Below are 72,089 nucleotides of genomic sequence, written 5' to 3'. Positions count from 1 at the left end.
GTGGCCGGGTGATCCGGAGTCTCTAAAATTTATGTCGGCCACCAAACTTCAGAGGAGGGTATCTCTTGGTTGCCTGATCGGGCAACTAAGATTCAAGATGGATTGTAGATCGGACAACTGATATTCAAAATGGATTGTTATGTTTCCTCGTATTTTGGGCGGCTGCATTTCTACTCGGGCCACTAAATTTCAGATTTAAACATTTCATGGGGTCTTTTGGGCCACCAGGAAAGAAAAAAATGTCGAGCCCTGTATGATTTCTATAAATTCAATCTTCTCAGTTCTCATTATAAAGAGTCAACTGAGAAAAAGACAAATGATGACGCTCCTTACACGAAGGGTCAAAGTCTTTATGAGTCGTTCAGCACGTTGGTATTACACTATAATATCAGGAATGAAAGACTACCTAATAAAAGCCAATTCTTAGAAAAAAATAATCCACAGAGTTATTACGACTTGCTCTTATAAATGACAGTAACCCCACGAATCTACTCTCTTTTCTTTCTATCTTTATAACAGTCAACATGGCTCGGAGGGGTCCAAAGTCGGTGTCATTGCCAATTTCCCTGTTTCATGCACTCTGCCTCGTCATCCTGATTCAATCTTCACACTCTGCACCTGTATCCTCCTACCTGGTGTCATCCTTCTCCAGCCCCAATCCCAGGCTGCCTTTCAGACTCATGGCTGTAGATAGCACTACTTGTGATGTCTACATTGGAGCAGAGGAGGAGATTTACCACCTAGGACCAGATTTCATGTTGAGGGAGACTGTTGAGGTCGGATTATGCAATATACATGGAAATATATATTTTGGTGAACAGGACAAGAACAGACTGCTTGTCATCGCACCTGCACCTACAGAGAGACTCATTACATGTGGAAGATGTAAGGGATATTGTGAGATGAGAAAGCTAGCCAACATCACTGATGCTGATATGTATTACAGCAATGCCGAACAGGAAGTATTAGGGAGAGATGATGTGCCCATGACTGGAGTGGTGGCTAGTGGCAATGCAGACACTTCTCAATATCTTTACACAGGCATCAGTATCACTCGTTGGTGGGAACGACCTATTTCGAAGTATCACCTAACTTTTCTTACAAGTAACCAAAATATTGAATTATACACACTGCCTGATACTCTTAACTACATTCAGGTTATGCTGGAGACTCCATACATTTTTTACATAATTCAGCTTAAAGTAGAAACAACGAGACCGACATTAGCTGTAATAGGTCGCTTGTGCCTTGACACAAGCGATCGAAACTTTGAATCCTACGCACAAATTCAACTAGAATGCAGAGACCAGACAGGAACGAACTACAACGTGATCCAAGCAGTTCACATTGGTCCTGCAGGATCCCAGCTAGCTGACTCCTTGAGTATCAGTAGTACCGATGACGTCATGTATGCTGTGTTTACCATGGAGAACTCATCGCCTGTACAGTCTGCTCTGTGTCTCTACAAGATGAGTGATATCCAACAGAGATTTACACAAGCTGTAGATGACTGCATCACATGCTCATCCTCGAGTGATTGTGATGGAAGATCAATTGACTACTTGCGAGGCAGCTTATGTGGTGTGGTAAGGTACCAATCTCAAAGATTCAAAGTAAAAGCAATGAAGCAATCACAATCATTGGGCCACTGGTTCGAGTCTCGTGGTTGCAATGGTTCTTGCCCCTATGGGAAAGTCATGATATTATTCTCTTTGCCTATTGATTCAGAGGGGGCTTAAACCCATCGGTTTCATGACATCTTGCTCAGAAAGCACTTAGGGCTTTCTTCCTTTTTTAATATTGGCCGCGTTCTGATCCAACTGATAATCAATCAAACAATGTCAAAGTACCTATTTAATGCTATTACTGATGAAATGAAAAGCACTTGTAGCAAAATGAAAATCAAAGGTGGGATGACAATTTAGATTGACCTCATATATTTCATTACATTTCATTTCATTAATTTAGTTTCCACACAAATCATACAGTGTTGTATTTACATCATCCATCCATGACAATGTAAAGTACACATAAATTATAAGCTCCGTATCAACATTAAAAAAAAATACAATACATAAAATCAGTTGAAATCATTCTCAAGTATATTACATTCATGACGGATAAATAGAATTGTGTATGGTGGGAACATACATAGGAGCAGATGCTTGTGAGAGTAGGTTACCAGAAAGAAAGTCAAACACAGGCTGTTACACTCACACACAGGTTCTGCACGCACTCAATACATTCAATATGCAGACATATTGTATCAGTATAAAGGGAATTAGATCATCACGTAACTGCATTGTCAATGATATAGATGAAGCATAAAGAACAAAAAAATAATTTCATATTTTTCTTAATTTGTTCAATATGTGTCCGTGTACACGACGATGTTGAGGTATTTGTAGACACTGAAAGCTGTAAACTGGTAAAAAAAATTCAACAAAAGTACTTATCAACGTGCAAAAATCACGGTACTGAGGAGCATCACAGTGTTCTAGGAAAAAAAAAAGAAAATAAGCAGTTAATTTACTTTTTGTTTTCTTGTTCTACGCTTCCCATGCTAGGCCCCCTACTCACCAGAAAGTAGACAGTGCCAAGCTACTGAGGATGGCGGTGCTTACTTCGCCTATGCCAATGGAGTGAACCCTTTGACTGCTTCACCAGTACTCACCTTCCCTGACGTAGAGCCTACATCTATCATCACTACTACAGAGAGAGACTACACTGTGGCTTTCATTGGAAGTGGAGAGGGTGAATTACTGAAGGTATGGTCCACATTGCAACCTGGTAACATAAACAATGATAATGAACAGCTGTGGCACATTACTTCTTTACTTAGGGAAATGAACGCCAAACATGTCATGTGGATCAGCGAAGTCTGAGGGAAGTCGGACATTCCGCGAAAAAGTTCTAAAATTGTGGAATGTCCGCGCAGCCGCTGCTGGATTAAAAGACTACTATATTTCGTGACACTACATAGCCTATTATACAATGATATACAAAAATTAATGATTCCGCAGACTTTCATTTTTTTTAATGAGAGGTGCCTCGACTTGTTACTGACATGTTAAGTTTAGTATTCCCCTTGCTTTCTGAAAGTGCTCTTTCATTATGCTAGAATAGTGAAAATATGTTAATGTTAATAATGATAATACTAATGATAATAATGTGACTTTCTTTATATTTTCTCTGCACCGTTATCCATGGCGTGACGTTACAAATTGTTGTAGTCTTCTCATCCAGCAATGGCTGCTCAAGAACGTTAAAAGTTCGTAACTTTTGAATGTATTTTCCGTATTTTCTCAAACTTTGCGGATGTATTTTACAAATATTCTCGCATCCTGTCAATTATCTTTTTATGAGGTTTCATTCTCATTTTCCACATCACCTCTTACAGCAAAACCTGAGTGAAATATTCTCTTCCTATGAGGAGAAATTCATGTCGTGTTTATTTTATTTAAACATTAATTTAAAAACATAACTATTCTGGACCAATATATTTTCATTTCACGATGAATGCATTCCGAAGTTATCGTTGCATTTCGGGAGGCGGAGAAATGTGTATAAAAACATGTCAAAATACAGCTGAATGACCTTTAATCTCTGTCTTTGGTATCACGCCTTCTTTGTAACCTGTTGTGCAGATTCACATACTGAATGATTCATCAGCCTACCAGTACGAAAATGTTCCCCTTAGACAAGGCCCTGTTCTACGAGATGTGTTTCTGGATGAGGACAAGGAGCAAATTATACTGGCCACAGGCTCTGAGGAAGGTTCACAGGTGATAACACGTGTATTGTGTGTTAAACTGTAACATAGTGAATTTCGAATGCTGTAATCAACATCATGATCGAGGTTTGAAAAAAGGTAGGAGCCCATCATGTTGCAGGTGTCAAACAGTGAAAGAAAACTGTTGACATATACTGAAATCAGTATATGATATAAACTTATTAAGCATTACCTTATGGCAAAATAAATGATATCAAACTGATATTAAAATAAAAAATGTCAGTGTAGATCTCAATAAGAGAGTACATTGTACTATGCAATGACGTGAATTTCGGGGTCTTCACATTTGATATGATTACTCCAAATTTTTGATACATTCACAAAATGCATTTTATACGTAAACGTTACACACATGAAGAGTTCGATTTCAAAAGGTACTACATCCATAATTTCAAGTTCCGAGAAAAGCGTGATTTTTTGATTATCATTTAGCAAGCTCAGACTGGAATGATATTTCCCCCTATTATACTGCCGAATGATACAACACTAAAACCACTCTCTAAGAAAATCCAGGTCCATACATTTATTTTTAATGAATAAATCATTTTTATATTTTTGTGGATGTAGTACCTTTTGAAACCGAAACTGTTTTTTTTTTTTTTTTTGTGGATGTAGTACCTTTTGAAACCGAAATTGGATATAGCACCGTTATTTTGAAACCGAAATTTCACATACCAGAGATGTATTCAGTGTGATGTTATGACATGTTTCGCGGATTTTTTTTTTTCCAGCAATGGTGTTGATGGGGATGGGATACGAGGTGAAGGGGGCCTAGGTAATTGACAATGCCCTGCCCTATTTAGCAGCAAGAATAACAAACCAATGTGCACAGCTAATGCCCCACTTCTGTCTTCTCCCTTGCTGACCAATATTTTGAATGAATGATTGTCATTGGTCATAAGCATTCAATCAATTTTCACATGCTTCAAATGTTCTGGATCCATCGAGCATTGGGGGGGGGGTCCATTATGCGTAAACGGTTATAGATGGGGAGGGGTCACAATATCTCACCAGTTGATTTCTCTCCTCCCTTTTCTCCTTTTGTTTTTCTCTCATGAGCTTTATCTCATGATTTCTTTTCTTTTTCTTCTTTGTATTAAATTCTTTGGCTATTTTTCTCTCTGTGAATTCTCCTTTTACGTGTCTCAAGAATACTGTATTCCTTATCTTTTTTTCTTCATTTTTTTTCAATGGAACTTCGAAAGGAAAAGGTGGAAAAGCACCATCTGAATGTGCTATATTTTCTCAACGCTGTAATTAAATTCATTACATGAATTTCATTCTGGTATGTTCTTTATTAGGTAAGATGAATCTGATAATCTAAAAGCTGATAAAATCAAGACCGTCGATGAGTAATATGGCCACCTATACTAAACACACATTTGGTACTACCTTTGTGACACTGTATAAGTAAAAGGTGTAATTTACAAGAATGAATATGAACCTAATGTTCAAAGCCTTTTGCCACTACGTATTTTCCAGCCCTGGTATTTTACATTATGCATGCATAGAATTAGACAGCATACCCATTGGTAAAGCACTGTTGGTAGGGATGTCAGAATTTCATGCCATTGTATGCATTTAACAAAGTAACTTTGCTTTCAGACTAGTTGTCACACACTTTAATTGGCTGTGAAGCTATTCATATAAGGCATAGTCCAACCCTACAAAGTATTTGTACTTAATTCTGGGGACAATTTATGGCTCAAACTCAACACCCCTAGCAGTAACGCACAGTACCGGTAACTTAACAGTAAATGCAGTACGTGGGACTACATGAAAGTCGCGTAATTTCTCCAGTCTCTCCGCCGTTTCTCCTTTGCTCTTGTCTTTGCTCTTGCTTTTAATTCCTGATCCTTTTCTTGGGATGGTTTGTTTTGTCAATGGGTTCGCCTTCATTTTCCTCCATTGCTTGATGAAAATGTGATGAGTTTTTCAAGATATTTGTCAGATTTGCGTGGCGTGATTTTAACAGAAATCCAAAAAGCCAAAAGCAAACATCTATTGTTTACAGAGTATGTCAGTAGACAATGGTAGAGGGTCAAGTCAACGCTGCTCTCTGATTGGTCAATTTCCCAATGATGTCATTGGAGTGGATGTAGTACCTTTTGAAACCCTACTAAAATGGATGTACTACTTTTTGAAACCGAACTGATTTTTTAATATAATTCTTAAACACTTTCTGCACTGTTTGGAAATTCAGCTTTTCTTTAGTATAGGTGTAAAGAGGTCTTAAAAATGAGTACATCAAGACCAAAAAGTGGATTTTGATGGAAAATGGATGTAGTACCTTTTGCAACTGAGCTCTTCAAATATGGTATGTACATAGAATAGTCATACAAATGTCACATGCATTTAGGAATGAATCGTCATGAGCTATTCAAATGTTGACTGGGATTTCCATGCAGTAGATATAATTTATACACCCATGTACATCAATATTACACAGGAAATTCTATTTTGCATATTCAGCAACCTCACCAACTCCAGCATTTCTCCTTTTACTCAACCGCGCAGGTATTCAAGCTCTCTCTAGCGAACTGCAGTAATTTTTTGACCTGTGAAGAATGTATAGGGCCTCTCGGTGAACACGATGGAGACCCATACTGTGGGTGGTGTACTCTTGAAGGCAGGTCAGTAATCTTTCATCGTATCTGCATACACATACATGAGGTCCGTGATAAAATTGTTTAAAGGCATAATTTACCATTTGCAGATGAAAAAAAAACCAGCATTAGTGCTTTAAAATAATTCTAAAATGTGAGTTAGGGATAGAAATAACCCAGGTAAAAATTTGAAACTGTTTAATCGATGTTAAGTATTGTTAAAAACAAAAAATGTGAACAATAGTTAAAATAAGAATGCTTCCAGACTAAACCGTCTACAGTTATGGTTTATTGAGAAAGATGCTCATATCTCCTTACAGTTTTAGGCTTTATTGTGAAAATTTTATATGGTAGGATGTTTTGTGATACAACAGACCTACACATATGCATCAAATGTGATATCTTGAACATTTTTTAAATCACTGCTCCAAAAGGTAAACTGGACCTTTAATACTGTTTCCGCTTGGGAAACATGGTACAAGTTATTGCAGCCCAAGTCGGAGTGGTTCAGAATTATTACTGTATTGTGTAGCATGCTTAACAAGATCACAGTCTTCTTGATGGTTTGCCCCCGATGATATATGTATATGACATCATGTATGATCCGTATGTAACAATGTGATTTACCAATTTTGTCTTTCCTTTTCATGCTAAAAATATTAATCTTTACTATGATTTCGACACAGCATATGCTTCTAAAATAAAGGAGAGATTATACATGAACGTTTATTTTCGAAGGTGCACAAGATTTAACGACTGTCCGCGAGGTCAGGAATCCACTAGATGGTTGCCTTACGACACTGTGCCATGTGTTTCAATCTCTGAGATCCAGCCTTCAGATGAAATCATTTATGACCAACCTGAGCAAAGTGTAAGTTTTTCATGTGCAAATTAAACACTTGGTTAGAGTAAAGGTTCATCTGTATTGTTACTTCATCTCCACCGGTGTTAAATTTTTGATCTAAATACAAAATATTTAATTCCGGAATTTTCAGCTGACAAATCCACAGCCTCCATCAGCCGTCTGACCCGTCTTCTTCTTGATCATGTGACGGTCTATTAGCGGGTCAGAAGATTTCGAAAAGGTATGGCGCCCGAGTCACTGTTGAGAGAAGGTCGGCAGCCCCTGATAGATTGCTTCCTTGACTCCCCATTCGAAGCATCGAGGTTCCTGGTCCAGAAACTCAACCGTTACCTGGTGTCCTGGAGATCCGATATGGATATGCTTTGAAACCTCAGAGGAGGTATAACTAACATTCTTCCTTTACGGCTAGGGAGTTTCAAATACCTCGCGGAAAAATTTCAAAAATTTTGGCTATCATGATTGGACATTACGCCAGTGTTAAGTGGCGCCGGAGGACAAAACTGAGAAGAAGGACATAGTAATCCCGTGTACACAATCCTACACTACAGGAAGACATTCAAAGGGTATCCCAGGAATCGTACATCTGTGGTGAAGCATAATTATATAACGCTCACTTACAAAACTGCAGATTCCGGGAACCAAGACGCTCTATGTAGGTCCACCTCCTTTTAAGTTTCTCAGCATATTCACATCGAATCTCCAGGACACAACATGGACTTAGAAACGGTTGAGGTTGTAGACCAGAAACCTCGATAGTTCGAATGGGGAGTAAAGGAAGAAATTTATCGGGCCCTATACTAACCTTCTCTCATTAACAGTAACGGGGGCGCTATAAACTTTCGAAAGTCAAAGACCCGCTTAGGCTGCGTTCACATAGAAGTATACTATTCGGGTATTCGGGCTCGTTTTTCGAGGGCACGCGAATAGCTTGAATCGAACGATAGGATTTCCTCACACCGGTTCACATAGGAGGGCACTATTCGAAAGTACCGAATAGCTGCGAAAAGTATAGCAAAGTGGGAACCGAACTTGTTCGATTTTCTTGCAGCGTATACCGTCTGTCGTTTATGAAATAATGACAATTTTGGTCTAGATTTGCCCTTTAGCACAAATAAGCATGTAGACTAACATTCTGATGCAGTTTAGAAATTGTTAATAAGATTTGCTAGGATGTAGGAGGAAGAAATCCTCACTGCATGGGATGGTGAGTTGACGGTGCGGGTGATGGTGTATTCGGGGCCCCGAATAGCGAATACCGAATAGCGAATAGCGAATAGCGAATAGCGAATACTTCTATGTGAACGCAGCCTTATGGACCGTCACGTGATCACGGTGAATACGAGTTAGTCCACTAAATGTGACCGTGCATCACAATACGAACAAAAAGTCGCACCCCTTGATTTTACGTGAGGACTCAAAAAAGGTGAAATGGGTCAACCAAGTCAATACTAAGTTTTTCATATTTTCTGGAAGAGCTACCCTTCTTCTACATTATTCTTAAGTTAAGGATCATAAAATGGATGGGAAAGTGGATTTTTAGCAGTTTTTCTACAACCTTTTTTGTAGAGTAGTGAGATCAAGTGTGTCTTAGAGGCCCCTTTTCATTTTTTGATTAAACCCTTTGCACACTCTTCACTTTCAAGTCTGATAAATATAAAAGGGATAGCGCTACTGCTTTGAAAGTTGGCAGTAATCATGGACAGAATGTGTTAATAGAGCATACTCAATTTCATTTTAATCTGATAATCCCTTCATTGTTGTTACTCCAGTGGTTTACACCCTGTTTTTTGTCCCATTCATCACACACGCAGCAAGCACGGTTTGGTAAAGATTAAACGCTTGAATAGACAGATAGACCCTGTACTTCAGAGCCTCTTTTCTCGGTTCACACTTTTCCAGAGTGTGTGCTTTCTTTTCAATATTTAGATAGGTTAAAAGAGTCCATATCAATTGAGCTATATATCATTTTAAAGCTTAGGGACTGCTTTTTCAGAATCTGCCCTTAATTAAAAATCCATGTCTGGCGACTTTTTGTTTGTTTTTTGATGCAGGGTCACAAATGGTACCGCCTGTATTTTCATTTATCCATTTATTCATTCAATTATTCATTCATTCATTCATTCATTCATTCATTCATTCATTCATTCATTCATTTCAACACGGGAAGACTCATTCAGCACATACTGTTTTTCAATGGGTCCGTGCATAAAACTCGTAACAATTAACAATCTAAAAGTACAAACGAATGAATCAAATCGCGTACAGTATATCAAAACAGAAAGTGTATGATGCACATAAGAAATGTCAAAATATAAAGAAAGAGGGAAAAAACTCGTACATAAAACAATCAAAGGCAAGGTTGTAATAAGATAATACACGTAAGTTGAGTTGAAAATGAACTTTAAGGCGAAAACATCAAGAAAAAAGAAGAAAAAAACACGTACATAAGAACAATTAAACACAAGGTTATTACATGATACAAGCAGGTTGAGTTAAAATGAAATTCAAGGGGAAAAACAGAGGAAACATATATAGAGTAGAGTTACAGCTGAAAATTCCGGAGGTATAGGCCTGAAAAGCTTTGTAACTGATCAAAAGTTTAACACCAATTCAAAAGCACTTGGTTTATAAAATTTGCGATGAAGTACAGCAAGGGAAAGTAGGTACTACTTCAAATATCTCTCTTAAAAATGACCAGGCCCTACATTTGTTGTTGCAGTGCTTTTCCTTTTCAAATATTTCCCTGATTTCAATAAGTCTCAATTACTCTGCTAAAATTTTATGGATTTGTAAATTTGATGAAATAATTTCTTCCCCTTGAAAATTGTATCTGTATAGAGGACATATCAATCACAAAAGAAATTATATGAAGTCGTGACATTTTATTTCAGTAACCTCACTTGCTTTCTGTATCAAGTTGTCACGATACGAATGACATGCAAGCCATTTTTTTTTTTGTGATCAATTGTCACATGTGTCTTATTTTGCATGATTTTATATCAATGCTTCATTTAGCACGCATTTTGCAATCCATGAAAGCTATTTTAGCAACTGTGAACGTTATGCTTAACTTTTCTTTGACTTTTCATCCAAAATAGATCGACATCGTCGTAGAGCAACTGCCAGAATTGTTTGATGGCAACCAGTACATGTGTGTATTTGACGTATATCAGGTACAGGCTGTTACCAGTGGCAACACGATCAGTTGTGTGACGCCTCCTGCTAATGTGTTACCGCTGATACCTGATGGAGGTAAAAGGACATACAGATAGTGACTTGTTCACTCATATTATATTATGTACCGAGGCTGTGATCATGCCTGTCTTAGTAACATTTCATGTGTTCTTTATCTGATATTTCAGCAACAGACTTTGAAAAGTTTTGAAAAGTATTCAAAAATACAGTGTACCTGATTTTAGTTTTCAACAATTCATTCCGACAAGGGGATCACGTCATGATGTCATTGGCCATCAAATCAACTGAAACTGGTGTTCTGTTTGCAACGAGAGATCTTTTCTTCTTTGATTGCACCCTTATCGTCTCGTGAGTCCGTCTTTTTTTTTCAGAGTTTAACTTTTATGGTACTGACTCTCAACTTATCATTTGCGCTAGCTTTGGTCATGTAATGAATCACCAATTTTTTTATAGAAAGTCTATACATGAATATGCTCCTATGTGCCAAACATCAGTAATTTTCTTTCTTTAGTTTAAGATCTTTCCCCTAATGAGGAGGATGCTATGCAAACATGATACAAACTTGTGATACACGACACACTTTTAGTGAAAGTTATTGATTCAGATAGAACAAGGGGGAAAGGAGACTGGGGGAAACTATGATGCCTTGATTTCAAATTTTTCAGATTATTCCAAAAATTTCCATTTAAACTAGAACTGGATGCAGTACAGTGGCGGATCCAAGGGGGAGCGCACCGGGCGCCCCCCCCCCCCCCGCCTTTTATCTTTTTGTTAAAACAAAAGAAATAAAAAAGAAAAAAATATGGGGGAGGGGTGCGTGCGCCACCTTTAATTTTGTAAAGGCGCCACCTCTTTACGGAATTCCTAGATCCGCCCCTGCAGTAGAGTATGCACACATACACACTCACACACACACACACACACACACACACACACACACAAAAAAAATCCAACAAGGATTGTATGGGATGTGTCACTTATTTTGTTGGTCCCCTTTTATTGTTTGTTTCTGTATCTTGATAGACTACGGACCTGATGAAGCAAAGGGTTAATGGTAAAAATATGTTCCTAAAAACCTCGTTATAACACTGTTTTATTTGATAGAATGTATACTGTTTAGTAATTCATAATGGACATGATTGGTTTTTGTATGCTGCTTTTTCTTATTTTGTTTTCTTTTTTTGTTTATTTCTATTTGTATAATCATGTTTTTGATCTCTGTAATTTTGTTTGATGTTCTTTAATAAAAAAAAAATTGAAAGATAAAAAAAAAAGGATTGTATGGGAAGGTATATCCTTATTTGTCATAGGCTAATCCTTGTGTGCACTTATTTGATTCTAACTGGAATTCAGACTTGTTTCCTCGTTTTTATTTCACTTTGTACAAAGATGTTCGTCTTGCGTCACTCGTCCCTGGCCGTGTGATTGGTGTATCTACGAGAACAGATGCACACCTGACAGTTCGGCCTGTTCTGATGATACCCTAATAATTGGAGTGAATGTAAACAAAGGTTAACGTACTCCTTTCATATGACATTAGATATTTCACTATTCCTTACAATGTACACTTACTATAAGGTTTCACCATTGTACACTCTCTTGCCTTCCCTGCTGGAAAGAACACAGTATCCCACAGTGTGAGCAACAGAGTGTGAACACCGTGTGCCTGAACACAGTATGAAATCTCTTGACACTGTTAAATTTGTGCGTTTTAACTGTGTGAACACGATGTGAGTCATTAATTCACAGTGTGAAACTAAGCATTACTACCTGAACACTCTGTGAGAACCACACCGCAGTATTAAATCATCTTCACACTGTTAAATTCGAGCGTTTTCACATAGTCAACTATGTGAACACATTGTGAACACACTGTGGGACACTGAGTTCTTTCCAGTAGGGTTGTTTACCTTATTCTCTGTTACAAAAGAAAGTGAAATGTATTTTTTTGTCGATAACTGAAAATAAATTTGAATTCAGCTGAATCTAATGTCTATTTATTTACTATTACCTTGCAAAAGGCTGTGGTTTCAAACTGCTGAATGAGACCTCGCATTATCTCTGGCCACCAGATATCGCTTATTGTTATGAACTTCATTTGCTGGATTTATTTCTCCTTGTCATTTACGGTAAACCTGTAAGCCTATAGAGGTCGTTTTTCCTGCTTTTCATACATTATTTTTTTATGTTGATATCATGATCAAATAGAATCCCCTGGGAATGGGTAATAGAGGACAGGAATTCTGTCCCCAGCTGCTCGGTGTCCAAGAAGAAATTCTTGCGCCCGTTGGTGTCAACACGGCTTACACTCTCCTAGCGAAACATCTACCCACTGACCAGAGAAAGGTATGAAGTCGAGTGGAGCTTGTAAATTACTAGTTTGGCAGAACAAAGAACTAGACTCGTGTTAATCGTAGCATGGCTCAGAGTCATTTGTGTAACTTGTTCTTTCATTCTTCAGCTAGTTTGATAATTTGTACATTGCCAGAGTAATATAAAAACAAACAACAAACACATTGACATACGTAAGGGCTTCCAGAAACACAAATACAGTGCACTCCCGTTATAACGAACACGGTTATAACGAAATTCCGGTTACAACGAAGTAATATTTAGTGCCACAACATTATCAACTCTATGTATTTTTATTGTTTATTCATTTGGTTATAACGAAATTTCGATATAACGAAAGAAAACTGCCGGTCCCGAGGACTTCGTTATAACGGGAGTCCACTGTAGTACATTTTTGATGTTCCATGCATGTGTGCTTAAAAGTTTCAGACTTTCAAGGGGAAAACATAGCTTTGGTTGGAATTTGGCTTAAGGCTTCCAACTTTTTGTGTGATGATGAGAAATCTCTAGTGACACACTAAAAAGCATACAATTTTGAGAGGAATTCAAAGTTTATTTGATGAAAACCTATGTTAAAATGGCTGAGATATCTCAGGTTCGCTCTGCTTTACTTTGTTTATGAATATTTCGGCCATTTCAAGACCGAATTTTTATCAAACTTTGAATTCCTCATAGAATTGTATGCTCTTTAGAATTTCATAGAAGGTTTCTCAATATCTCGCAGAGAGTTTGAATCCCCACCTCAACCCAAACTATCTACCCCTTTAAAGGGTATTATGAAATTATGGACCAAAATGAAATTCAAAGCATTAACCTCTTTTGCCCTAAAATCCCAAAGAGAATACAAACTGTTTAAACAAGTTAACTACACTATAATATTAAAAGGGTGTAGCTTCTTCTTCTTCTTTTCTTTTAGGTCAGATTTTATGAGTGCATATTGGACGTTGAGGGCGCTGAACAAGCGGTGAGGGCAACGCATTACAACGAAAGCCAAGTCAGCTGTGATGGAGCCGTGAGTTCAAACTCTTTTCGTGTGTCGTTCCATTAGTTTAGAACAGTTTGGCTTACAATAATTGTCACTCGGAGTTGAAAATTTACAAATATTCAAGCAGCGAGGAATGTTGATTTGAGCACTTTAATTGCTATTTGACGTTCAGAGAATTATTCCATATGAAGATTATTTGTTTTCAATTGTCTCTTTTTTGTCCCCGTTCCTTCAGTACGCATACAACGAGGAACTTCTGTTGAAAAGCGTTCGTGTGTCAGTGCGCTGGAACGGCAACAATAACATCGATGACGTCACAGGCTCCCAGGGCATGTTCCTTATCTACATGTTACTTTGCATTTTGAAGGGAGGGGAAATATCTAAAACGGCAATACAGTTTCTTGAATTACGAGAATACGTTCTTAAGCAAAGTAACTGAGTCCTTTATACACACCAATAATGAGTCTTGGCAACGTAAACATAACTTACCGTTTATGTGAGTCAAACTTTTAGTAGGAGATAGTGGCAAATTCTTCCATGCTTAAAACTTCACACAGGCCTATGCACGATTTATGAAAAAAAAAAGGATGTTATTACTTTGATTTGAATGTGACATATCTTGCAGTTTTGATTATCACCACATTATTCAGTTCACACATGCATGCACTGATCGAGCGTACGATGTAGAAATGGCATTGATAAGATGCATACGTTTAAATTTAGGTTTGGAGTGAAACTGTCAGCATGAACAAAATATATATAATGAAACTCATTGCTTTTATCTTGCCAGTGACTCTGTACAAGTGCTCGGTGAACAGTGAAAGCTGTAGCCGCTGTTTGTCGCCTGAAGTCACCCCCGCCCGTCTCGGCTGTGGTTGGTGTGGCACCGATTGTAATGTCGCTGGGAGCGAAGTCTGTCTCGCCAATGGGTTTCTTAACCAAAACATGTACCTCCAGTGCAATGGGCCTGTCATCACTTCGGTAAGTTGTAGATACACGACTGATGCGACCGAAGTTTTTTATGTTCTTTCCGTACAACTACTTGTGGCCTAACCTTGTCGCATTAGTTAATATTAATTGCCGAGTGCGCAATATGCCTGTTTGATACAACGCGATGTCATCAGGCCAACATTTAGTTGTGCTTCTGCCATGAGTGCGAAAGGGAACATTTAGGAACAGGCAATGATACCAAGCATCAATCATTTTTCTTTTATTTCTTAAAAAAGCATTGATATTATAGTCTCATTCCAAAGACATATTCGTATTTCGCATTGTCGTCAATGATATTATAAGCTGTCATCTTTTTTTTAATTTCTTATTTTGGATCGAGCAGAAATATGGAACTTTTAGTGCTGCTTTGTGTAAAATGATGGTCTGTGAACTACCTTTGATACCACAGATATTTCCAGCATCAGGACCGCCTGAAGGCAACACAAGGTTGGAGATTCGAGGAAAAGATCTGGGGCTTACTTTCTCCCACATCACCAAAATAAGTATTGGCGACTCTGACTGCGATTTAACAAATATGGAAATTTTCTACGAACCCGGACTAAGGTGAAGAACACACACACACACACACACACACACAAAATGAAATGAACTCAGTGCTTTCTTTCAAAGAAGATGTTTTTATAAAAAAAAAAATATGTTTTATATCTTTCATACGTGTACGTGCTGTAAGAAAATCCGTGGTAATCAATTCAACGGGCAAACAGCGAGAATGCACATAATTCAGACTGACAGAGCGCCTGGTTGAAACTATGTTTGAACTTGATAATCTTGACAAGAAAATATAAATTGATATCATAGGGACTGATTTTACGGTACTCACGTGTAAGCTGTCTCATTAGGCCAAAAAAAAAAAAAAATGGTTTGTTTGCCCTTCGCGACCGACCGAAAATCACGGATTTTTTTTTCTCTTTCAAGTTTATTGTTTTTTCCACAAATTTCATCTTCTACAAATTTGTGAACGGTTTTAAACCCAAAATTATCCATTTTAAGCTACAGAAAGAATGAAAAAAAAAAAGTCTAAAAATGTTTTTTCATCTCATCGACCCGTCGTAATCGTGTTCGGGCCGCGCGGGGCCGCAGGCTACGTTTTATAGCATGCATTGCATGCTAGCTACCTTTTTGGCTCACGTGCATAGGTAGTGCGCTAGCTAACTGCGACCAGCAGCCCCATACGCATAGCGTAATGGGGCTGCGGACTGTAGCATTCAGGATCATGACAGGTAGCATCGCGGACAAATATCAACTTAAAATCGAAAAATTTCTTCAATTTGAGGACTTACCAGTGAAGTTGAATTATTGACAACAGGTACAATGTAGTCCCTTTCTGTTCGAATTGATGACTTAATGTGACTCGGTCGAGAGGAACCTGGGAGAGCCACACTGAATTGACGGCCAGCGCATGCGCACACAGACATCTTATCTAGTCAATGGATTTGAAATTTGTGCGCATGTGATGTGTACGCATGCGCTGGCCGTCAGTTCAGTGTAGCTCTCCCAGGTTCCTCTCGACCGAGTCACATTAAGTCATCAATTCGAACAGAAAGGGACTATTGGCAGAACCAAACGTTGCACGAAACCTGCTGTCAATACTTCAACTTCACTGGTAAGTCTTCAAACTGAAGAAAATTTTCGATTTTAAGTTGTCCGCGGTACTACCCTGTCATTATCCTGAATGCCACAGTCCGCAGCCCCATTACGCTATGCGTATGGGGTCGCTGGTCGCAATTATGCGCTAGCTAGCTAGCTACCGTACCGGCCGCGGCGCAGCACAGCGCGACTGCCAAGATGGCTACTTTTGCAGCATCCGTTACCAGCTGCCATGGCACCAAAACTGTTTGGAGTTCAGTTGCCAGCATCTCACTGGAAGGTACTTTTTTTGGAGCTGTTTGCAAAATTTAACAAAAGGGGTCATATACAGTAACCGCAGTACAAAGTATTTGTACAAAGCCGTTTCAAAACAGCTTTGCGTTTATCTTGCTTCAAAGGGCTTCTAGAAACAGGTTTCTAGAAACCTGTTTCGGAAACCTATTTCTGAAAGCACAAATTTGCGGCTTTCGAAAAGGCTTTCCGAACCCCATAATCAAAACAGCTTTGCGTTTATCAACGCGTACAAATTCCTTGAAAGCCGTTTGGAAAACCTGTTTCTGCCGAGAAAAAGAGTTGATAAACGCACCCAAAGATGAACGTTATAAGTGTTTGTCAGTGAGTGTTTCTGCCTCGTCTACACGGGCCCTGGCAAGACGTATTTTTGAATGAATCCCTTGGAGTTTTGAGTGCATTAAACTTGCGCCACATCCTGTACAAAGTTGAACTAGAACTCAAAGTACCGCCAGAAGGATGAGTGTATTACTAGATGCCCTGCCAAAGTTACAAAATTACATGGGTAAAAAGGGTATTAAAAAACACCCCCCCCCAAAAAAAAAAAACAAAAAAAAAAAAACCGACCTACCGACCCTCTTGGGTTTTGACAATTAAGGGCAAACAAACATTTTTTTTTTTTTGGCCTTACGTGAAGTATTGTAGTTTAAAAGATATCATTTTCCCAAGTTGATGACAATGGAAATAATCATCATAATGGCAGCCATATCAAGCCACTTTGAAGTTAATATCTGCATGCCATGATTCTTTCATTTCAATACATATTAATTCAATTTGGAATACAATGTAAAGCATGATCTTCTTTTTCTGCTTGACAGTGTCAGCTGCGTGACAGTTCCACACGAACGAATTTCTGCGGAACAGATACAGATCGTTGTTACACTAAGTGATGGTGAACGAACGGCTTATTTTGAAGACCCCTTCTACTTCAGGGTAATTCTAAAAGTATATTAGTTTAAAGAAGCCTTATGCGGATTCACTGATTGAACGAGAAAACTATGTCTTTTAACTTTCTTGAAAATCTTTCAAAGAATCTTCTACTTACTCGATCAAATTGATATTATAAATTATGTTCTAACATCATTATCTCTTATGTCATTGCTATTGTGTGGTATCAAATTCATTTAAGTATTGTAGTAAAATAGCTGTATTCATGTCTGTGTTTAAGCGTAGTTCTCAACATTGTAAAGCGCATTGAGACGAAACAGCTATATAAGCTTATTGTTATCATTCATTATCATTATCCTTTAAATGCAAATGAACCACATTTTCATTTTAGATCCCACGAAGAGGACCAACCTCTCATTTTTCACAACATGCGTTGAGGAAATTAAAAAATGTTTTTGAAGGTATCAACAAGTAGATTTTAACAAATCTTGAAAATATCGAAATGATCTTGTCAAAACTTTGCCGATACTGCTTGAATCTTCAGCATTTTTTTTTTTTTTTTTTTGCTTTTAAAGCGCACTCTAAATCCGATAAGTTCTCAGTGTTTATTTTTTCGTCGTTACAATAATGGACCTGCGCTGTACATGCTGGTTAACAATGATATGGAAGGAATTTTCTTTCCAGTTGAGATGTATTCTAGTTTTACAGGTAACGCAGTTACAGTCGTTAATATTTTCTCAAAGTTTCAAAACATCAAACAGGTCGATCCTCTTTCCTTTCGTTGTACAGGATCCTAGGGTGACCAGATTTAATCCCACGAAGGGACCCGCAGCAGGAGGGACAAGGATTACGATCTACGGAGAGTTCTTAAATACTGGGAGAAATATCACAGCACGACTTGGCAGCTCAGAATGCAGTGATGTGTTAGCTGAAATATACACTCCTATTCTTCTATTTCTAGTGCTGTATATCCGTTATAATAGATTTTACGTATTTCATTCTGAAGCAGACTAAGTGCATAGGCATATTCAATGTACTGATTTGCTCGTTTAGGTGACCAAACGGATACTGTTTTTGTATCAAATTACTTTAGGTGCTTCATTTTGTCAGCATTTTTTTTTTTGATACAGTGAATACCACATTTTTGGAACTTTAACTGGGCAGGCGGATGACGTAGCAACGGAGTTTTTAGAGCAATATACTAGTCACTTTCGTTTTGTTTCACTTAATTTGTTTGTTCCTACTACACAACAGCTTTAGTACCTAGGGCTTACTCTGAATCTGGTGAAATTGATCTTCAATGTTTATCATCGATACAACAGTTTTGGACAAAACCATTACCTTGCTTCTCTGCTTAAACGAAGTCTCTTCAACTGGGACAGTCGTGAAGGTCTTTGTTCCCCGACGTTAGACCGAACTTTTTGTGAATAAAAACTTAATTTCCGACGGAACAGGCAGTACACCCACTTTTTATTTCGCCTTACCTAAAAAAAAAATACATAATTGTAGGCTGGATCGAGTTTTATGAGAGAAAATGTATTTCAAAATTGCTGTAGAACGTACGAAGGAAGCGAGGCAAGATGTACAACCACAGCTGTCTCTGAGGGAGCACAAAGTTTGATCATGACGTTTGACGGAGCGGATAGATTCTCACCTGACGCTTTCACAGTCCTGCCTAATCCCGTAGTTACATCCGTGGACCGGGAAGAAACGATCATGTCGTATGTTATCATTCCACTTTGAGTCGGACAATAGTGGACTGTAGTAGAATCGGAGAATGTGGTTTGTTTGCAAGAAGACACTTGCCACATTATGAACACAAGAGGTAGTGGAAATGCATTTTTGTATATCCTCTTCATATTCGTGTGTCTTGTGCACAGCTATTATGTGCGTAGGCCGTATATTTGTAAATGTATGTATGTACGTGTATAAATAGATAGCGGTATTTATTTGTAATACATATTTATTTCTTTATACATACATGCATATGCAGTGTATGATCATTGTATTGTATTATTATATGATATTATATCATATTACATTATTTTTATCAATTATGTTATATTATGTATGTGATATGGTCATTAACATGTTCAGTCAAAAAAGGTTTACATTCGAGTTTCGATATCTTCCCTAAATACTCCTACATGCTATTTCGACTGAATAGGTACCCCCTGTAATTCAGCGCAGTATTTTATTGTTCACATAGCACGTGATCCCAAGACAAGTCGTAAATTGTGTGTCCCTATTTTTTTCTTTTTTTCTTCAGGGGAGGATTACAAATGTACATTACAGGGGAACGATTTGATATCATCCAAGAGTCACGGATCATTTCACAGTCACTGTCATCTGGAGCTATCCGTACAGAGGTGTGATCTTTTGTCTTCCATCGTTCGATCATGTTTTGCAGATAGTTAAAAAAGCGCAGGGACTTCCTATACCGGGTGGCCCAGAAAGAACGGAACACCTATGATCTTTCATCTCAGCAATATTGTTGCAAATATGACATTATTTTGCATAGAGAAATCTTTAATTTCAGCAGTATTATTGCAAATATGTCATTATTTTGCATACTATTGGACAGACCATTCTTTCTTCCAATTGAATGACACCAAGTTCTTTAATTTTGGTCAATGCGTTATGATTTTAGGACCATTTTTGTTAACCCTTGCAATCTAAAAAAAAAAATGTGATCATTTTGCACTCTCAGAGATACCAAAAACCACCGAAAATTCGGCTTGCCATAGAACCAGTAGCGTTCACAATGTGTGGAATGTGGGGCGGACGGTGTGATTGTCATTGTCCGTTATCATTGTGAATGAGACTACCTGTTGGGCTCATGGAGATGCTAAATTTAGCTGGAAAATAGCGAGGTTTATTCAAAGGCATGATTGCAGTGACGGAGTTCATGAGCGGTTTAGGAATACTTGATTCATTGATTAATACAGTGAAAACTTAGAATATTGCTGTGTCAGTATATGAACGAATTAACGGGTATCTCACCGGGCTCGAAACTAGTTCGCGACTGCAGACTTTTCTAGTTGCCGAGATGTCTTCGCTAAATGCCTACGACTCTGAGACGTCTATTGTGAAATTACAGTGTCTCTGGGCAGTCGCAAGAAATCTAAAGACACGATTTAACAATGTGGCTGACCGATTTAAAAAAAAATTCTCAATCTGAGCTGTCTGTTGGACTTGTATGATTATGTTCAGATGAATGAAGACTACAAAGAAAAGCAAGCATAATGAAGATCATAAATTAGTTTAGTCATAAACCGACACAGCAATATTCTCAGTTCTCACTATTTTATCAAAGTACGGGCTTTATATCTAAACCACTCATGAACTCGCGTCACTGCCAATCATGCCTCTGAATAAACCTCGCTATTTTCCAGCTAAATTTGGCATCTCAATGAGCTCAACAGGTCGTCTCAGTCACAATGGTAACGGACAATGACAATCGCACCGTCCACCCCCACATTCCACACATTGTGAGTTATAGCAGGGAGGTGGTCCCTGGTTATAGGGCTCATACGGGTAAATAGTTCCCCATGGAGACGTGTGTTAAAATTCAAATTTCAAAAAAAATCTGTAAAATAGCTGGGAGAAATGAGGTGTTTCATCTTGATAAGTGAGCTTTACCCTGTCATCTATCAAATTTCTAAGGCAGGTTCTTTGGCTCAAACTCTGTCCAAGGGTCCGCAAAGCCAGACTAGGAGTTCTTTTCACAAAAAAAAATCACCTATTTTCCGTATATGCAACCAATGAAATAAAATAGTCCCTTCAAATTCCATGAGAAAAGCTTTCATCTTCAAACCAAAATGCAGTTTGTAGAGGAATTCATACTCAATATGTGCAGCTATTCAGATTTATGCCAAACTGCATTAATGATTCTTAATTAATTTTTTTTTTCATTTATTTTGGTATCTTTGGTACGAATTTGTGAAGGGGTCTGGGAATTTCCATTTTATTTACAGGTGTGAGCCCTATAGTGGTTCTATGGCAAGCCGAATTCTCGCTGGTTTCCGTATCTCTGAGAGTGCAAAATGTTCACATTTTGAAAATTGCAAGGGTTGACAAAAAATGGTCCTAAAATCATAACGCTTTAGCCAAAATTAAAGAACTTAGTGTCATTCTATTGGAAATAGAATGGCATTTCCAATAGTACGCAAAATAATCACATATTTGCAACAATATTACTCAAATTAAAGATCTTAGGTGTTCCGTTCTTTCTGGGCCACCCTGTATATTGAGCCTTCGAAAAGATACTCATCAGTTTGAAATAAATCCTTACTATAGCTATTTACATGTTATTCGATTGAATAGAGTGTATATAAACAAATTAATTCTTGTGATATGCTTCACAAACCACGTGATGCATTCGTCCAACCATTAGCATAGTAATGAAAAAGACGCATAAAGATCCATGACATCTACTTCACAGCAATGACCATTATTCAATAAAGTAAACATTTCCGTTGCAAAACCTTTAGATGATCTTGAAATATATGTGTACATGTGTACAAAGTAGATACATCTGATTATTTTTAGAAATATAAAAAGTTTTGAATAGTAGTGTTGCTTCTTCACCAAAGTTAATGCACGAAAAACGAGAGGCTCTTGCCCAATAGTACTCGTGATTTCTGCCTTACAGGTGTGTGTGAACGTGTCTCCAACTCTGTTGGTATGTCCCACACCTCCTTACCCGGATGGTCAGTCACACGGGAGAATGACAAGGCAATCCGACGCCAGGGCAGCAAATATAACCTTTGACCTCGATGGTTTCGTCATCAACGGTGGTATCATAACGTATCATCCAGACCCGGTTTATTTCGACATCGCTGAAAGTGACCGAATTGCCATCATCACTGATAATAAGAGGCTTGACTTGGAGGTGAGTTCGTCATAGCATACATGTGTACATACACCTGTATTTACCATTTTTCGTTATTACTTACTGTGAAATTTTCCAACATCATGACCATCAGGCAGTCAGTAGGCTTCAAATGGCGCTATGATTAAACTTGTACGGTGAAAAACAATCAAGGTTCTCTATACTGTTACCCGTGGTAAGTCTATATCTAAATACGATTTGAAATTTCTCTACCTCCTTCACGACTGTCCTTCGGGTGTATGAGCTTCTCCTATAACTGTTCTACTTAACATGTTAAACTTATAGGTAAATTCTTCATTAGTAAGCAAATAATCAACGTTGGTGAAGGTGATGGGACAAACAATCACTTCCGAGGCGATCTGGATGCAGCAATTCTTTCCGATGCGCAACTGACGCTGAGGAAGCGATAGTTTGTCTCATTGCCTGAAACCAAAAGTTAATTATTTGTTTTATATTCCACATCTATATTCCCAATTTATTCCACATCTGAAACCATTTTGACTGTCCATAGAAAAGAAATGATATTGAACAAGACAGAACGGGGTACGACCACCACAGCTAGGTCTAGTTTGACAAAGTTTAAAAACATGAAGACTGCAGATCTTACGTTTTATAGGTCTAGCAAAGCCAAAAGTCTAGACCTATCCTATAGGTAGGCATATGTACCATTAGGGCTTAGGCTACGTTCACTTACAAATTATGTTGTTGCTAAAAACGCTGAACATTCTGAAGTACGAACAGGGCAAAACTCCAACAAGACAACTGTTAACAATCCAAACGACGCAAACGCACGACTAGACTATATATGCGTACACGCACAATAACACACGAGTGTAACACTTATTCTGGTGTCCAAAATAATCATCAGCCAGTCACTCTGCACTCCACAAGCTGGGCAATACTAAGGTAAACTCCAACAAACATTCAGGGCTAGAAGGGAAATGCAGAAGAAGGAGGTCCTCTCTCGGTGAGTTCCTGTGGTGGACTGTCTCTTTATTCAGAACCCACAGCATTCTTCATTTGCATATTTAAATCACAGAGTTCAAAAAACCAATGAAAATGCTACCAGGAAGAGTGTGACCTGAGGTCAAACCAATAGAACCAATAGAAAGTAAAGATGAGGTGATCATGAGCTGAACTTACACATGAATGTGAGCAGAACAAAAGAATCATGAAGTGTGGAGGTGATCAAGGGAAGGTACTGGAAAGTAGACTATGAAGGCACTTGAGAAGGAAGGGGGAAAGAATTGGGATGTATGGGAGGCTAAGTATGAAACAAGAGTGATAAGGGGCATGCATGGAAAAATGAGCTCTATGGAAAGCAAACAGAAAAAAAAATTATTTAATACAAATGTATCTTTAAATCATTATCACACTCTTACACGAGTCAACATTACACATAGCTGACAATTACCACGCACCGCAGCAACATCTGCGGACACTCGGACTATCACTTGACCTAGGCCAGAGGATAGTACAGAGTCTAACTCACTTTTATTTCGAACGTACTCAAAACTATAAGAGATCACGCATTGGGACTGTGTGGACTGAAGAGATCAGCGAAACAAAAAGGATTATCACCACCGAGTGTTACGAACTTTTCTTTGGTAATGCGATGAGCAAAACTAGGCTTTATCACGTGATCAGCTCTTGACAAATCCTATACAGTGTACCAAGATTCTCAGTATGTGGAATATAATAGAAAATATCATCATTCTTAGTTGTTGAGATAGGAGTGTTGCTATATCAAATATAGGCCACAAATGGCGATAAAGAGAAAATGGTTACATTTGCTAACAGACTGAAGACATCTGACATTAACCGTTATATCTGTTGTCATTGTTTTTGGAATATTATCTTTTTTTGTTTAATTGAAGGGACAATATTTAGATAGAGTCAGCAACAAAGATGACGTACAAGTACTGATAGGTCTCGATGGAGTATGTGATGTTCTAATCCTGGAGTTCGACAGCTTGATTTGCTTCGTACCTATCCCACTTCCCGGGGCTGGTGATTATAACGGAAGTCTTGGAGAAGGCCCCACCAAGTCGCTTCCTGCTGTGGTGGTAAGACAAATCGCTTGATTATGAATGTTCAAGTACCCGTGGTAGTCTGATTAAAATTTTCACGTTATTTCATTTCACTGGAAGAAGCTTGAGGCAATAGATGAAACACGTTGATTTGGCGTTGTCTTTCAGGTTCAGCATGGAAATTTGGAGTTCCGGCCAGGTTTTGTCAAGACACACTCAGAATCAAATATCCTGCCAGTAGTCATCTCGATTGCAGTGATCGCCATTCTCGTTCTTTTGGCAGTAGGTGTAGGTATCGGATGGAGACTAACAAAGAAGAGGCAAGAAGCAAATCAAGTTCAAGAGGAATTGGAACTGGAACGACGGAGACTGAGGTCAAGAATAAAAGAAGGTATGGCACTTTAATAACAATAACAAGCTCCACTTCTCTTTATTATAGCTGTTTGTGTAATTTAGTTGGTAAACATGACATTCATTAGGTCTAATTTGTTTTCTTCTTCTTTTTTCATTTTTTTTTTTCATCATCAATATATTGTCTGTATATAGGATCTATGAACTCGTTCTGTTTTCACTTTCGTACTGGATAAGGATGAAGGAGGACATTGCATACTAATCGTTTAGTTTGATATGCTTTTCTTCTGTAATCTGTTTGCTTATGTTGGTTTGTTTATTGGTTTAGCTTCGTTTCGTTTTGTTTTTGTGTTTTTTTTCCCATGAACTACATTGACAGTGCCTGATACTAAACTCGAGCTGACAGATGTGGACGAGAGAGTCAAGAAGTACGGCATCCCATTCAGAGATCACAACCAGTACGTGACAGTCATGCTCTTTGGTGGACTTGGAGTTCGTCCAGAGACATCGGACCCAGAGGTAGGGGAAACTCGAGAGGAATTTTGCCACTTAATTGATTCTTACCAATATTGTATGACCAGCCTGACCCTAAAAGTACCTTTTTCTTTTACTGGAAACATGAATTTACTACAAATTATATCCATGGAAGGCCTTATACAGCGTTCAAACTAGTGCGCAGTAATATTGAAGCTCCATGGTAAATTGCGCTCTCCCGAATTCATGATGTCAAAGTCCGATCATCCGCTTCCTAATGACGTCACAGGCTATTTTACAAGTCTTTCCATAATGCAACCTTTTCTCTCTTTTTTGGATGCAGTTAACACATATGCCAAAAATATATATCAATGCCATACAATGATTAAAAAAAAGCCTATACTAGATGAATTTCTGATCTGGTGGACACAAAATGATGAACTTGAGCCATGTCAGATGTATCGATTCCTTAAAATAAAAATCGGTTTGCAGGTCAGGAGCACTGAGAAAAAAATAAACAGGATTTGTCTTCATCTACGTCATCTCCTTCATTATCATTGTTTTTATTGCAGTATATGGAAGACTTCATGGAACAAGCAATAGTGTCTTTTTATCGGTCGCTGAAGGATGAGGAATCTGCCGTGGCTTTCATCCAAACTCTTGAAATGCAAAGGCAATATGAACCAAGTACAAGGTAATAGGACCATCACAAGTATGAATTAGAGAATCAATAGTTTTGGAGAGAGCAATTTCATATAAAAATGTATGTGATTTTTCACGCCTCGCTCTGATAAAAGATGAAAAAGAGTGCTTTGGATGAAAATTAACTGAACTTAATCCAGGAATAAGAATAATCCCTTGGACGTTATCTGTCGGTATCGTTTTCATACAACCGTTTTCTTTAGTTTATTAACCGACTTCGTTTGGGCAGAAATATGAAATAATACATTTTTGTGAAATAGTGAGAATGAAGATCACGTTTTTGCGGAAACAACAAAATGTTGTAAAAGATAAATCATGTTTTTACCTGAAAACATACAGTATATCTGGTTTAGATTCATGACAAAGGTGCACTTTTATGTTGATTTCCTTGCCAGGCAACTGATTGCATCACTTCTGTCTCTTATCTACGTGAGTGAGGGCAAGAGCATCTATCTCTCAAAGTGAGTGAAATCACGTCCCAGCAGAGTAGAAATCAAATACAGTCGCAAACACATCCAAGAGATTTGTCACCGTGAGTGTGTCATGGATGTCCAATCAAGTCCTTTAGTAAAGGTCAAAGGCATAATTTACCATTTGCAGATGAAACAAAAACCCATCATTAGTGCTTTAAAATAGTTACAAAATATGAGTTAGTGATAGAAACAACCACTGTAAAAATTTGAATCCTTATAATCGATGTTAAGTATTGTTAAATACACAAAATGAGAACAATAGTTATAATAAGAATGCTTCCAGATTAAACCGTCTACAGTTATGGTTTATTGAGAATAGTACTGATATCTCCTTATATCTTAGGCTTGTTGTGAAAATCTTATATGTAGGATGTTTTATGATACAACAGACATACACGCATATGCATCAACAAAATGTGATATCTTGAACATTTTTAAAATCACTGCTCCCAAAGGTAAACTGGACCTTTAACGAAAACTTGTTTTAAAGATTTTACAGCGTAACAACCTAATTGCGTTTCATGCCTTCTAAAACGATACAATGTAAATTGAAGAGGCAGCAGTTCTGGATTTTAACACTGTTTAAAGTGAATGTTACTGTTTGGTATCATGCATGACGCAGCTATGCCAATATTATTGACTAGGCATGTTTTTTGTTGTTGTTTTGAAGCTTATGAGGTAAATCGGTGATGCTGGGTATGATTCCCTATTTTACCTGTCCTAATAGTGGCGTTATACAGTATTTGTGTCACCCTTTAAAAGTCAAATAATGTGCTAAAATGATTTTGAATGTAGGCTCACATTTAGTCATCATGGCAGTTGCAGGCGCTTTTCATAACACTCTTGTTCAAGAGTGATGTCAATACATACAAATATATGCTCGTAAAAAAAAACCCCAGACGATTTATCGTCAGTCAATATAGCATTCGCCCCTGAGAAGATATGAGTTGAGGCTAAATCATTTTGGTATTTGCTCATCTACTTTTCGGAAAATGTAACATTTTTATGGTGGAGTATCGTTTTCTTATGAAAAGGTTGATTTCTAGGCTGGTTCGAGATAGGGTTGCTGTCACAGCAAGTTCTTCAGGAAGAATGGATGAGTTGTTTAGCAGGTAAGAGTGATATACATAATATTATATGTTCACTGACTGAATAGGTTGATGTTCGTTGTTTCGAAGGTTCGTTCTTCCGAAGGCTTGTTATTTCAAAACACAAATTTCTGGTACCTAGAGGTTCGTCAATCCGAAAACGAAATAAGGTTTTAGTTATTTCGAAGGTTCGTTAATCCGAGAATGAAATAAGAGTCGTTGCCCCGAAGGTTTATTATTCTGAAAGTTCGTTCATCCGAAAGTGATATAATGCCTGTAATTCCAAAAATTGAGTTATCTATGTAAGACCTATAAAGTATAAATTGCTCATCACGATGATGATGATGATGATGATGATGTAGAAGAGGGGATGGCATAAAAGAGGAGGAGAATTTTTTTTTTTCATCATTGACTTTATTACAATTAATATTGCATTCCAGTATTTGTGTGTCTGAGTTTGTGGCCATGTAGGTCTGCGTGCTCTATCTAATTTTCATAGTTTGATAGAGCCTATCATTCAGAATAACGAAATGTTACTGAGTCAATACAGGAATATTGTAGAACACATCACTGAAAAATCGAGCAATCTGTTCAAAATTTATGAATTTTCAAAGTTTCGGTGCTGCCATCGCTGGATAAGAAGGCTACAATAGTTTGCGACGTCACAGTACACAATTCCTATGATATATTACTGATGTTATAAGATAACTATTATTCCTCTGCTTTCTAAAAGATGTATACAGTCGATTGCGCTTTCAGTAAGCTTGGGAAATGAATCTATTCACACTTTCTTCTTAGTTAATTTGATTTAATGATAAACTTTGAAGAATTATGAACTTGGGTGTTATACTTTCCAAAGGGAATTCTGATCGCCTTGTGGCACCTTTGTCATGGAAGGTTATAACACATTATCGGTAAACATATTCGTGGCATCTGAATTTGTCTTTGGATGTCTTTGGATTGTGTGTATTGGGCAATCGTGTTATCATAAACTTTACTCTCTTTCGTTGTTACTTTCGAATGTGTATAGTGTGTTCCCTTTTATCATTTTTTTCTATACCCGCATGAATTTGTGTTTTCTAGTTCTGATTCATGCTTATAATGATACAAGTTCAAATGACGTTTTTGACATTTTTTTTGTTCGTTCGTATTTATTTTGCTTCTCAAATCAAATCAAATTGAATAAAAAATAAACTACATCAATGTGACAAATTAAAACAACACATAACCAAGTGACAAAGGAGCAACACAAAAGTGCAGTTGATACTCCATGCATAATAATTTTTTTTTAAACATTTATAGTTACATATAATACAGATAAGGAAAATTTGATTCAATAACGAAGCAGGAGACCGTCAGCATAAGCATAGCTTGACTGGGTTGATGACCTCACTTTTTTAACACTTATTAGTCTAGTCATCCTTTGATTATAATAATTATGCCTTTAAATGTTTGCCGTCGATTGCATTGTCATATCATGTACTATCTGTATTGTATTATGAAAGGCTCTCTTTAAACAGGTTCATTTTAAGTATAATGGAATTATCATACCCTGCGATTATCTTCTGTTGTTTTGGGGTTGATGATGATGATGATGTTGTTGTTGTTGGTTTAAAGAGAACTCGATGTAATGGAAATGAGATGTTCACATAATTATGATAACTGATGATAATTTGATGTCACTTAAAGATTGCAATAACAATGATTTCTTGATTTGATTGTCTTTATCGTTTTGCCAATATTCTTTAATAGTAGAATGTTGTCATCAATATTTACTGGGACCAACCTTTACTTCTTCTTTTTTGTTGTTGTTGTTTGCAACAGGTCAGAATCCATCGTAGACAGACTGTTGGCTAATTGGTTTGCTTTGTGCATGTGTGGGTACATCAAGGTAAGGATAAAGGTAGTCTTCTCAACTGTTTCAATATCTCTGAACGATATATGAAGGTGAGAGGTTTTTGCTAGTTTTTGCAAGTTGTGTCGTTGATCTTAAAGGGAATCACTAAAATACATGACAAGCTTTTTTTCTATCCGAGTTCAAAGAAAATTGGTATCCAATACCATATAATCCACCTTATATATGAAGAGTGTGACAGCAATATATATATACATATATATATATATATAATATATATATATATATATATATGATTAACCTTGAGGAATACAGTGAGTTTATTTTGAAACACAAAAGAACCTCATGTTTTTATCGTTACCAGTGCTAATACGAAATGTTTCTTTTTTGTTCTCATACTTTGCAGCAAATGCTGTACCCGATGTTCATGTTGTATCAAGCCTTGAAGTCTCAATGTGAAAAAGGACCAATCGATGCTATCACTGAAGAAGCATATTTCACTCTGGATTACAATCGCTTGTTCGACCAGGACATCACTTTCCAAGAAGTGGTAATTACCCATAAAATATTTCCACCCCTTATATGCGACATAAATTTGGAGAGCACAATGTAACTCAATGTCTATTCCAAGCAACGTTGACGCTGGATTTGCACTGTAACCCAAGAAGAAGTTAGTAAATAGTGTGCGTGCTGCGACGATTTCACAATTTATTTCAAGAATACAGCAATCTTTTTCGTAAATGATGTCAATCGATCGGGGAGAATTGTTTTCTTGATCATTTTGTGACAATGAGGCCAATTCTATCATTTCTGGGCCCCGATTTATCAAAAGATATCGTCGATTATAAATTTCCTTACCACACAGGCTGCCATAGACTTATGGAAATCGACAATATAATCAATTATAACTCTTCATAAAACAGGGCCCTTGTGTTGACACTATAAACGAAAAAAAAAAAGAAGAAAAAACATTGTATGCATGCAAGAGGGGAAAAATAAGTAGCACTTTCATTTCTGAAAGACATTGTTTATTTTCTGCACTTTATTGTTTTGGATTTTTTAAAGCTTATTTTCGAATATGTCATAATTATATATAGTAATTAGGAATCATATTCAGAACGGCTTTTTGGCGTTTCTTCTTCCAGGTACTTTTTGTCGTGGATGAAGACGACAATGCCTTCCTTAAGGTAAAAGTGTTGAATGTCGATACCGTGGGACAGGCAAAGCAGAAAATCTTGGATTCTATGTGGAAAGCTGGACATCGTCTTCTTCCGACCGATGGAGAGTCTTTGGATGTAGGTAGGTCTTTAAATACTCATGAGCCATGCTGGTTCATGTAATACTTGACCCATGGCAATATTGAAATTTTCTCTGGTAGACAGTCAATTTGATCACATGCTAGAATGAACTGTCTGGGGGCACAGGAAAGTTTTCGCTCTTTTTTGTATGCAGAACTTGAGGCAGTGTGTCAAAAAGAGACTTTCAGTGTAAAATCTGGAAACAAATTACCCAACCATATTATTTGGAAATAGGTGAAATCATCATAGTGTAAGTAAAGTGCAAAATTTGACAAGGAAGTTTGAAAATAGTATTAAAAGCAAACAATTATCCTGTGTGGATTAATGTGAAAAAGTAACAAGTTGCGTCTTATGATCTTTCTTGAGATTTGATGCCAATCTAATTATGTCGCCTGCGTAGCAAAAGCGAGGCATATGCGTCACTTTCCATCGTAGTCGGTGGCGTCGTCAACAATTTGACGTACTCAACTTTCCACAGCTTTGAGCCATGACCACCAAACTAACACCACAGGTACATACCTGAATAATGCTGGTCAGGTTTGAGTATGGGTGATCGAAATTTGACAAGATAAAAGGTCAAAGGTCAATGAACTTTCCCTCACAAGTCCCGTACTCGCAGTCTTGTGGTGTACTATCAATAACTTTCCATAGCTTTGAGCCATGACCATCAAACTAATTAATACACCACTGTTGCATAACCTGAAACATGCTAGTCAGGTTGGAATGTAGGTGAAGTCCGACTAGGTCCTAAAGGCTAAAATCTCTATATGATCATTAGCTGATAAGCACTGTACTTGCAATACTAGGTTCTACTCTAGACAGGTATATAAATAAGTTTACAAAGCCTTTAGCTGTGGTGACCATTTTTGTTCAGCTTCTTCAGATCTTTATAACACATTCCTGCTTGGAAGCTATGTCAAGTCAACAAATAATATACATGATATACAAATTGCGATATGCAGGCAAGACAGCTCTTGGCGTTTGCTTGTTTTTCGACAATAATGAATATCGTCCTAATCATGTGGAAGATTTCAACTGTGTCCTCGAGATAAAAAAAAAAAAACCTACAAGGACACCATTAAGAATACAAAAAAAAAATAATCATAACATGTAACGAATAAAACTCTGTTCAAAGCTTAATACCCCTCTCCTCTCTCCCCCTACTATTTCACACTCAAAGTTTGGTTGAAAGACGCCGGGACATACCTGATCTTGCGAGACGAAGACGAAGGAACTGACGGTCATGTTTCGGGGAGAATGAATACTGTAAAGACGTACGGGGTAAGCGCCAAAACATTATTATGTGATGGCAGGCCAAGCAGTCCTAACCCTGTAATTCCTGCAGAGTATGTTATAGTTTTAGTTTCTTAACCCGTTCCTTACGGGAACCTGGTTTACCAGGTTCCCGTGGGAGCAAATGATATACGGGAACCTGGTTTACCAGGTTCCCAAAATGAAGGCAAGGGTGCCTGCTTCAGTGGCCTAAATTCATGTTTCTTTGTGTTAAAACGCTCAGAAAAGTGGGTTTGATAAAAAGATCAGAGTTTATTCTATCAGGATTTGTTCTCCTGCTGTTTAAAAAAAGGGGGGGGGGGGGGTTTACAGTATTATGTACCTTTTCCTGATTTAGTTTTTTGCTTGTTCTGCTGTATACTCGTACGAACATGTACATAATGATCAAGGCTGAGATCAGTGAGAAATGCGGGTTCGGTGCCCCCAGTCACCTCATTCAGGTACCTGGTTTTGTGTAGAACAAAAGATTCTGAGAGCTCATCAGCGCACGCTCTATTCATACCTCGCACCCGATCGATATTTCCATTGTTCACGGGCACATGTAGTTGACCGTAGAAAGGGGGACAAAATGAACCGCTTGACTGCCTTCACACAGCTGGACTACCAACCTGTGTACCTCTCTGTCGACGGGCGAAAAGAATCTCGTTTGGGGGCATTAAAGGCACTCAGAGAATTGGGGAAGGAACGGGTTAATCATCGCACATTGGCAGATTAGGGCAGGAGATCGGCGAGGTTTTTATTTGATACTTATATGAGCTTAATGTGAATGCCGATACAAGAGTGAGGTGGTTAATGTAGCATGCGAATATAGGGTGTCTCTGAAATCCTTAGAGGCGACTTTTATGGATGTGAAATACAGTATACAAAAGATGTTTAGGATTCCTCTGAATGTATCCACGCAATTTAATGCATGCCAATAAGTCCCCTTTTCATCGGCAAGATAAATATTTGGATAAAGCCCGTGTCGCACTATATGTAACATTCCCGAGACTCATCTAAACGTTGCATCTCTCTCTCTCGTACAAGTTGGATCATGGATGTCGAGTCACTGTCAGACCAAAGGAAGCTGTGGCGGATTCCAGTGGATATCAAGAACTTGTTCCCTCCACTTTTTTCTCGAACAAATGTAAGATTACCTTCCTCTATCTTGCTTACTTTTATGCTGTCAATTCTTTGACAAATTATTCGATTTCATATACGTAGGCTATTCATATTCAATATATATATTCATATGACTTAAGTGTGCAGATTCGTCTTGACCATTTTATTGTTCCTTTGAAATGTTTCGATTATTTTGAGTTTCGATACTACTACTTTTCTTGAATGGTTTAAATTTTCAACGGCAACGTCCAACTTCATCAGTACTGCACTTTTCGAGTATGTGTAACTTAGTTTGACTCTTGCTTCCGAGTCTATTGTCAATCCTCTCATACACGGGTTGTTGTGTATATTTCCATCTCCTAGATGAAAGTTTGACAGCAGATCAGATTTCACCTCCCCCTGGCCCTTCGACCCAAAAGCCGAGCAACCTCGGAGCAACGCATCTAAAGGTAAGGGGTATATCTGTCTGATTTGACTAATCAAACATTAACCGTTGATTTCCTTAAAGTTTCATAATCCTCATGACGCAAAAGTCATGTCAAGATATTTATCACGTTTTTGTACTTCGAAATCAGCTTTATGTTACAACGTCACGTTGAATTTGACGATGCGGAGCTTTAGATTTGCGGCGCGGACGTTTGAGACGACGCTTGAGCTGGACATTCTCCTCTTCCTTCCCTGCGTCGTGTTGAAAAGCAGCTTTAGATTACGCCCAGACGCAACCAAAGAGATTTTATCTTCTCTCCATCACTTATTGGGGAAAAGCTCTTAGGACGCAACCTATAAAAAATAAAATGGCGCCCCATTTATGATCGGTGCATGAAGTTGGTCTTTACGTCGTGAATTGAGCGGACGTAAAAATAGCCCAGAACGCGTAGTGAAAACTCAGACGATGCGAGCTATAAATAGATCGGCTTTGATACACGATTCTGCGCATTCTCAGAACATTTTTCCCCTCTGAACGTCCCCGTCGCAAAAATCTAAAGCTCCCCAATGCATAAAGTTTAAAAGATCAAATAGGAATTTCTTTTGATATCGCATTTAATCCTTGTATTTCATTTTGGCTTCTAGTTACAGTGGGAAATCTATGTCACATAAGTATGATATACACTCAGCAAAAAAAGAAAGTAAACACTTTTTTGAGGTCATATTTTTCATGGAAGAACTTTATGAAAAGCAATGTATTATATACCATATTAAAGGTAATTTAATTTCTTTCTTTTAAACTAGTGATTTAAACTCCATGTGACAATTTCAAGAACCAAACATTATTTACAATTTCCTTATTTGAAAAAAGAATTTCAAATGTTACCATTTTTGTTAATTATTACTTCTTCTCTTATTTCATTTCAATTTAGATTTGACATAAGATGCTTTATTTTCCTCCATTATTTTTAGCCTTCATTCGTTTTTTAGGCTTTAAAGATATCAGAGAGATCAAAGGTTTGTTTTTTGCAACTTAATTCATGTTTCTTTTTGTGTGAAATGTGTTGTTTGTTCTTATTGTTCTATGATATATATATCAACCATTCCGTCACTTGGTGATGTAATATCTCATTCTAATTTAGGAGGAAAAAGATTACGGATGAATTCTCTACAAGCAGTGTGATAATTGAAAACAGAATTACCCAATAGAGGTGGTATCTTTCTTCTCAAGAGTATAATTATCAATAATCATTCGACATCTGCTTTCAAGAAGAACAGTCGACATGACATAATTTTTTGCTACCTCATGGCACTTGGAATTGCATTATTACCTGTTACAGGAAACTCTGCAGCTGAGGACGGATGACACCAACACCCCAGTTTACGGCACACAGGGGCGCGCTGGGCTGGGTAGAGATCTCGCTATAGCTCACATGCTGACTACAAAGGTAGGCCTTTTATCCACATGTATTATTTTACATGTTCATGTTCATATTTTACCTATTATTCACGTAATGTACATTAACCTTTTGAATACTCTAATATGATTTCGTCATAATTTGTGGCAGCAGTAATAATTCATAGAATTGTTATCATCATCTTATCACCATCGTAATTCTTCTCATTACCATTACTGCTGTTGAATGAAAATGGATGAAGAAGATGAATGAGAAATTCTCGTCCTTCACAGGCTGCAGTCAGTCCATACGTGACGAACGTTTTGGAATCGATGTTCAAGTTCCCACAAAAATATCCGCTCCCGGTCAGGCATCTTTTCGACACCTTTGACGAGGTTGCTAGAGAAAATGCAGTTGGCAGTAATACCAACGTGGCGGAAAGATGGAAAAGGAATTGGTAATGAAACGTTAATATAGCGTAATTTGATAAATGTGTGGATTATCTAACTGTAACCCTACGTTTCCAAAACTTGTGTTCTCAAGGCCCTGAAATGTGCATCTGGGCCGAACAACTTCATTTTAACCATGATAGTGTGTTAAAAGACCATATGGAAATACTCATGTAGTAGCAAGTGACCATAACCTTAAATACCTTTACGATCAATAACGTGCGTTCTTGATTATTGTACACCTCATTTGCTGCTGTGTTGTTGTTTTTTCACAGTGGGGCCATCAAGTTTCAAAACCTTTCCTTTCTTCCACACGTAATTAAGGGTGACTCACTTCACATGAAAAAAAACCTCTCTCCGGTAGACCTGTTGCAATTCCTGTAGGAACATTAATGTTTATGACTTCTCATCAACCTATAGCTCTGTACCTTCGCTATTAGAATTTTACCCTAATACAGAAATTCGATTTCATGATTTTTCATCGGTTTTATCTTATTGACATTTTGGCTGATACCAATGTTATTAAAGCATTCATCATTCAAGAACTTCAGCGGGTATTTTGGGGATCGCCTTCGATAACTTTCCGTGCCGAAGCACTGTATCGGCGTTCTGAAAAATTAGCGTTACGTATACTTGAATTTCAGGCATTTTACATGGAAATACTCTTTCTGATTCCTTTCAGCTTGACGCAATTCTGGGTTGGGCTTCTCGCCAGAATTCCTTCTCTGTTCAACATGCCGAGGTCAGACCCAGCGGACCAATGCCTGAACGTGCTCGTTGACGCCATCAACCACGCCTTGAAAGATGAGCCACCTCCAGAGGTTCGTCCGCCTTGGTCTCTATGTTTGTAACGGCAACGGTTGCTAATCCCGAAAATGAAATGGTTTATCGAGCATGCCGAAGGCTGAAAATCCTCCTACATTCTTATTGTGCCATGAACTTAAAATGAATTACTTTTCTCCTCATTTCGAAACTGTGTTGTACTCATAAATGCTGACGTGAAAGATATTTATTTAGTGATAGCTAAAAAACCTAGAAGAGTACTAAGAACGTTTGCAATATAATAATTCTTTGCTTCGGTGAATGAATATGGAATATAAACGTCCTTTAGCTAATTATGAACAATGGTGAAAATAATTACTACATACATGTAATCATATCAGATATTGATTAACGGCTGCAGGTCATGATTATGACATGATTATTGCTGTTTTACCTTCACCAGCGGGTTGTTCTTTTTTATGAGCTTGTTTGCTACCGGTGTCTTTTTGCCAAGTTACGCAAAAATTCCGTATGGAATTTCAAGAAAGTTTCGATAATGGTCTGAAACCGACTAAGAAATAAATGATAATGATTTAGTACATGATCTGCGTCACTGTCTTGATCCAAGAATTTTGCAAAAGAGTGATTGTCATCAGGCAATAAGGGACGTTCAAGATTTTACTACACAGCTCCTCAACGAATGTCCAAGGTGTGGTCAGAAAACTCAGGTTAACCTTACATAAATTTTTTTTAACGACTCAAAATTTGTTCTTTGTCCGGGCAATATACTCCGAATCTTGAGACTCAAAATGGTAATATCAATACGGTTCGAGAAAAATGGGATACCGCATTGATATGAAACAATACGTTTGGGGAAATTCACCTGCATTAAGTGTAGGTCTATGTGTAGCTCCTTGCTCTGTTATTCTTTTCATTTAGAATAATTTCATGTAGTAATATATCATGCTCTACACGTTGTACCATCCCACATTCAGACTTCAAAGCAACAACCTTACTTCGGAGATTACGCGCTCCAATCGCGTATGGTGACCACGTTCTGCAACGGCGTGGCAGGTCTACCCAAAGCACGCCAAACAAAGTTGTTCAGTGCTTGCGCCACTGTCACAAAGGTATTCAAACATTGAAACGTCTATAGGAAATTTGTCTTGTCTCATCGTGTACTCATTAAAAATATGTATCGTGCGGTAATCCATGAAAGTTGATTTCTTCAGCTCGTTCGCCGACGTCAAATACTTCCAGCTGATAAAGAGTAGATGCCCTGAGTGGCTGATCTGTTCTGGCATATCTGGAGTTTATCATGAAGGGCGATGATATTCTGGTATCAAAATGACCTCCCTCCCCACTTTTAAAGGTGTCCTGGAAAGTTATCATGCTCGAATAGTTTGATTAGCAAGAAAAAAAATCATTATCAGTACATTATTAAGATGCTTTTATGGAAAGGTGATAATTGATTGCAATTGGTAGGACCTATTTGTGATAATTAATTGGTAGAATGTGCAGCATTTCCTTTGCCACTTCTGAAGTGAAGTGCTGCCATAACGAAGTATAAATGAGAACCAAGAAGATACATTCATTGTTCATAAAGATATTTAATGTAGAATCAGTTTGTTCAGTAAAAAAGATACTTGTGAGACGATTATCATACACCTATTTCAATGACTCATAAAAGACTATGTGACACTTCAGACGTGTATAAGATGCTTTTGGTAAGCAAAATCATATCAACCCTTTTACAAGTTAAAAAAAATAAATTGTAATAAATTGACAATGATGATGAACTTTGTTATTAACTGAAGACACTTCACTTTTGAAACAGGAGTTCCGAGGGCACTTTAGCCACCACACCGCACTCCTACAGCTCTTCAACCTGACCAAACACGACCTGCAAGACATGCTTTAGTGAGCACACGGGACATCTGGTTGTCGGCTTCATCAGCGTCAAAGCATCACTTCAATACAAGTTCACTATAAGACAAGACATAATTTTGTTCTCTCTATATCCCATTTGTGTACATCAATGTATGGATTCGTACCAATGCAGTGTCAGAGTTTTATAAAGCAAGGTCCGCGTAGTACTAATATTGAAGATTGTGTAAGAAAGACCAATTACCAAGAGGAACAGAAGCAATGGAGAAGCAGTTTCGTCGCTCCAGGGAATATCCATGCACTCAGGCTTAACTCATACGTGATGTTTGCCTCTTCATTTACCAGCTTCTCCTTTATGATTAATTGTAAATATTCTACGCTGTACATATCCGCTTTGCCATTCGACCAGAATTCATTGATTGATTGATTAATTGATTTTATTTCCGCTGAAAAGAATAAATGTGCATCACTTCTTATTGAATAATACAAAGAAATTATCACAAAAATACGTTAATCTGCGGCTGGATGGCCATACTCAGCTCGGCCCTCATTAGCTCATCACGCAGTGAATTTTTAGAACTGGAGGGAAAGAGAGCAAATTTGGAATACCTTTACCCTGATCGTATACTCTACTTGCGGAGTGATTAACAAGGTATAACAAAAACAGAATGCAAGTCGCATATGAAATTTGCTTGCATCAAATAGGTTATTAAGGGGGATCTCACCCGAAATGTAGGATTATATATAAGTAAATGTAGAAATCGGTAGAACACTTCAATGAAGTTTTAGGAAAATCAAACTCTTCAGAACTTACAAATTTGTGAGTTTCAATTCCTCAGTGGCTGGATATGAAAACTGCAACTGTTTTGTGATGTGACAGTAAAACACCGAGCATTCAGTGTACTTATTATATTTATAACTCTTTATATTTTCTTACACTATGATATACTCAGTGTGACGAGGAAAGGCATGCATGTCTCAAAGTATTACCAAATGTCTTTTTTTATTAGGGCTGAGTAACAAGCTTTTGATAGCTATCGCAGGAAATTGGTGGTGGCTGGGTAAATATTTGGATACCATTTTATAGATGTGTTGTATAAGAGAAATGAGATAAGTATTAGTTTAGGTGATTGGATAAGATGTTTATGACGTTAGAGCCTTAATGTCTGTTTGATTTCAGGATGAAACATTTTCGAAGTTTACAAGGTGATGGTCTCCTCAAAGAGCAGTTTGATACGCGTGGATACTAAACTTAATAGATACGATGAAATATGTTGTACAAGAGTAAGAGGAAAGTTTACGCGAACGTAATGATAATCGACAGAAGAATATTGATCTTGAAGAACGGAATATCTTCATTTGCATATACCGATATTCTTTACTTATGTTTTTTTTTTCTTCTTCAGATTACCGATTTAAGTGGCACGTTTAATATGCTTGATTCTGTTGTCATGGTTGTTAAAGGTACGGTAACATACAGACACAAATTGTACAAACAGTATAGAAGATGTATGTGTTTATGATTAGTGTGTACTTAGCTCCTGTGTGGATCGGAAGAGATTTTTCTTACTAAACAGTTCAGTATTGATCAAACTTTGAAAATCTATCGCAGGATATTGGTCTTATCTGGGTAAATATTTGGATATACATTATTGTAAGATGTACTCAAAAATAGAAAAGAGGTACTACTTGTAAAGTGCTATGATTATTACAGGTAATCAGAAAGCATGTTTCAGACGTTGGGGCCATTAGGTCTATTTGATTTCAGAGCCTGGACAGTTTCGAGGTTTACGAGGTGATGGTCTTTTTAATGAGCAGTTAGATACTTGTGGATATTAAACTAACAAAAATTTAAAACGGTCCGGATACATGGACCACTCTTCCTGAGGAGTTGAAACAGTGTGCCTCCTTGTTTTCATTCAAAGCAAACTTAAAGAAGCACACCTTATTACAGTATACTTCAAACACGAACTAAAAACAAATAATTTATATTAATAATTGTGGTCTTCCGATAGCAACATCGCATATCGTTCCCTCTTCCAGCAAACCAATTCTATTATTCTAAATCCAGCCTATCTGCCCTTGTGCACTTTCAAGCACCTGCACGCACATTCACCACCATCACACATCAGAGTTTATTTTCCCCTGCTATCTTCGCAGCAGAATTTGTATTGTTGCGAATCTATTACGTCCCTACCTTTTTTACTCGGGCCGGCCATCTTTTCAAGCAGCATAATAGCTTCTTAAGTACAATTGTTATTGTAATCCCTGCTGCATAGACATGTATAGTGTATATTATATCATTAATTTCCTTTTATGTTGTTGCTTATGCAAGTCAAACGACTCTGCGTCAAATTTACTTTGTATATTTCCTACATGTTCATGATTATATAACTTATGTATATCGTTGTTTATGCAAGTCAAACGACTCTGTGTTAAATTTACTTACATGTTCATGATTATGTAACTTATGTATATTGATTTGCAGAAAATAAAGTATTTATCAAACAAACAAAATTAGGTATATTGTGCAAGAGTTAGCAATGGTCCATCCATCCATCCACTACCTCTCGTGTCCCTCTATTTTTTTTTTCCTGTCTTTTATCTTCACTCCACGCAATAAGTTGCTTTCTTTCCCTCTCTCTCTCTCTCTCTCTCTCTCTCTCTCATACACATACACACACACACACACACTCTCTCTCTCTATTTCTCTCTCTCTCTCTGTCTCTGTTTCTCTCCTCTCTCTTCCGGCATGACAGCGACTTGGTGTAGGGATTTGTTCAAGGTTTTTGTTTCGGATAAGGTAGGTTATAGGTCTTTTCGTCTTAGATTCTTTGTTTCATCCATTTTCAATGTATATCAGTCAATCGATCATATAATTTTTTGTATTACGTGTGGGGAGAATGCACCCTACAAGCTCAGCTTTTAGCTTTCCTCTCCATTTCCAACATTTTCGCATACTTACAAGTTTTCTGTAAACTTATCCTTTACTTTGTATAATTAAATGTATGTACTGTATTCAATTTTTGTAATACATTTATATGTTTTTGTTGAAAATGAAAAATAGATGAATGATTGAATGAATAAATGAATGAATGAATGAATGAATAGTAAGAGTCAGGGAAGCTAATTCATTGTGTATATACTTGAAGATGAATATGCCTCATGTGAGTACGAAACGAAGCTTTTACAAATCGCATTATGAAAACCTTGCATAATTTTATGGGACGGGGGTAGGAGAGGCGATTAAGTGCAAATACGTTGCCCGCAAATTCTATTTCACATATCTTTAAATTCTCCCAATACATTTTTCTGTCTTTAAACGGTGAGATAAATAGAGCAGAATAAAATAAATGAATATGAATATATCCTTGTAATACATTGTCTCACCTCTCACTCGATGCGTTTTGAAGTCTGCCTAAAGGAAAAAAAAAACACCCTCCTTTGTTACTTGTTCCTCTTTCCCATTTCCCCCATTGCTTTGTATACCCTGTTCCTTAAAACACCTTTATATCACAGTCGTGCTTTTTCTTGAGGGAAGAATGTCTGTTTTTGATGGACCATTTTCAATGATAACCGCGAAAAAAATGTGTGAAAAAATGTATCTAACCACAGCTGAATATGAGTCGGTGTCGGCGACATTTAAACAACATCGCTTTAAAAGATTAAATAGAATGTACTCACATGAATGTTCAAACAACTGATTAAAGCTGTGTCTCACTCGTTGCTTAACCAAACGTCAAACTATTAATATCGCACATAAGTGAAAATGAGCTATGGAAATAATGGTTTCACTCGCTTTTACTGACCAATGATGTCGATTACAATATAACATGCACCAATCCGAAGAAAAGATGGGTATATAACTAGGTAATAATTTCTTGTCTCGCACGATAATGATATTGATAATGTATGATGTTATGGCACAATTTGCAATACATCTGCCTCCAATAATATATTCCGGTTTTTTTTTTTTTTTTTTTTGGAGAGAGAGAGAGAGAAAGAGAGAGGAAATAGTATAGCAAATCATACATACATTGATTGGTAGCCAAATGTGTTATATTTCAGGAATACTTTTGACCACTTACAAACAACTTGAAATCTCAATTCTTTTCCGCTGAAAATATATATCACGACACTATATTCATTTTTCTTTCTAAAAGAAGGGACATTCTCGAAAAGAACATACATTTGCACTAATCGGGATAATTGTTTGGATTTAATCTTCCATGTCGATGACAATATCTGTTTATCCCTGTAACTGTTCGTATTCTACATTTTTTTTTTTTTTTTTTTTTGACGTGGAGGAACAAAAGGGTGAATGGCATTGTATCGGGTGGGACGCTTCATTTTGGCTTCATTGGAGTGGAACAGCCCATGGGCGAAACAATGGGTGAGCTGATTTAATGGGCGTGAGAAAATCACAACATGTAATCTGAACTCGTTCTGAAAATGACGCATTGGTGAAGAGGAAGCAGGATATACACATGCAATGTAGACATAACGACAAAATCTTTTAATGTTATTCTCCATTTCAGTTTCTTTCGACACCAATATCCTATTCACAATGAAGCCAATATAAAAGCGCTAGTATCCACCCATTCGTTCTGCGTAATCACATTTTTTTTTAACATACATAGGAAGATTTTATGCAGATTCATTATGTACAATATATCCACACATAGTATGAATGTAGCCTACAAAATAACCAATACAAAACCCCAATACCATAAAATAATACTCTCTATCCTTGTGTTCGGGTATAGCAATTGCTCGGATAGATAGAAATTCTTGATCTACGCCAATTCTTGAGGCAACATGTGCTTTGCCTTAAAATATACACATGTATCATCTTTCCCTTAGACAATAAAAGATAACCGATTTTCACTCCGTACCAAGATGTAATTTTTGAATTTCAACACCTTATATTGACGCTAAAAGAAGTTATTGCATTTTCAGATTACCTAACGTTATTTCAATTTCGGACCAACGAACGTTCGGAATTATAACGAACCTTCGAAATAAGACCTTCAGAATACCGTTTTGTAACTACATGTAACACAGGAAATACCAGACTTTTCCAACCTGTCCTAATGGTATAGTTCTAGCCAAAAATATTTTCCTACGAACTAAACAACACTGACCACCCAGGATGTCATTAGTCTTTTGTTCGATTATCAAGTTTACAATGGTAAACATTACCCTAGAAAATGTTCAGTCCTTTCAATATAGGAAAGGCTGGGAATTATTGTTCACATGTTACAGAGAGCCAGGTATCACCATTGTTTGATTGTAGCGTATATTTGATGTCTGTATTTGCTCTTGTATTACATTTGATATTTGATTTTTGAACTTCCTTTTCTTTTTGAGCCCGGTAATTTCCCATTGCTTAACCCGCGGATCACGGTGTAAGAGCTATTGTTGTGCCTTCCTGAATTTATGTGACCCCTCGTTTTGTAAAACTACACAATGATTACGGGCCGTTTCAGCAATGAAGTTTAGAGAATGAACACATTGGAAAGGGGGTGGGGTGGCATCAGAACTGATGTACATTTACATGTATTATACTGTATAATGTGTCTATGTGTGTATGGGTGTGAAAGCGTTTATTTCACTTTCTTTTTGATGTGCTGCTGATCAGGTACGCAAACTAATACAAGAGGCGACAATAACCATGAAAACTTGAAGTCGAATCAAATTAGATTAGAAACGATGAAAGCTGGAAACTCGGAAGACATTCTTATGCCTGTAATCATGCATACGTCTTAGTTATTCACTGTAAAGATTTACCACGCGACTATGGAAACTCAATAAATGCCGTTGTAGTAATACAGCGTCCTTTTTACCAAGTGGTGCCATGAGCCAGTGTTCAGTGCACTGGCATTACGCTGCGCTGCATGCACTCTGTGATGCTCGCAGAGATTACAAATTTTTTTGGTAATGCTAGATTAATGCATGCCGGTGGTCGCTGCTACGCTGACTGGCTCTCCGCAATTGCGATTGCGATATCGATAGCTAGGTATCTCATTATTGGCAAAAAAGTGACATCAAAATATTGGTCGGGCGAAAAATATTCCGAGGCTGACGTGACACCACATCCACTTTCTTTTCATGGTGAAAATATTGTAAGTCACATGGAAACTTGTCGGCCCGTGAGTGCTAGTTCGAGAATTTCGATATTGTAGCGAAAACGGGGCCTTGGCACTTATGCCGACCGAGCCGACCGTCCGTTTGATCGAAATATACGATCGCTCTGTGAAGAGGATAGAACCTTAGTCTTCCACCACTCTTCGTACGTCACCAGTCTACACCTTGCACTTCACATCATCTGACTCAAAGGCACTTTCTCACTCTCATATCTATTTCCTCCAACACACTGACAAGTGAATTCTCCCTATCACTCCCGACGTCGTTTCTTGAGTGCGTCGTTCTTTGACGTCATTCAGAAAGTACGTCGTTTCCCGACGTCCGCCCTTGTACTTCGTCGTTCTGCACTTTTAGTTCTGAAGTACGTCGTCTTCCGACGTTCGTCCTGGAAGTACATCGTTCGTACTTATCATTTCCAAAGTAGTGTACTTCGCTCTCCGACGTCTGTTCTTGAAGCACGTCTGACGTACTTGTCCTTTCCAAAGTACAAGTGTACTGTACTTCGTTCTCTGACGCCCGTCCAGAAACTCAGTTATCCCACGTTGCAGCAAAGCCCGCTCGAGAATGCTCACAAAGGCTGGTGGACCAGTTGTCTTCTGGTGCAGAACCACCGGTTACCATCCCAGTCTCATCGGCATTCGGCACTCATTCCAACCAATACTTATCTGAACACGAATGCATCACAACTTCAGAGGCGATATACCGGAACACAAGCTTTCAGGTAAGTGTGTACGTACTCACGTTCAGAACGTCGTACCGAGCACATGACACAAAGGTCGGTATCGTTTCTCAACATCTTTGCTAAGAAAGTATGGGCTGATCCAGTATCATGCATGAATTACATCAATGGCACTAGTAATCAAACAATGCTTTACAATGTGCAAAAAGACAGAATGATACATAGAGATAAAATTGGAAAGAGATTGAGAGAAAAAAAATACAGGGCTTGAGGTAACAACATACATAACATTACATAGTCAAACATTACATAACAGAACAGAACAAAGTAACCCGGTTATCCTATCACAGCAAACAAATACATTGCAACTGGGATTCAAAAATTTGTATATATCCGTAAAAAAAAAAAATATCTAAATTTAAGGCTGATCGAGCAGCTGGTGGTAGGTTATTATACATTAATGCCGCTCGATAAATAAATGATCTTTTAAGAAATTCAGTGTAAGGTTTGGGTAATTTAAGTTTGTTTCCGAGATAATCAAAAGATTCAGACAGATAATCTGGGGTCATACCATTGAGTGTTCTAAACAAACATATCGTCAGGTGTTTATTTCTTCTTTCTGCTAAAGTGTCCCATTTCATAGCATTGTGAATCTCCAGGTTCGAAACATGAGATTCTCGTTTTATCTGGAGTATTAACCGGCCAGCCCTATTTTGTAATTTCTGTAATCTATCAATATGCAGTTTACAAGCAGAGCCATAAACAACATCGCTAAAATCAAAACACGGTATAATACCAGCATTATAAATTAACTTTAATATAGATTCATCTCGGACTCCTCTCAATCTACCCAAGTACCTTATCACTTTCCCAATTTTTTTCACCATATATTGTCAATATGAATGTCCCATTTTATCTGTTCATCACAAATAACACCCAGATATTTAACATGATTAACCTGCTGAATCCTGGTGTTAAATAAAGTAACATTCAAATCACTTGCTTTAGAGAGCATACATCGGCTTCCTATTAACATACAGACAGTTTTATCACAATTTACCCTGAGTTTGTTTGCATTCATCCAGTGAGATAAATGCAGTAAATCATTATTCAAAACATTTTCAATATTGTGTACAGATGAATCAGAAAAATAACAAACAGTATCATCCGCATATAACTTCAAATTACATAATTCATTATATTTTTTCAGGTCATTTATATATATATATCAATGAATAAAAGTGGTCCCAACAGTGAACCTTGCGGTACACCAAAACTTACTACTGCCTCATTTGACAACAGTGAATTTACAAGGGTTTTGCATTTCCTGCCAGTAAGGTAACTTCGAAACCAGTCATTGGCAGAGTTTTTTTTTACCGACACTTGGGAGTTGTTGTTTTTTCATAAGTATCAAATGGTTCACAGTATCAAAGGCCTTCTTAAGGTCGACAAACACCGCACCAGTGTACTGGTGATTATTCATGGCCTGTAACCAGTCGTCTGTGACTTTAATGAGGGTAGAAGTCGTTGAGTGCTTCGGCCGAAAGCCAGATCGTTCTCGACATAAGATGTTATGCTCACGTAAATAGCCGAGCAATTGTTTTTGAACAACTCGTTCTAATCTTCGATACACAAGACAATATTGAGATTGGCCTAAAATTTCCTGGAGAAGATTTGTCACCATTTTTATGGATAGGATCTCACCCGAAATGTAGGCTTATGTATAAGTGAATGTAGAAATCGGTAGAATACTTCGATGAAGTTTTAGGAAAATCAAACTCTTCAGAACTTACGAATTTGTGAGTTTCAATTCCTCAGTGGCTGGATATGAAAACTACAACGGTTTTGTGATGTCACAGTAAAACACCGAGCATTCAATGTACTTATTATATTTATAACTCTTTATATTTTCTTACACTATGATATACTTAGTGTGACGAGGAAAGACATGCATGTCTGAAATTATTATCACATGTCTTTTATCTTTTTATTAGAGCTGAGTAATAAACTCTGGATATCTATCGCAGGAAACTGGTGTTGGCTGGGTAAATATTTGGATACCATTTTATAGATGTGCTCTATAAGAGAAATGAGATAACTATTGGTTTAGGTGATTGGATAAGATATTTATGACGTGAGGGCCTTGATGTCTGTTTGATTTCAGGAGGAAACAGTTTTAAGTTGATGGTCTCTTCAAAGAGCAGTTTGATAAGCGTGGATATTCAACCTTATAGAAACGATAAAATATGTTGTAGAAGAGTAAGGAAGAGGAAAGTACACGCAAATGGAATATCTTCAATTGCTTATACCGATATTCTTTTGTTATCTTTTTCTTTCTGCTCCAGATTACCGTGGCCCGTTTAATTGCTTACTTTGTTTGATTCTGTTGTCATGGTTGTTGAAGGTACCGTAATATACAGACACAAATTGTACAAACAGTATAGAAGATGTATGTGTTTATGCTTAGAGTGTACTCAGCTCCTGTTTGGATCGGGAAACATTTTTCTTACTATACAGTTAAGTATTGATCAAACTTTGAAAATCTATCGCAGGATATTGGTGTTAACTGGGTAAATATTTGGATATCCATTATCATAAGATGTACTCAAAACTACAACAAAGGTACTGCTTGTAACGTGCTGTGATTACTACAGGTATCCAGAAAGCATGTTTCAGACGTTGGGGCCATTAGGTCTATTTGATTTCAGAGCCTATCTATAGACAGTTTCGAGGTTTACGAGGTGATGGTCTTATAAATGAGCAGTTTGATACTTGTGGACATTAAACTAACAATAAGATATGTTACTACCACAACTTCTATTTCACATATCTTCAAATTCTCCCAATACATTATTATGTCTTTAAACGGTGAGATACATACAGAAGAATGAAATAAATGCCTATGAACATATCCTTTGTAATACATTGTCTTGCCTCTCACTTGATGCTTCTTGAAGTCTGCCCAAAGAAAAAAAAAAACTCCCTTGTTACGTGTTCCTCTTTCCCATTTCCACCATTGCTTTGTAAACTGTGTTCCTTAAAACATCATATACAGTCGTGCTTGTCTTGTGGGAAGAATGTCTGATTTTGATGGACCTTGTTCAATGATAACCGCGAAAAGAATGTGTAAAAAAATGTATCTAACCACAGCTGAATAGGAGTCAGTGCCGGCGACATTTAAACAACATCGCTTTGAAAGATTACATAGAATGTACTCACATGAATGTTCAAACAACTGATTGAAGCTATGTCTCACTCGTTGCTTAACCAAACGTCAAACTATTAATATCCCACATAAGTGAAAATGAGCTATGGAAATAACGGTTTCACTCGTTATTACTGACCAATGATGTCGATTACAATATAACATGCGCCAATCCGAAGAAAAGATGGGTATATAACTAGGTAATAATTTCTTGTCTCGCACGATAATGATATTGATAATGTATGATGTTATGGCACAATTTGCAATACATCTGCCTCCAATATTATATTCCGTTTTTTTTCTTTTTTGAGAGAGAGAGAGAAAGAGAGAGGAAAGAGTATAGCAAATCATACATACATCGATTAGTAGCCAAATGTGTTATATTTCAGGAATACTTTTGACCACTTACAAACAACTTGAAATCTCAATTCTTTTCCGCTGAAAATATATATCACGACACTATATTCATTTTTCTTTCTTAAAGAAGGGACATTCGAGAAAAGAACATACATTTGCACTAATCGGGATAATTGTTTGGATTTAATCTGCCATGTCGATGACAATATCTGTTTATCCCTGTAACTGTTCGTATTCTACATTTCTTTTTCTTTTTTTTTTGACGTGGATGAACAAAAGGGTGAATGACATTGTATCGGGTGGGACGCTTCATTTTGGCTTCATTGGAGTGGAACAGCCCATGGGCGAAACAATGGGTGAGCTGATTTAATGGGCGTGAGAAAATCACAACATGTAATCTGAACTCGTTCTGAAAATGACGCATTGGTGAAGAGGAAGCAGGATATACACATGCAATGTACACATAACGACAAAATCGTTTGTTATTCTCCATTTAAATTTCTTTCGACACCAATATCCTATTCACAATGAAGCCAATATAAAAACGCTAGTATCCACCCATTCGTTCTGCGTAATCACATTTTTTTTTTTTTTAACATGCAGAGGAAGATTTCATGCAGATTCATATGTACAATATATCCACACATAGTATGAATGAAGGCTACAAAATAACCAACACAAAATCCCAATACCATAAATACTCTCTATTCTTGTGTTCGGGTAGCAATTGCTCGGATAAACAGATATTCTTGATCTACGCCAATTCTTGAGGCAACATGTGCTTTGCCTTAAAATATACACATGTATCATCTTTCCCTTAGACAATAAAAGATAACCGATTTTCACTCCGTACCAAGATGTAATTTTTGAATTTCAACACCTTATATTGACGCTAAAAGAAGTTATTGCATTTTCAGATTACCTAACGTTATTTCAATATTGGACCAACGAATGTTTGGAATTATAACGAACCTTCGAAATAAGACCTTCAGAATACCGTTTTGTAACTACATGTAACACAGGAAATACCAGACTTTTCCAACCTGTCCTCATGGTATAGTTCTAGCCAAGAATATTTTCCCACGAACTAAACAACACTGACCACCCAGGATGTCATTAGTCTTTTGTTCGATTATCTAGTTTACAATGGTAAGCATTACTCTAGAAAATGTTCGTTCCTTTCAATAAGTGGGGAAGGCTGAGAATTACTGTTCACATGTTATAGAGAGCCAGGAATCACCGTGGTTTGATTGTAGCGTATATCTGATGTCTGTATTTGCTCTTGTATTATATTTGATTTTTGAATTTTGAACTTCCTTTTCTTTTTGAGCCCGGTAATTTTCCATTGCTTAACCCACGGATCACGGAGTAAGAGCTATTGTTGTGCCTTCCTGAATTTATGTGACCCTCGTTTTGTTAAACTACACAATGATTACGGGCCGTTTCAGCGATGAAGTTTAGAGCATGAACACATTGGAAAGGGGGTGGGGTGGAATCAGAACTGATGTGCATTTACATGTATTATACTGTATAGTGTGTTTATGTGTGTATGGGTGTGAAAGCGTTTATTTCACTTTCTTTTTGATGTGCTGCTCATCTCTCAGGTACGCAAACTAATACAAGAGGCGACAATAACCATGAAAACTTGAAGTCGAATCAAATTAGATTAGAAGCGATGAAAGCTGGAAACTCGGAAGACATTCTTATGCCTGTAATCATGCATACGTCTTAGTTATTCACTGTAAAGATTTACTACGCGACCATGGAAACTCAATAAATGCCGTTGTAGTAATACAGCGTCCTTTTTACCAAGTGGTGCCATGAGCCAGTGTTCAGTGCACTGGCATTACGCTGCGCTGCATGCACTCTGTGATGCTAGCAGAGATTACAAATTTCTTTGGTAATGCTAGATTAATGCATGCCGGTGGTCGCTGCTACGCTGACTGGCTCTCAGCAATTGCGATTGCGATATCGATAGTTAGGTATCTCATTATTTGCGAAAAAGTGACACCAAAATATTGGTCGGGCGAAAAATATTCCGAGGCTGACGTGACGCCACATCCACTTTCTTTTCATGGTGAAAATATTTAAGTCAGTGCTAGTTCGAGAATTTCATGATGTACGATATATTGTAGCAAAAACAGGGCCTTGGCACTTATGCCGACCGAGCCGACCGTCCGTTTGATCGAAATATACGATCACTCTGTGAAGAGGATAGAACCTTAGTCTTCCACCACTCTTCGTACGTCACCAGTCTACACCTTGCACTTCACATCATCCGACTCAAAACTCAAAGGCACTTTCTCACTCTCATAACTATCTCATCCAACACACTGACAAGTGAATTCTCCCTATCACTCCCGACGTCGTTTCTTGAGTGCGTCGTTCTTAGACGTCATTCATAAAGTACGTCGTTTCCAGACGTCCGCGTCCGCCCTTGTACTTCGTCGTTCTGCCCCGTAGTTCACATGGAAGACGTTCGCCCTGGAAGTACATCGTTCGTACTTATCATTTCAAAAGTACTGTACTTCGTTCTCTGACGTCTGCTCTTGAAGCACGTCTGACGTACTTGTCCTTTAATTCCAAAGTACTGTACTTCGTTCTCCGACGTCCGTTCAGGAAGTACGTTGGGCGTCCGTCCAGACAATCAGTTGTCCCACGTTGCAGCAAAGCCCGCTCGAGAATGCTCACAAAGGCTGCTGGACGAGTTGTCTTCTGGTGCAGAACCACCGGTTACCATCCCAGTCTCATCGGCATTCGGCACTCATTCCAACCAATACTTATCTGAACACGAATGCATCACAACTTCAGAGGCGATATTTATACCGGAACACAAGCTTGTTCATTTACAGGTAAAGTGTGTACATGCTAACGTTCAGAACGTCGTACCGAGCACAAGACACAAAGGTCGGTCTCGTTTCTCAACATCTTTGCTCAGAAAGTATGGGCTGATCCAGTATCGTGCATGAATTACATCAATGGCACTAGAAAATTGAGGAAGAATCTAACGAGGTAGCTGATAGTACCTGAATGAACTTATTATAGACATGGTTTCAGTCCCATAACTAAACACATTTACTAATTAATTAAAGTTAATTGTCTAAAATGGGTCATATGGCCAACCTGTGTACACACGTATACACACACAATGCTATATGTATCAAACCTCTGTAACACAACTTTGAACTAACTGTAGGAATTATCGCTGCACTTATTATCCATACTTTTTATCATTATCTGAATCTTCACAAAAACCACTAATTAACAAATAATCATCAATACAGAATACTGACTTAAAGGAACAATTCAAACACTCTTTTAGAATGGATAGCTTGTTACATGTGTAAATAAGCACAAAGTAACCACGGCCACATTGTGCTACTGAAATGCTATGAGCAATTTTCGCTCCAGTGTACTTTCACATTTCCCCATAATATACTTCAGATATTTACACAAAACTTTGGTTCATTCATTTTTTCCGGCCATCCATATAGCGATCGGATAAACACAGTACTCAAAATGTGCATTTCTCCTGTGACCCCATGTCACACGGGGGGCGGGCTGCAGACTGTGTGCTGCAGATCAGAGCGGGTAATTTTTTTTTTTCGGTGCCGTTGGGAGATTTATGTAAAATTTGTTGCAAGTTGTAACTTAGACGAAAGTTAATTGGAAATCTATCTTTTTGTTTTGTCTCGTTGAAGTGCCAAATCATGCACACGCCAGTTCTGTTAGAGTATTGTTTATTCTTGTTCATAATTACTGTACAATAATAAGTAGGATATAGTATTATTATGTGGATATCATTGTTGATGTTCAGTATTACTGCTACCCAAGAGGTATATGCTTAACATTTGTGCTTTTGTTGTGCTCCAATGAGTCATTGTAAATATTGTACATTTGTTGATATTTTGATGAATAAACTTATTAAAGAGAGAAAATAAAAAACTTTGTTGAAGTGCCAACTCATGCACACGCCAGTTCGGTTAGAGTATTGTTTATTCTTGTTTATAATTACTGTACAATAAAAAGGATAAAGTATTATTATGTGGATATCATTGTTGATGTTCGATATCAATACTGTTACCGAAGAGGAATATGCTTAGCATTTGTACTTTTGCTGTGCTCCAATGAGTCATTGTAGATATTGTACATATGTCGACATTATGATGAATAAACATATAGAAAGTTAAAAAATGAATATCATTTTGTTACAATACATAACACATTATACAATAATAACATACATCATTGTTATAATGTCAGTTGTCAATAACTCTCCTGACACACCTGACATAACTTGATTGTTGACTATCATCAACCAAATATTAACATGAAAAAACCACAAACCCATTCGTAACACTCCAGAAGTAAATTCAGCAGATGAGGACATCTATTGAAATACAAAATTAGAAGTGTGATTAATGCTTTTCATATCTTTTTATGCAATCCGCATCCACCCGATTTAGCATAAGGTCACCATTTTGTCAAACAAGAGCATCATGCACAAACAGAATACCCCGTGATACACGATGAATGGTCGATATTTCCGTATGCTTGCGTGAGCGACTACTCGAATTTCGACTATAAAATAACAACAGCAACTGCAGGTAAGAGTGCACCCCCTCCCCCGAAAAGATGGGCCGAGCATTGCTAATTATGTTAAGATTGTGCCTTGATTTTCCTTGAGTAAATAAAGAAATGTAATTCTGTCTCAAACCCTCGCACCTTCTCATGTCTGTAGAGTGAAACTAAACCCCTGCCCGACAACAGCGTTAGGACAATGCAGGGTTCGATAAAGGACACACTTCTGTCATTTCTGTTATAGTGCCAGTATCAAGCAAAGAAACGAAGCAGGTCCACCCCGTCTCCAATCTGAGTGCAAAGGTCATCGTAGAAAGATATTAATAGGAATCTTTATTGCGGAAGTAGAACAGAAAAATATTAGGTTTCATTGATCCTGCTGCACACTCAAAAATATTCAAGGAGTATAACAGTTCTCTCTTGTGGTGCTCCAGACCATAACGTCGCACAATTTGTTATATAGAACAAGCCGTTTTTATGACATGGCTGAGAAAGCTGACATAGTTAGACTTTTATAGTGGCATTGCAACTTTTGTGAGTGTTAACTTCGACTACAGCGTGTAAAGGTTATCATTTTTCAACCTATCTGGTAAGTTTTTCTAACTTTTATTTGAATTTCTGTATAGTGTCGGTATCGAGAATTTGAACATATCTAAATTCATTGCTGCAAACTATGTTTGTACAGCCTTTGTTTGACTAAACTTACGATAGATACTGGGAAGGATCCCACACAACTGATCTTCCTCTTCTATCAAAGCAGTATGCAGCATTCCTGATATCGAAGTTTATGTGAGCTTTGGAAATGTACTGATTTCATGCATTTACTGTTTACACGGTCATCTCCAAAATATATTACCAAGTGCATGACTTACATCGGAAACAAAAAGAGAGTCTTAGGAATTATTCAAATGTGTTGTGGTTCTTAAGGGGACTTCACGTAGGCCTAACTACTTGAGAAAAAGCAAGTTTAGGAAAAACAAATCCTGCAAATAATCTTAAACTGTTATTCCGATTGGAAAGAATATATCACACAAATGCCAACGTCTGAAAATGGGCTCGACAGTTGCCTGGAGGACAGGTGGCCCGGCGCCGCTGAAAATTTCTATCGGATACCAAACTTTAAAAAGGCTATCTTTTGGTTGTCCAATCAAGAAACTAAGATTCAATATGGATTATTATGTTTCCTTTGATTTCGGGCAGTTGAATCTCTACTCGGGCCACCACATTCCAAATTTGAAAATTTCAGTGGGAGATTTGGAACACCAGGGAGAAAGAAAATATCGAGCTCTGCAATCTTCAATCTTCTCAGTTCTCATTATCAAGAGTCAACTGAGCAAAAGACAAACTGATAACGCTTCTTTCACGAAAGGATCAAAGTCTTTGTCAGTCGTTCAGCACGTTAGTATCATAATTTCTCAGGAATGATAATTTCTTCCTCATAAAAGCTAATTTCTAAAAAAAAAATGATAATGACAATAACCCCACGGCTCTACTTTCTTTTCATTCTATCTTCATAACAGTCAACATGGCTCGGAGGAGTCCAAAGTCGCAGTCATTTCCAATTTCCCTGTTTCACACACTCTGCCTCGTCAGCCTGATTCAATCTTCACATTCGGCTCCTCTCTCCTCCTACCTGGTGTCATCCTTCTCCAGTCCCAATCCCAGGCTACCTTTCAGACTCATGGCTGTAGATAACACTACTGGTGATGTCTACATTGGAGCCGAGGAGGAGATTTACCACCTGGGACCAGATTTCATCTTGAGGGAGACTGTTGAGGTTGGGATATGCAATATACAGGGATCTGAATACATTGGTGAACAGGACAAAAACAGACTGCTTGTCATCGCACCTGCACCTAGAGAGAGACTCATTACATGTGGAAGATGTGATGGTTATTGTGAGATTAGAAAGCTAGCCAATATTACCGACGCTGAGATGTATTATGATAACACTGATCAGATAGTAGTGAAGAGAGAGGATGTGTCCATGGTTGGAGTGGTGGCTAGTGGCAATGCAGGAGCTTCCCATTATCTCTATACAGGTATCAGTTTCACTCTCTCTTTTGGGCATCCTATATCTAAGTTTGACATAACAACACTCAGAAGTGTGCAAAGATTAGAATCCCAGATACGACATGAGACTGTTAACTACATTCAGGTCATGCTGGAAACTTCATTCATTTATTTCGCAATTCAACTCAAAGCAGAATCAACATCAACTGTGATTGGTCGACTGTGCCTGGACACAACTGATCCAAACCTCGAGTCCTACACGCAAATTCAAATTGAATGCAAAGACCAGTCAGGATCAAACTACATCGTGATCCGAGCAGCTCACATTGGTCCTGCAGGATCCCAGCTAGCTGACTCCTTGAGTATCAGTAGTACCGATGACGTCATGTATGCTGTGTTTACCAAGGAGAACTCATTACCTGTACAGTCTGCTCTGTGTCTCTACAAGATGAGTGATATCCAGGAGAAATTTACACAAGCTGTAGTTGGCTGCATCACATGTCAAAGTGACTGTGATGGAAGATCAATTGACTACTTGCAAGGCAGCGAATGTGGTGCGGTAAGTTCTGACTGCGCATGATTCAAGTTAAATGGAATGCGATGCAATAAAAGGTGAAAAGGTATAAAAGGTATAGACATTTACAGAAATATCAACATGCTATGCACGAGCAGAAAAATCATTTTAAATAAAAAGAAGATCATTTGGGCTGAGATGCTAGATGCACTCGTGTCACACATATATGGCCCCTAATAATACCCAGAATTCATTTTGATGATCACTTCGTTGTTTTTATGATGTATTATATCCCTGTTATTATGGCATGACAGTATCAAAATAATTTTGCAATCTTTATCCATGGTGCCTGTTATGTTTACGCGTTACTTGTAGGCCTACATGAGTCTTTATATCGCACTCACACACTTGTTGGTATTTGTCGTAAACTTCATGAACAGGGATGATAATTAGGAATTGTGTACAAGGCCTGACTGTAATATTCTGTTTGCTGGAGTTTACCGTGGAAACTTCGTAATTAGACCCTACAGCGTAAGTTTCTAGTGGTATTGTATAGTGACATGAGATATTGGGAGTCAAATTGATAGCCAGATTTTGAATCGGGATATCTCTGATCTTGAAAACGAACCCTGCGTGTTGATTAGGTGGATAAATCCACGTACTCTCAATCATTAAGTCGCTTCTCTGATCTTCCTGGCAAAAGCGCTTGTTCTCCTAGGTAATGCACATCATCTTGCTACATGTACATAGTTTGCTTAGTTCAGTCGGTGCAAGTGTAGTTTGTTCATGTACGCACGTGAGTACTCCCTGACGGCTATATAATTATTATCTAAATAAACAACAATGAAAAAATGAGTTTGATACAATTAGAATTGGAATATGAAAGATCGCATCACGGCGAAAAACATTCGTTCATGAGCCTTACAGTACCTTATGGAAATGGTGAGTAGACATTAAGTCCCTATTGGTAAGTGGATTTAATCATCCATCTTTATAACGACGCACTTTAGGTGAAATAGAGAAATCTAACTGTGGTCAAGTCAGAACCAACTAAAATTCAACGAGTGTGAGACAGAAATCCTGCACGTCACATTTCAGTTTCGCCAATCACCCCCTTTCCCAACAACTGTAGCACCAATGCCCCCCCCCCCCCCCCGCAGCATCGGTTCGAGATCTAGGGGTTGTCGCAGACCACAAACTCAATCTGCAAAGGCATATAAACAACACGTGCCGCTCAGCCGAGTTCGGCATAATTATATGATATTGACTGGCCTTGAGGGAGATACCAGAAAATATTGCCCAAACTGAAAGAATATTGCCCGAGTCGAAGACGAGGGCAATATTCTTTCAGTGCGGGCAATATTTATCTGGTATCTCACTCAAGGCCAGTCAATATCATAATTATTACCTATCCCCTAGGTAAATCAAGAAAATATGTGAATACGGCTATACACATGATATAGATCAAGCCACATTTGACTACCTGTAGATCATCAACATGTCGAATAATTGAAAAATTGTTCATCAATGTATATTAAAACTATCATTCAACTCCAACTTCAAAGATACATATGTAGTTGTAACAGGCGAACTTCAAACATCTGAACGCTTTTACACTTTATTTTTTCTTCTGTTTAAATTTGGAGAGTTGTAAAACTGATGGTCACTCTGCAATTATTGAGCACAAATGGACTAGTCATTGTTTGACGCATAGTGCTGCTGTAAGTGGTCGACCTTGTATGAGTTGATTTATCAGCGTTCTTCTGCGGTGCGTGTAACCGACACCCAGCGACGTCCTGGAATGTTTTCTTTTCGTGGTCGATCGGAATGGTGGGGAGAGAGATCCCACTCTTTCTCTTCCCACCTCCCTGTGTAAAGTGAATTGCGAAAACCGGAAGCTTGCACTGTTTGCACACATTGTTTTGTGTACGGTACGGTGTGTGTAACCGACACTTAGCGACGTGGCGAAAACCGGCAGAGGCGAACGAATATTGCCTGCTGACCTTTAACCCTGCAAAATAACAACTGCTGACCTTTAACCCTGCAAAATATCAACTGCAATTGCCTCGCAAAACTACCTCGTATAGGTAATAATAACTAATATGCAAAATTGAGAAATTTCGACGTTTCTTGGATCAAGCCACCACGGAACGTCTTATCCTTGCCTTTGCCACAACGCACCTCGACTGTTGTAATAATTCTCTGTATTTAATGCAACCTTCCCTATGCCCATATTGCCCCCCCCCCCTTGCAAAGAATCCAAAATACAGCAGCTCGTCACGACTCTTGCACCAAGATCCGACCACATCACCACCATCCTTACTGGCTCCCCATGGTTCAAAGGATACAATTCAAAGTACTCACTCTTACCTACAAAGCCAAGCACGGTCTATCCCCTATCTCTGAACTATTAGTTTCCAGGAATCCATCCAGTGTCCTGCGATCCTCCTGCTCAATCCATCTACAACTGAGCCCTGGGCTCATACCATCTGCACGTACCCACTTTTTGGCAGTCGTGCTTTCGCCGTCGCCGCGCCTCAAGTATGGAACAAGCTCGCCCTTCACATGATCTTAACCCTCACTTGATACGTTTAAGACCCTGCCGAAGGCACATCGAAATCAATATAAGTTGAAATTAGTACGATAGTATGTTCTATACGTTACGTTTTCTTCTTCTTCTTCTTTTTTAATGTAATTAAACATGCTAATTTCGTTATCTGATTACTGCTTGATTATAATTGAGTAACGTATATTTATTGTAGAGTTTGTAGTTATGATTAATAATGTAAGATTATACATGTTTCGGTGAGATTATGATACAACCTGTACATGTAAGGCGCTTAGAAATTCAATTCAATTCAATTCAATTCAAACTTTATTTCATTTTTCGAAAAGAACATAAACATTTCACTTTCATTGGTAACAGAGAATAAGGTTACATAATCAAAACAAAGTAAAATTGAATAGAGAACATAATTGTGGAACCTTGGGGTAACAAATAATGTTGTAATGAAAATTGACTGAAGTGATGTAGACGATATAACATTACACAAAATATCGAAAAATGGAGGGACCCACTAAAAAGGCAATGCTTGTAGAATGTGGGCCCCTCAGGTACAGAATGTCAATAGAAAATGAACTGATGCAAAAAGGGGAAAAAAGATCGGGAATAAAGTCAGATTAAAAAAAAGGTCTGGAAGCCCAATAAGAAGACAGAGTAACGGACAGACACACATACACAGGCAAATGAACATTAAACGAGACTGAGACGACAAAACTTATGAAAGGGGACTTCAATACAAGACAGAACGAGACAAGGTTGACATAATAGGAAGACAATACAGCGGACAGAAAGGAAAAACAGATCCAGCGATCCTCGACAGAACTATGTCGAAAAAAATATTGGGATGCGAGGAAGGGATACATAAATATGGAAAAATAGAGAGAAATAGATGCGGAGGTACTACAAGTAGAATTGAATCTACTCGGTAAGAGTCTCAGGACAACAGGGACGAGCCATGAGCCATCAGGCTGATTTTTCAATTCAATTCAATGTTTTATTTCATTTTTCGACAAGAACATAATACAAACATCACTTCTTTTTTTTCTGAACAGAAAATCAGGTGCGTAAAACTATGTAGGATGAAAAGAATATACAATAATTGTAGCACCTTGCAATAATTACACATTATCATAAAACTCAAGTGATTTGAAGTAAGTAAACATTGTGAATAATTCGAAAAATGGAGGGACCCACTAAAAAGACAAGTCTTGTAGAATGTGGGCCCCTCAGACGAAAAACATCAATTAGAGGTAAAGAGAAGGTCTGGAAGCCCACTATAGAAACAGATCAACAAAATAGACACATGTACACACATAAAAAACATGAAACGGGGCTGAATAGGAGTAGCAGTACACAACAGACAGTTGACTACGAGATGAGACAAAACTAGCATAACAGTACGAGAACAGAACGGAACAGACAAAACAAACAAAAACGTTTAGCAGAAACAGCGATCTCGTCGGAAGTATGTCTAGGGAGAGAGAGGGAGGGGGGGGGGGGAGAGTGACGCGAGAAAGAACAATGTAGGCCTATTAGAGATATTATCGAAGAAATATCCTAGCTTTATTACAATAAGAGAATACACGTAGCAATGAATACGTGGTTCTTTTCTTAGATAAAGGGTTACAACAGCTGGTTAATTTAAATCAGTAGAATTATAAGATTGCAGTAGAACAAATTTCAGTTTCCTTTTGAATGAGTATATAGAGGGGGCACTTTTAATATCGGAATGCAATGAATTCCAATAACTTGGGCCGGTATAAACAAATGTGTTCTTGGCTAAAATGGTATACGAAGAAGAGGTAAATGATATTCATTAGAACGTCGAGTTGGATATTCATAAAATGACTGATTTTTTAAGAAAATGGAATGAAAAATATCAGGAAGAGAGTTATTATTATACATATACATAAATTGTCCTAAATTAAATAAAAACAAATCTCTGATTTTTAACAGCTTATTAGAAGCAAACAGTACATCTGTATGAGAACGTATGGGAGAATAACAAATGATGCGGAGAGCTTTCTTTTGTAAAAGGAACACTCTATCCAACAAATTTTGGTGGGTGTTGCCCCAAACTAACACTCCGTAATTAAGGTAGGGCAATATCAATGACGAGTATAACATAAGTAATGATTTTTGTGGGAAACACAATTTTAGTCTATTAATGACGCCTATATTACGAGAGATTATATTACAAATATAATCAATATGCAATTTCCAAGAAAGTTTGTCATCTACAATAATACCAAGGAATTTGAAATATGAAACTCTCTCTAAATGTGTATCGTCCAGAACTATGTCTGTATTTAAAGTGCTAACGGTATTACTAAAAAGCATATATTTCGTTTTTTGAACATTCAACGAGAGCTTATTAGCTCTAACCCAATTTGTTACTTTTTTCAATTCACTGTTAACTTTTCGAACAAGAACATCAATATTACTGTGAGAATAAAATACATTAGTATCATCAGCGAAATGAATAAAATAAAGAGTTTCAGATACTTGACAAAAATCATTGGTATAAATAATGAATAGCAATGGCCCTAACAGACCTCCCTGAGGAACCCCACATTTGACTTCTCTAGTCAATGACTTATCACTTTTAATTGTGACAAACTGTCTCCTATTAAATAGATAACTCTTGAACCACTCCAAGGCCTTCCCACGTATTCCATAATGTGATAACTTGTAAAGTAAGATATCATGATTAATTGTATCGAAGGCCTTGGAGAAGTCCAAGAAAATACTAATGAAATGGGAATGGTCATCAATTGCATGAGCTACTTTTTCAACGAAACTTAAGAGAGCATGAGTAGTACTGTGCCCCTCACGAAAACCAAACTGAGAATTTGTAAAAATTTTATGCTGTTTCAAAAAATTAATCATTCTCTTATGAATAAGTTTTTCCAGGACCTTAGACAAAGAAGATAATAATGAAATTGGACGATAATTATTGATTTCAAGTTTCTCACCCTTTTTGAGTATTGGGATAACTTTTGCCAATTTCATTTTATCGGGGAACACACCTTGAGACATTGACAAGTTAAATATATGAGCAAGGTGATTCACTTCTGTAGGAACATAACATTGCAATAGAATCAACTTTAATCTCCTTTTAAATGAAAATATAGAAGGTGAATTTCTTCTGTCATTATTTAGAAAATTCCAATACGTTGGGCCAGTATAAATAAGTGTGTTCTTAGCAAGAATCGTTCGTAAGAGAGGTAAGTGAATTCATCGGAACGTCGAGTGGGATAGTCATGGAATGATTGATTTCTTTGAAACATAGAATCGAAAATGGAGGGGAGTGAGTTGTTGCTGTACGTATACATAAATTGCCCCAAATTAAATAAATACAAATCTTTAATTTTTAGCAGCTTATTTGCGGCAAATAACATATTTGAGTGGGAGGATATGAAAGGATAACTGATGACACGGAGAGCTTTCTTTTGTAGAAGGAACACTCTATCCAGTATGTTCTGGTGAGTGTTGCCCCAAACTAAAACACCATAATTAAGATATGGCAATATCAGTGACGAATATAACATAAGTAATGATTTTTGTGGGATATACAATAGTATATTTCATTCTATTTATAACACCTGTATTACGTGAGATTATGTTGGATATATAATCAATATGTAACTTCCAGGAAAGTTTGTCGTCAACAATAATTCCAAGGAATTTAAAATGTGAAACTTGTTCTAAATGAAAATCATTCAAAACTATAGCTGTACTCAAAATGTCAACAGTATTACTAAATATCATATATTTCGTTTTTTTGGGTATTCAATGATAATTCATTAGCTCTTACCCAATTATTCACTTTTTGTAATTCAGTATTGACTTTTGGAACAAGAAAATTAACATCATTGTGGGCAAAAAATACACTGGTATCGTCAGCAAAATGGATAAAGGATAGTACAGCGGATGCCTGGCAAAAATCATTGATATAAACAATAAATAATAGTGGCCCTAATGAACTTCCTTGTGGAACGCCAAAATTCACTTCTCTTATTACTGAAAGATCGTCTTTAATTGTAACAAATTGTCTTCTATTTCCTAAATATCTCCTGAACCACTCCAAGGCCTTCCCACGTATTCCGTAATGTGATAACTTGTGGAGTAGAATATCATGATCAACTGTGTCGAAGGCCTTGGAGAAGTCCAAGAAAATAGTAATTAAATGAGAGTGATTATCAATTGCATGAGCCACTTGATCAACAAAGCATAAAAGAGCATGAGTTGTATAATGCTTCTCTCGAAAACCAAATTGAGAATTAGTCAAAATATTATGCAACATCAAAAAATTAATAGTTCTCTTATAAATGAGTTTCTCTTAAACTTTGGACAACGATGATAATAGTGAAATTGGACGATAATTACTGACTTCATATTTGTCACCCTTCTTAAATAATGGAATGACTTTGGCCAGTTTCATCTTAACAGGAAACACACCATTAGAAATTGATAAATTGAAAATATAAACAAGTGGATCAGCAACTGAAGATATAACACCTTTAAGAATACAATTATCTATATCATCATAACCAGAACTCCTCTTGTTCTTAAAGGAAGATACAATATCCATAATCTCATGCCTATTGGTTGGAATAAAATAAACAGAATTGGGATTGCACTGATCTAAGTATTCAGTAAAGTGATGCTCTGACGCAGGGATATTTTGGGCGTAATTTTCACCTATCTTTGAAAAATAAGAATTGAAAACATTTGCAATGTGAACAGGGTCACTGATGATTTCATCATTCAACTTAATATCATCAATAGCTGAATGTTTACTCGAAACATTCATAGCTTGCTTTAAAACATTCCAAGTGTTTTTCATATCAAACTTATATCTTTGCAGTTGCTTTAAATAATATTTTTTCTTTTCGGAACGTAAAATCATAGTTAGGGTATTTTTATATGAAGTGTATTTATGTTTTGATCGCTCAGTTTTTTCCAATTTGTATCTCTAATATAATCGATTTTTCCTGTTAATCGACCGAAGAATTGATTTTGAAATCCACGGTAATCTAGGAGTCTTTTTATAGTCTGGTTTCTTTTTTTGCTTTGCGTATGGAATTACATTATCCAAATGAAAATTAAATATTTCCATGAAATAATCAAAAGACAAATTGATGTCATCACTTTCAAATACTCTAGACCAGTCAGCATTTTCGAGAACCGCATCAAGACTAGCTAATTTTTCAGACGAAATTCTACGACTTAATAAAGGAGATCTAAAAAAAAAAAATAGCATTATTAACAGAGGTTTTAAGAGCAAAATGAGTCATAATTGGATAATGATCAGTCATATCTGAAAGAATTATATGAGAATCAGTAAGGGGTAGGGTGTTACTAAACAAGTTATCAATAAGGGTAGCAGAGTGATCTGTGACACGCGTGGGTTTCGAAATAAGCGGAAGAAAAGAGGAGGACAAAAATGTCTGAAGAAACTCGTTTGCGACAGTATCATTTCCCGACTTAAGTAAGTCAATATTAAAATCGCCGAGGAAGAAACAATCTTTGTTTTTAAAAACAGGGGATTTTACCAAATCAGAAAGGTAAGTTAAAAAATCCTTGATATTAGAGTTGGGAGGTCTGTACATAATGCCTACCACAATATTTCTAATTCCTGGTATACAAATTTCTTAAAAAAGGGATTCAACAATATTATCCATTCTCGAAATATCATCATGAACAATACATTCAAAAGTATGCGATATATGAAGTGCAACACCTCCACCACTCTTATCGGGTCTATTATTGACAAACATTTTATAGCCGTCAATCGAAAAAAAAAAAAAAACTTTCAAAGTTAGAATTTAACCAGGTTTCACTTAAACCAATAACAGAGAATGACTGATCAGCATCAGTCTCTAAAAATAATTTGAACTCATCAAAATGTTTGTTCAAACTCCGAATATTTAAATGCAACAAAGAAAATATATCATTAGAAAAACTATTACACATATCTTTACATTGATTCACCGTAATATAATTACACAACATATTTTCATTTAACTCTTCACTGAAATCAGAGGGCAATTCATTTACGGAAGAGTTTAGATTGTCAGCGACAGAATTGTCATAAAACATTGATCGTGAATTAGATGCTCCACCAACTGAATCTGATTCTAACCTTATTTGCCTGAAAAGCTCAAAAAAGTCATCATTTGATAGAGAACTAAACGGAGCATTCGGGAAATTAGCCATTGTAAATGTGGGACATATCTATGAGAGTTTATGTTGTCAGACAATCCACAATTACAGGAACGAGTGAGCATTGCAAGAAAATAATCAACCAACAGAGTGAGGTAGGACACTGGAGAAGCCAAAGAACATGAATTTTGTCAAAATCATGATGGACAGAGGATCGCTGTGAAGAAGACGAACAGGGAGGAAAAGAGAGCAGTACAAGGTAGACGAGAAAGTTCAGTGACAACGAAGAGAAACATGGAACACACATAACATGTAAATGAGGACAAATTGGTTGTCTCCGAGGGCTTCCGAGACGATGACAATAGAGAATGTATAACACAGAAATCCGAGCGGACATTGGGAACGACATGCATAGTTTTTGACTGGCTCCCGTTATGTAAAGCTAGTGCGCTTTGAGCGCGCGAAAAGGTCCAGTAGTGATGTAGTGAATGGATAAAAAAGAGAAAAGAATTACTATGTTGAAAAGAAAGATAGGATAGAAAAAAAAATACCTGTTTGAAAGACAAAACTATCGAGTTCAGCGTCCTGCTATTAGAAATAAGATTCGTGTGACACACTTTACGCCTCTCAAACAAGGGCACTCACCCATATAACCCATTCTATGCAATTAAGATGTGATATTGCGGGTACACACGCATGGGAGTTCCTAACATGTCACGCCAACTCATTGACAGTATCACAAACCAAGGCCGAGTAAAAATTACCATTAAACGCATATGGAAAGCTGTGAGTGGTGCGAGCAGTGGCGTATCTACGGGGGGGGGGGGGGCAAGGGGGGCACGTGCCCCGGGCGCCACTCCTTGGGGGCGCAAAAAGAAACAAAAAAAAACGAAGAAGAAGAAAAAAAGAAAAGGAGAAGAAGAAGGAAAAAAAGAAAAGGAGAAGAAGGAAAAAAAAAAAAAAAAAACTCGCCCGGAAGGGGGGAGGGAGAATGGTGGGGGGGGGGGGCAGAGAACCAAATCAAACAAGATAAAAACAAAACATGATGATGACGCGGACAAAATGACAATGTTTATTGTGTTCACACAAAAATTTCATATTCTGTGAGCTGAAATACAAAAATTTTCGGCTCGCTCGCTGCGCTCGCTCGCCAAAATTTATTTAAAAAAGAAGGACAGTGTCTATTGTGTTCACACATGTCATTTTATATTTAGCAGGCAAAATGTTTCACGGAGCAGCGGCTGCAATTTCTTTCGTTCTGAAGCGATCGCCAATTGGATCAAAAGAAGGCGCCAACGGTTTCGAACATACGGGGGGGGGGGCGCAAAAAAAACCCGAATCAAAAAAGATAACAACAAAACGTAATGATGACGCAGAAATATACAAATTTCGGCTCACTCGCTCGTACTAATTTAGAGTATTTTTTTTCAAGTCCTCAGTTTGTTGGTATAAATCATTATCTATAAGGCCGTCACTATATCTTGATTAGCATTGTAAGATTTAATAAGCAAAAAATGACAAGAGTTTCATGATTTGTAAGCTGAAATACAAAAATTTTCAGCTCGCTCGCTGCGCTCGCTCGCCAAAATTTGTATATAAAAAAGAGAAGAAGATAAGAACAAAACGTGACGATGACGCGGACAAAATGATAATGTCTATTGTGTTCACTCATGTCGTTTTATATTTAGCAGGAAAAATGTTACACGGAGCAGCGACTGCAATTTCATTCGTTCTGAAGCGATCGCCGATTGGATCAAAAGAGGACGCCAATGGTTTCGAACATACGGGGGAGGGGGGCGCAAAAAAAAAAAGATAAGAAAAAAACGTAATGATGACGCGGAAATATACAAATTTCGGCTCACTCACTCGTACTAATTTAGAGTATTTTTTCAAGTCCTCAGTTTGTTGGTATAAATCGTTATCTATAAGGTCGTCACTATAGTTGTGAGATTTCATAAGCAAAAATGACAAGAATTCCATGTTTTGTAAGCTGAAATACAAAAATTTTCGGCTCGCTCGCTGCGCTCGCTCGCCAAAATTCATTTGAAAAAAAAGATAAGAACAATACGTGATGATAACGAGGACATAATATACAAATTTCAGCTCACTAATTTAGAGTATTTCTAAAGTCCTCAGTTTTTTTTATATAAATCGTTATCTATAAGGCCGTCACTATATCTTGATTAGAAATGTAAGATTTGGTAAGCAAAAAATGACAAGAATTCCACGTTTTGTAAGCTGAAATACAAGAATTTTCGGCTCGCTCGCTGCGCTCGCTCGCCAAAATCTATCAAAATTCATTACATTTCAATCACCCTCAAAAGCTCCTTTTTAAGTGCTTGAAAAAGCATCATGTGGACTTTGTGGACTTTGTTTAAAGTCCCTACCGGGATGGTGCTGGGGTTGAACACTTTTTCAGAAATTAGGGGCGCAATTTTCGTGCTTGCCCCGGGCGCCGTTTTCCCTATAGTAGATACGCCACTGGGTGCAAGGTATTAACCAATCGAGTTTAAAAGACTCCCATTATGCTGTAAGCGGTGCGATGTTTTAGCCAATCGGGTTGTAGAGACTCATCGTTATGCATAATCAATATACAAGGAAAACATGGGGAAGGATTTATAAACATAATAGGTTTCGGTGACTGAATAATCCAACTTTAAGTCATTGATGTCATTCGACGTGGGCTCACTAGAATAGAACAACAGATGGCAGGACAAAAACAAACAAAACACGGGCGTGTTCGAGAAGGCTAAAAGAAGGCTAATGCACCTGAGGTATTCAATAGTTTGTTAGACTGAAGAACACATGAATTTACATAGTGATAACACGGAATTATCGACAACGGATGTGTAACAAGACTAATCAGTTGTGGGTGCTAAGTACATAATACGTTACAATAAAGGTTATGCATGACTCAGAGGAGAAGGAATCTGGAGCATTGTTGACGACCACAAAAAAAACTGTACACTATAATGTAGGTAGAGAATGATATAAAAGCATTGATAGATCGGATTGCCAGTGTAAAGAAAAAATGTGGACTTAAAGTAGGCTGGAGCACCTGAAGTATCAAACAGTTTGTTTAACTAAAGAGAACATGAATGCGCATAGCAATAACACACATTATAGGCAACTGACATGATTGTATCGAGAATAATCAGCTGTGGGTGCTAAGTGCGTAATTTGACTATAAGAGAGACTGTGCATGACCATAAGGAGGAGGAATCTGGAGCAGGGTTGACGACCACCAAAACTGTACAATATCATGAAGGCAGAGAGTAATATAAAAGCACTAAAGAATCGGTTAGCCTGTGTGAATGAACTTCATGGAAGGTTGAAAGAAAATTACACAGGAATCTGGAACAGAGGAATCTGATTTATATACTAGATTGTTGTTATGCCTGAAAATCATCGGACACCTATCTGGTAGTTGGGAGTAACAGTCATCTCGCGAATACGGCCTGAACATACAAACACCCCGGTTCAACAAACAAATTGGAAAGCATAAGCAGAATACACGGGGAAAATGTTCACATGGCAGGTGGCTGCTAGCAACAAACTAACAAAGGATGCGTTCATCGAGGTTACTCAAGCTATGTCAGTATACGTAAGGCACATTAAACAACAGTAGAAATGCATTGAGCACCCGAAACGCAGAACAATTATATAATAAGACCTGCTCTTAAAGGGACGGCGCAGCATCAGCCAAGATTTAGCCTTTAACTTTTTCCAGGGTACCCAGAAACCACCCTATGAAAAACCAAAAAGCATCTCATAAAAAACTTTCCATCATCATTTAATTTTAGGAGAAAGAGAGAGAAAAGGAATAGAAAAGGATAAGTCCCAACCGAAACTGTACCATCCCTTCAAGGAGACGCTCGAGCAAAGCAGACAAAATACCGACAGTTACCATATTCAAACATGTGTAAAATTACCTGCATTCATATTCTGCATGTAGTTTTAAATGAAAGTACATTGTATACATTGCTTGTTGTGTCTTGAAAGTCAGGGAAATCCATCAAGGAAAAAAAACCCAGAGTTCAAACATGTGCAAAATTTCATTCTCAACATGGGTATAGACATACACGCACCCAATAAAATGTAACAAGCAGGTTTGTTTGAGAATGTGAAAAAATTGGTGCATGATACTTGCTCCAGTCTAACTTTAAATACACTTATTGAGGTCACTCAACTTACGGTATGGCTACATCAGATAACAGTATGAATGCATGGAGCAGCCGAAACACGAAACAAACAGGGCTGACTCTTAAAGGGACACTCTGGGCCATGCGGCAATATGATATGCATCTCTATAATTATAGGACAAACTTTCGTTAAAAGGTCACAGAATCTGAACCCATACCAGAGACACTAAAAGGTCTAAAAACAGTATGAATGAGAATTATCTAGCTACATGACACAACGAGACCAGTCATTTGAATAAAGAAATTAAGAAAAGGAAAAAGAAAACCGCAACCCAGAACAAAAACAAATATATATATATATATATATATGTATATATAAGACAAACAACTGAAGGGTATTAACACAAAATCAAAGTAATCAGTTATAATCAGATATGATTTACACATCTTAGATATACACTCCGATATAACAATAATTATCTGCAACATTGTCAAATAGATAAACCCTATATCAGAAGGAAAAGATGGAATCGAAAGAAAAAGAGGACGAGGAGAGAAAGGAACATCAGATGCCGATTGTAACCGGAAGTCTTTCTTATATGCTGTGGCTTGAAGAAAAAATTGATATCTGATCTCCTCGTTCAATATTTCACTTTATACAGGAGAGTAATGAAAGGAAGTAAAAATTCTCTCCATGAAAATGGAGCAGAGCTTTACATCAGTAGGAAAATAATGATAATGATAAATAGCTCATCACACCTGCCTTCCACACTGTGTACGTAAATTCTTTTCTCCCTCCTTAGCACCCCCAGCAATAACAAAAATATAAGGAGAGGAAAGAAGCAAGGCCTCTAATTCATGGGTGTTGTCATAAACGCTATGCAGTATAATGCTTTATCTTACTAGATGAAGCAAGCAGTAAATACGCCATTGCGATACAACATTTTTGTTACAAGACCAATTTCAAGCATAATGGAGTGAACATCATGATTGGCACTGTGCGGTCATTTGAAATAATGCAAACGACCACAGTTAGAGTGATAGAGCATGGTGAAAATCTAAATAAATAAATAAATGCAAAATGCAACTACAGATCTGCCTACATTCACGTATCCAAAACAGTGAGATTCCACATGGCAATCGGGGAAATATTTGTGTGTTACATGTGTTGCAATTGGTGAAAATAATTTCCAAATCAGGGATTTTCTAATGTTCTCTGATGTCAATATAAACAGAATATGACATTATCAGGGAGACTCCAGTCGAAGAATCAGGGAGACTTGAATTGGCAGCATCTGCAGTTACATAAAACGCGAAGCATAGTCATAGCTTACTGAAAAAAGAAAACACATTAGTTGGGATTAACTCTACACACTTCAACTCTTATCGTTCAAAGCTCAGCATTTGGCTAAAAAAAAAGAAAAAAAAAAGAAAAATGCTGCTTATTCAGACAAGGGTGCACCGTGTATACAGTTCAAGATATATTATCAGCAATGTTGCATTCATGATAGCTGCTTTGAAAAAAAGTAAGCAATCGGGCATGCAGCCCAAACCTCCCGTAATACTTCTCAATATATCAACTTTATATAACTTACAAATTTAACATACTAACATTTTTGTCACTTTTTAAACATAAAACACCCTCGACATGAGTAGAAAAACTGTGTGGCGAACAGCACTATGACAAGAGGTAAACTTAGCGAGTACAAAAAAATGGTAGCATGATATAGAATGATTGCTCTTAAACAAATCCAAAAGAACAAGAGACCCGCGGGTCTAGCGCTCACCTGAGTATCGCAAGTTCACCTTTCACGCAGTCACTAATCTAAATTATTCACAGCTCTACTAAAATTTGACCAGGCATTCTCAAGTAGAAGATGAAAATGTACAATAAGGGCCCAAATTTTTTAAGATTCTTTAATTTGGGGGGATTGGGGCCCCCTGGGGCCCTCTGGGTGTGGCATGGTGCCCATTTTGATAAATTGAGATCCTGACCCCCTAGGGATGCTACCTGCCAAGTTTGACGAAAATCCATCATGAGGTTTTCAGGAAGAATATGAAAATGTACAATTCAGGCCCCCATTTGGACCTTCCCACCCCCCCCCCCCCCCGCCCCCAAGAGGGGCACCCCTGGATCTGCTATGAACAAACTTGAAACTACAGTCATTAATGTACTCACTCATAGTATTATCTTAGCTCTATAACTTCTGATTCTAGAGAAGATTTTTAAAGATTCCTTCATTTTTGGGGGGTTTGGGCCCCCGAGGGCCCCCTGGGTGGGGCATGGTGCCCATTTTAACAAATTGAGATCCTAACCCCCTAGGGATGCTACCTGCCAAGTTTGGTGAAAACGGGTCAAGGGGTTCTCAAGAAGAAGATGAAAATGTACAATTTAGGCCCCATTAGGACCCCTCCCCACCCCCCCCCCTCCCCTGGGTCCCAAGGGGGGCACCCCTGATTCTGCCATGAACAAACTTGAAACTACAGTCATCAATGTACTAACTCATAGTATTAACTTAGCTCTATCACTTCTGGTTCGACAGAAGAAGATTTTTACAGATTCCTTAATTTTGGGGGGTTTGGGCCCCCTGGGGGCCCCCTGGGTGGGGCATGGTGCCCATTTTAACAAATTGAGTTCCTAACCCCCTAGGGATGCTACCTGCCAAGTTTGATGAAAATCGGTCATGGGGTTTTCAAGAAGATGATGAAAATGTAAAAAGTTTACGCACGACGCACGACGCACGACGCACGACGCACGACGGACGCCGGACGAAGGGTGATCGCAATAGCTCACTTGAGCCTTTGGCTCAGGTGAGCTAAAAATGTGCAACGGATACTCTTACTCTTTCCAGACAGTCCAAGGAGTCTGCGGGCCGCCACCGGCTTTCGTCTGGCGGGTCTGCAGGAACACTTGAGTTCCATTAATGCGTATACGGGTCGACAATTTTTTCTCTCTGCGTAGGTTGAAAGCAATGGAGGCTAGCCTGCCCCTCTCGCGCTTCATTGTGGGCGGTAGGTCGGTCCGGATTGTGATCCGGGAAAAATCGAGCGTGGGAAGATGAGTCGCGGGCTGTGGACCGACTCTGGCAGCGTAAGTCGCCGGTGTTGGGCGAGGATTAGCAGTTGAATGACCAGGTGGTGAGGCTGGCTGAGCTGATGGCGCAGGTTGGGTTGGGTGGGTTGACGCGGCGCTTAAGGCGGGCTGATGACTCGAAGAAGGTCCTGGTCCGCGTTTCGGTTGCTCGTAAGCCTGTAGAAGGGCGTCTCGGTCGGCCATGTGCGAGAATCGGACAATGATTGGAAGTTGTATCAAGACGTTGTAGAAACGTTGTATCAAGAGCGGTACAAATTATTGTTATTATTATTATTATTATTATTGTTATTATTATTATTATCATTAATGTATTATATCAATATATTGTCTTATAAGCTGAAACAAAACATAACAGTAGTTACACAACTTGCAATAACTGCTGCATGCACTGAGGAGTATCACAGCATTAAAGAAAGAAAGAAAGAAAGAAAGAAAGAACAGAAGAAACAATTTTGTTTTCCTTGTTCCATGTAAACCATACTAGGTCCCAAACCATCAGAATCCGCAAAGCAGAGAGTGCCAAGCTACTGAGGGTGGCAATGCTTACTACACGTATGCCAATGGCGTAAACCC

General features: G+C 37.8%; 2 protein-coding genes across 2 annotated transcripts; both read left to right on the top strand.

Moving 5' to 3' along the window:
* The first annotated feature begins 19,196 nt into the window (after positions 1 to 19,196).
* LOC140245252 (plexin-A4-like) lies at positions 19,197 to 38,087 on the top strand. Its single transcript, XM_072324839.1, has 20 exons — positions 19,197 to 19,294; positions 19,843 to 19,942; positions 22,228 to 22,467; positions 24,345 to 24,533; positions 24,666 to 24,888; positions 25,228 to 25,367; positions 25,895 to 26,016; positions 26,420 to 26,485; positions 27,532 to 27,609; positions 29,410 to 29,476; positions 29,847 to 29,990; positions 30,586 to 30,739; positions 31,919 to 32,019; positions 33,058 to 33,157; positions 33,496 to 33,581; positions 34,911 to 35,006; positions 35,249 to 35,412; positions 36,087 to 36,225; positions 37,162 to 37,296; positions 38,004 to 38,087. The coding sequence occupies exons 1-20, from the start codon at positions 19,197 to 19,199 to the stop codon at positions 38,085 to 38,087; spliced, it is 2,526 nt and encodes an 841-aa protein (XP_072180940.1).
* Positions 38,088 to 54,547: 16,460 nt separating this feature from the next.
* On the top strand, positions 54,548 to 55,615 carry LOC140245241 (plexin-B2-like). The gene has a single exon (XM_072324829.1). It carries the CDS (start codon positions 54,548 to 54,550, stop codon positions 55,613 to 55,615), a length of 1,068 nt encoding a protein of 355 aa, XP_072180930.1.
* Positions 55,616 to 72,089: the final 16,474 nt, after the last annotated feature.

Source organism: Diadema setosum, chromosome 2 (genome assembly GCF_964275005.1).
Source record: "Diadema setosum chromosome 2, eeDiaSeto1, whole genome shotgun sequence".
NCBI classification, from domain to species: Eukaryota; Metazoa; Echinodermata; class Echinoidea; order Diadematoida; family Diadematidae; genus Diadema; species Diadema setosum.
The sequence above is the reverse complement of the archived record's forward strand: the minus strand, read 5'-3'. Positions and strand labels throughout refer to the sequence as shown.

Bases quoted from the DNA above. Each gene is read 5' to 3' on its own strand.
- LOC140245252 (XM_072324839.1), top strand. From the start codon at position 19,197: ATGACGTTTGACGGAGCGGATAGATTCTCACCTGACGCTTTCACAGTC. The intron at 30,740-31,918 runs GTAGGTCTTTAA...TCACACTCAAAG, and splicing joins TGGAGAGTCTTTGGATGTAG to TTTGGTTGAAAGACGCCGGG. The intron at 35,007-35,248 runs GTAGGCCTTTTA...CGTCCTTCACAG, and splicing joins CTCACATGCTGACTACAAAG to GCTGCAGTCAGTCCATACGT.
- LOC140245241 (XM_072324829.1), top strand. From the start codon at position 54,548: ATGGCTCGGAGGAGTCCAAAGTCGCAGTCATTTCCAATTTCCCTGTTT.